The sequence below is a fragment of the Lepidochelys olivacea genome (genome assembly GCF_965140295.1).
Source record: "Lepidochelys olivacea isolate rLepOli2 genome assembly, chromosome: 5".
NCBI lineage: Eukaryota > Metazoa > Chordata > Testudines > Cheloniidae > Lepidochelys > Lepidochelys olivacea.
Window position 1 is genome coordinate 136,089,093 of NC_140415.1, and position 69,653 is coordinate 136,158,745.

Here is a 69,653-nt window from a genome sequence, read left to right on the forward strand (position 1 = left end):
CTGTTTACACGTGAGGAAGCTGAGGCAGACAGAGGCTCAGGGCACTGCCCAAGGTCGCACAGCTTCCTACCGCTGTGCCCTGTGCATCTCCTCGCAGTGCTTGGCTGCCCCCAAGGCCCTAATCCAAAGCCCACTTAAGGCACTGGGAGTCTTTCCATTGATTTCAATGGGCTTTGGACCAAGCCCTATTATTGATCCTGGGGGTCACAAACTGGAGTCAGGGGCTGTGACCCTGACTGAAGCAGTAGCCCTGAGGGGGATGAAATGGCCAAGCCGCCTCACTAGGGTTTTCAGCCTGAAACCTCAAGGTGGCAATTTAAATGTCAGCGACTCTGGTTGTTTCACTGCTGATCCTTTCAGCAGAAGCACCCAGCGAATGCCTGCACTGCCTCCCAGAACATCAGCCCCAGCCGCCAAAACCTGGTACCTTTGTCTCTGATAGCTGTTCCCAGCCTACAGAGAAATCCTTTTGTTAAAACCACGAACGCCTCTGCCTCCAGGCAAAGGGACAGAAAAAACTCTGACGAGGCTTGACAAAGCCCTGGCTGGGGTGATTTTGTTGGGGATTGGTCCTGCTTTGAGCAGGGGGTTGGACTAGATGACCTCCTGAGGTCCCTTCCAACCCTGAGATTCTATGAGTCTATGAACTCTTCGTAAATCATTCCAGTGGTTGATTATTCACTGTTAAATATTTACACTTCCTGGGCACAGCTGAGGAATCAGCCCCAAGTTTAAGTATATACGAGACACATTGCTTTTCCCAGCTTATCCAAGAGATAAGCACAAGGCCTTCCCTATAAAGGGAGCTGTAAGTAGATCAGAGTATGCACAGCTGTGCTGGAATCGCCGTGTCTGTCAGAATGCTGGGGGTCCTTACAGCTTTGTTCCTTCTCCTTGCTCAGGGCGGTAAGTCTGCTCCTGGTGCCCAGCCCATGTTTAGTGTGATGTCTGTAGCTATGCTTGAAAGCAATGCTTTTAAATTAACGTGGACTGGAAGACTGCAATGGAGAAACCCAGCAGAGGCTAACTCAACTTCCCCCAGCAGACTGAGCAGCAAACATACTGTCTTACCGCTGGACCATCGCGTTGGCCTTTGCTCTATCCACCAGTGGACACAAGAGAAAATCTGCTGGGAACTTTGGGTACTTTCAGACACACTTTCAGCATGTGTAGAATTTTAGGTATAGCTGGATTTCTGGGTTGGGGGCTTTCCAGACATTCAACAAGGGATGTTCCCTCCCCTGAGGATCTCACAGTCTGAGACAGACAAACAGGCAGACTGGCAGACAGATGTTAGGGGAAGGGGAACAATTAGGGATTTTTTTATACAGGTCAAGGAAATTCACTGTAGTTGTCTGGCAGAAGTGGATCTCCATGGGTGGTGGGTTTAAGAAGCAAGGAGAGGCGAAGCCTTTGCAAACAGGATGCAGCCCACCTCCTTTGGAACGTTGCCACCGAAAGGGGACCAGGGCTGCAGCCCCGCCCACGCTGCACCCCAAGGACCTCCTCCCACCCGTTCTCTTCCCCTGTGGCCCCGCCTATTCTCCTCCTCTTCCCGCCTCGTCCCCCTGAGATCCTGCCCTCATTCCGCCTCCTCCCCTGAGGGCCCCGCTGCTCCCGCCTCTCTGCCTCCCCCCCGGGGGAACCCACTGCTCCCGCCTCTCCGCCTCCTCCCCCGAGGCCCCTCTGCTCCCGCCTCTCCGCCTCCCCCTCCGGGACCCCCGGTGCTCCCGCCTCTCCGCCTCTCCCCCCGGGACCCCCACTGCTCCCGCCTCTCTGCCTCCCCGCCGAGGGCCCCACTGCTCCCACCTCTCCTCCTCCCCCCCAGCAACCCCACTGCTCCCGCCTCTCCGCCTCCCCGCCGAGGGCCCCACTGCTCCCACCTCTCCTACTCCCCCCCAGCAACCCCACTGCTCCCGCCTCTCCGCCTCCCCCCCCCGGGACCCCCTCTGCTCCCGCCTCTCCGCCTCCCCCTCCGGGACCCCCGGTGCTCCCGCCTCTCCGCCTCCCCTCCCGGGACCCCCGCTGCTCCCATCTCTCCGCCTCTCCCCCCGGGACCCCCACTGCTCCCGCCTCTCCGCCTCCCCGCCGAGGGCCCCACTGCTCCCACCTCTCCTACTCCCCCCCAGCAACCCCACTGCTCCCGCCTCTCCGCCTCCCCCCCCCGGGACCCCCTCTGCTCCCGCCTCTCTGCCTCCCCCCCGGGGGAACCCACTGCTCCCGCGTCTCCGCCTCCGCCCCAAGGGCCCCTCTGCTCCCGCCTCTCCGACTCCCCCCCCCGGGACCCCCGGTGCTCCCATCTCTCCGCCTCCCCACCCGGGACCCCTGCTGCTCCCGCCTCTCCGCCTCCCCCCCGGGACCCCCGCTGCTCCCGCCTCTCCGCCTCCTCCCCCGGGGGCCCCACTGCTTCCGCCTCTCCGCCTCCCCCCCCGGGACCCCCGCTGCTCCCGCCTCTCCGCCTCCCCCCCAGGGGCCCCGCTGCTCCCGCCTCTCCGCCTCCCCCCCGAGGGCCCCACTGCTTCCGCCTCTCCGCCTCCCCCCCCCGGGACCCCCGCTGCTCCCGCCTCTCCGCCTCCCCCCCGAAGGCCCCGCTGCTCCCGCCTCTCCACCTCCCCCCCCGGGGGCCCCGCTGCTCCCGCTTCTCTGCCTCCGCCCCCCAGGGGCCCCGCTGCTCCTGCCTCTCCGCCTCCCCCCCAGGGGCCCCGCTGCTCCCGCCTCTCCGCCTCCCCCCCGAGGGCCCCACTGCTTCCGCCTCTCCGCCTCCCCCCCCCGGGACCCCCGGTGCTCCCGCTTCTCTGCCTCCGCCCCCCAGGGGCCCCACTGCTCCCGCTTCTCTGCCTCCGCCCCCCAGGGGCCCCGCTGCTCCTGCCTCTCTGCCTCCCCGCCCCAGGGACCCCGCTGCTCCCGCCTCTCCACCTCCTCCCCCGGGACCCCCACTGCTCCCGCCTCTCCGCCTCCCCCCCCAGGGGCCCCACTGCTCCCGCATCTCCGCCACCCCCCCCGAGGGCCCCCGCTGCTCCCACCTCTCCGCCTCCCCCCCTGGGAACCCTCACTGCTCCCGCCTCTCCGCCTCCCCCCCCGGGACCCCCACTGCTCCCGCCTCTCTGCCTCTCCCCCTGGGACCCCCGATGCTCCTGCCTCTCCGCCTCCCCCCGAGGGCCCCACTGCTCCCACCTCTCCGCCTCCCCCCCAGCAACCCCACTGCTCCCACCTCTCCGCCTCCCCCCCCGGGACCTCCACTGCTCCCACCTCTCCTCCTCCTCCCCCGGGGGACCCACTGCTCCCGCCTCTCCGCCTCCCCCCCCGGGACCACCGCTGCTCCCGCCTCTCCGTCTCCCCCCCGGGACCCCCGGTGCTCCCACCTCTCCGCCTCCCCCCCCAGGGGCCCCGCTGCTCCCACCTCTCCGCCTCCCCCCCCGGGACCCCCACTGCTCCCGCCTCTCCGACTCCTCCCCCGAAGCCCCACTGCTCCCACCTCTCCTCCTCCCCCCCAGCAACCCCACTGCTCCCGCCTCTCCGCCTCCCCCCCCGGGACCCCCTCTGCTCCCGCCTCTCTGCCTCCTCCCCAGGGGAACCCACTGCTCCCGCGTCTCCGCCTCCCCCCCGAGGGCCCCTCTGCTCCCGCCTCTCCGCCCCCCCCCCCGGGACCCCCGGTGCTCCCACCTCTCCGCCTCTCCCCCGTGGGCCCCGCTGCTCCCGCCTCTCCGCCTCCTCCCCTGGGGGAACCCACTGCTTCCGCCTCTCCGCCTCCCCCCCCCGGGACCCCTGGTGCTCCCACCTCTCCGCCTCTCCCCCGTGGGCCCCGCTGCTCCCATCTCTCCGCCTCCCCAATCGGGGGCCCCTCTGCTCCCGCCTCTCCGCCTCCCCCCCCGGGACCCCCGGTGCTCCCACCTCTCCGCCTCTCCCCCGTGGGCCCCGCTGCTCCCATCTCTCCGCCTCCCCCCCCAGGGGCCCCGCTGCTCCCGCCTCTCCGCCTCCTCCCCTGGGGGAACCCACTGCTTCCGCCTCTCCGCCTCCCCCCCCCGCGACCCCTGGTGCTCCCACCTCTCCGCCTCTCCCCCGTGGGCCCCGCTGCTCCCATCTCTCCGCCTCCCCAATCGGGGGCCCCGCTGCTCCCGCCTCTCTGCCTCCCCCCACCGGGACCCCCGGTGCTCCCGCCTCTCCGCCTCCCCCCCGAGGGCCCACTGCTTCCGCCTCTCCGCCTCCCCCCCCCGGGACCCCCTCTGCTCCCGCCTCTCCGCCTCCCCCCCCGGGACCTCCACTGCTCCCACCTCTCCTCCTCCTCCCCCGGGGGACCCACTGCTCCCGCCTCTCCGCCTCCCCCCCCGGGACCACCGCTGCTCCCGCCTCTCCGTCTCCCCCCCCGGGACCCCCGGTGCTCCCACCTCTCCGCCTCCCCTCCCAGGGGCCCCGCTGCTCCCACCTCTCCGCCTCCCCCCCCGGGACCCCCACTGCTCCCGCCTCTCCGACTCCTCCCCCGAAGCCCCACTGCTCCCACCTCTCCTCCTCCCCCCCAGCAACCCCACTGCTCCCGCCTCTCCGCCTCCCCCCCCCGGGACCCCCTCTGCTCCCGCCTCTCTGCCTCCTCCCCAGGGGAACCCACTGCTCCCGCGTCTCCGCCTCCCCCCCGAGGGCCCCTCTGCTCCCGCCTCTCCGCCTTCCCCCCCGGGACCCCCGGTGCTCCCACCTCTCCGCCTCTCCCCCGTGGGCCCCGCTGCTTCCGCCTCTCCGCCTCCTCCCCTGGGGGAACCCACTGCTTCCGCCTCTCCGCCTCCCCCCCCCGGGACCCCTGGTGCTCCCACCTCTCCGCCTCTCCCCCGTGGGCCCCGCTGCTCCCATCTCTCCGCCTCCCCAATCGGGGGCCCCGCTGCTCCCGCATCTCCGCCTCCCCGCCCCGGGACCCCCGGTGCTCCCGCCTCTCCGCCTCCTCCCCCGAAGCCCCACTGCTCCCACCTCTCCTCCTCCCCCCCAGCAACCCCACTGCTCCCGCCTCTCCGCCTCCCCCCCCTGGGACCCCCTCTGCTCCTGCCTCTCTGCCTCCTCCCCGGGGGAACCCACTGCTCCCGCGTCTCCGCCTCCCCCCCGAGGGCCCCTCTGCTCCCGCCTCTCCGCCTCCCCCCCCGGGACCCCCGGTGCTCCCACCTCTCCGCCTCTCCCCCGTGGGCTCCGCTGCTCCCATCTCTCCGCCTCCCCCTCCAGGGGCCCCGCTGCTCCCGCCTCTCCGCCTCCTCCCCTGGGGGAACCCACTGCTTCCGCCTCTCCGCCTCCCCCCCCCGGGACCCCTGGTGCTCCCACCTCTCCGCCTCTCCCCCGTGGGCCCAGCTGCTCCCATCTCTCCGCCTCCCCAATCGGGGGCCCCGCTGCTCCCGCCTCTCTGCCTCCCCCCACCGGGACCCCCGGTGCTCCCGCCTCTCCGCCTCCCCCCCGAGGGCCCCACTGCTTCCGCCTCTCCGCCTCCCCCCCCCCGGAACCCCCGGTGCTCCTGCCTCTCCGCCTCCCCCCCCGGGACCCCCGCTGCTCCCGCCTCTCCGCCTCCCCCCCGAAGGCCCCGCTGCTCCCGCCTCTCCACCTCCCCCCCCGGGGGCCCCGCTGCTCCCGCTTCTCTGCCTCCGCCCCCCAGGGGCCCCGCTGCTCCTGCCTCTCTGCCTCCCCCACCGGGACCCCCACTGCTCCCGCCTCTCCGCCTCCCCACCCGGGGGCCCTGCTGCTCCCGCATCTCCACCTCCCCACCCGGGGGCCCCGCTGCTCCTGCCTCTCTGCCTCTCCCCCTGGGACCCCCGCTGCTCCCGCCTCTCCGCCTCCCGCCCCAGGGGCCCCACTGCTCCTGCCTCTCCGCCTCCCCCCCGGGACCCCTGGTGCTCCCGCCTCTCCGCCTCCCCTCCCGGGACCCCCGCTGCTCCCGCCTCTCCGCCTCCCCGCCCCAGGGACCCCGCTGCTCCCGCCTCTCCACCTCCTCCCCCGGGACCCTCACTGCTCCTGCCTCTCCGCCTCCCGCCCCAGGGGCCCCACTGCTCCCACCTCTCCGCCTCCCCCCCGGGAACCCTCACTGCTCCCGCCTCTCTGCCTCCTCCCCGGGGGAACCCACTGCTCCCGCGTCTCCGGCTCCCCCCCGAGGGCCCCTCTGCTCCCGCCTCTCCGCCTCCCCCCCCGGGACCCCCGGTGCTCCCACCTCTCCGCCTCTCCCCCGTGGGCCCCGCTGCTCCCATCTCTCCGCCTCCCCCCCCAGGGGCCCCACTGCTTCCGCCTCTCCGCCTCCCCCCCCCGGGACCCCTGGTGCTCCCACCTCTCCGCCTCTCCCCCGTGGGCCCCGCTGCTCCCATCTCTCCGCCTCCCTAATCGGGGGCCCCGCTGCTCCCGCCTCTCCGCCCCCCCCCCCTGGACCCCCGGTGCTCCCGCCTCTCCGTCTCCCCCCGAGGGCCCACTGCTTCCGCCTCTCCGCCTCCCCCCCCCGGGACCCCCGGTGCTCCCGCCTCTCCGCCTCCCCCCTGGGACCCCCGCTGCTCCCGCCTCTCCGCCTCCCCCCCCGGGACCCCCCGTGCTCCCGCCTCTCCGCCTCCCCCCCGAGGGCCCTGCTGCTCCCGCCTCTCCACCTCCCCCCCGAGGGCCCCGCTGCTCCCGCCTCTCCACCTCCCCCCCCGGGGGCCCCGCTGCTCCCGCTTCTCTGCCTCCGCCCCCCAGGGGCCCCGCTGCTCCTGCCTCTCCGCCTCCCCCCCCGGGACCCCCACTGCTCCCGCCTCTCCGCCTCCCCTCCCGGGACCCCTGCTGCTCCCGCCTCTCCGCCTCCCCCCCGGGACCCCCGCTGCTCCCGCCTCTCCGCCTCTCCGCCTCCCCCCCAGGGGCCCCGCTGCTCCCGCCTCTCCGCCTCCCCCCGAGGGCCCCACTGCTTCCGCCTCTCCGCCTCCCCCCCCCGGGACCCCCGGTGCTCCTGCCTCTCCGCCTCCCCCCCCGGGACCCCCGCTGCTCCCGCCTCTCCGCCTCCCCCCCGAAGGCCCCGCTGCTCCCGCCTCTCCACCTCCCCCCCGGGGGCCCCGCTGCTCCCGCTTCTCTGCCTCCGCCCCCCAGGGGCCCCGCTGCTCCTGCCTCTCTGCCTCCCCCCCCGGGACTCCCACTGCTCCCGCCTCTCCGCCTCCCCACCCGGGGGCCCTGCTGCTCCCGCATCTCCACCTCCCCACCCGGGGGCCCCGCTGCTCCCGCCTCTCTGCCTCTCCCCCTGGGACCCCCGCTGCTCCCGCCTCTCCGCCTCCCGCCCCAGGGGCCCCACTGCTCCCGCCTCTCCGCCTCCCCCCCGGGACCCCTGGTGCTCCCGCCTCTCCGCCTCCCCTCCCGGGACCCCCGCTGCTCCCGCCTCTCCGCCTCCCCGCCCCAGGGACCCCGCTGCTCCCGCCTCTCCGCCTCCCCCCCGAGGGCCCTGCTGCTCCCGCCTCTCCACCTCCCCCCCGAGGGCCCCGCTGCTCCCGCCTCTCCACCTCCCCCCCGAGGGCCCCGCTGCTCCCGCCTCTCCACCTCCCCCCCCGGGAGCCCCGCTGCTCCCGCTTCTCTGCCTCCGCCCCCCAGGGGCCCCGCTGCTCCTGCCTCTCTGCCTCCCCCCCCGGGACCCCCACTGCTCCCGCCTCTCCGCCTCCCCACCCGGGGGCCCTGCTGCTCCCGCATCTCCACCTCCCCACCCGGGGGCCCCGCTGCTCCCGCCTCTCTGCCTCTCCCCCTGGGACCCCCGCTGCTCCCGCCTCTCGGCCTCCCGCCCCAGGGGCCCCACTGCTCCCGCCTCTCCGCCTCCCCCCCCGGGACCCTGGTGCTCCCGCCTCTCCGCCTCCCCTCCCGGGACCCCCGCTGCTCCCGCCTCTCCGCCTCCCCGCCCCAGGGACCCCGCTGCTCCCGCCTCTCCGCCTCCCCCCCGAGGGCCCTGCTGCTCCCGCCTCTCCACCTCCCCCCCGAGGGCCCCGCTGCTCCCGCCTCTCCACCTCCCCCCCGAGGGCCCCGCTGCTCCTGCCTCTCCGCCTCCCCCCCCGGGACCCCCACTGCTCCCGCCTCTCCGCCTCCCCTCCCGGGACCCCTGCTGCTCCCGCCTCTCCGCCTCCCCCCCGGGACCCCCGCTGCTCCCGCCTCTCCGCCTCCCCCACAGGGGCCCCTCTGCTCCCGCCTCTCCGCCCCCCCCCCTGGACCCCCGGTGCTCCCGCCTCTCCATCTCCCCCCCGAGGGCCCACTGCTTCCGCCTCTCCGCCTCCCCCCCCCGGGACCCCCGGTGCTCCCGCCTCTCCGCCTCCCCCCTGGGACCCCCGCTGCTCCCGCCTCTCCGCCTCCCCCCCCGGGACCCCCCGTGCTCCCGCCTCTCCGCCTCCCCCCCGAGGGCCCTGCTGCTCCCGCCTCTCCACCTCCCCCCCGAGGGCCCCGCTGCTCCCGCCTCTCCACCTCCCCCCCCGGGGGCCCCGCTGCTCCCGCTTCTCTGCCTCCGCCCCCCAGGGGCCCCGCTGCTCCTGCCTCTCCGCCTCCCCCCCCGGGACCCCCACTGCTCCCGCCTCTCCGCCTCCCCTCCCGGGACCCCTGCTGCTCCCGCCTCTCCGCCTCCCCCCCGGGACCCCCGCTGCTCCCGCCTCTCCGCCTCTCCGCCTCCCCCCCAGGGGCCCCGCTGCTCCCGCCTCTCCGCCTCCCCCCCGAGGGCCCCACTGCTTCCGCCTCTCCGCCTCCCCCCCCCCGGGACCCCCGGTGCTCCTGCCTCTCCGCCTCCCCCCCCGGGACCCCCGCTGCTCCCGCCTCTCCGCCTCCCCCCCGAAGGCCCCGCTGCTCCCGCCTCTCCACCTCCCCCCCCGGGGGCCCCGCTGCTCCCGCTTCTCTGCCTCCGCCCCCCAGGGGCCCCGCTGCTCCTGCCTCTCTGCCTCCCCCCCCGGGACTCCCACTGCTCCCGCCTCTCCGCCTCCCCACCCGGGGGCCCTGCTGCTCCCGCATCTCCACCTCCCCACCCGGGGGCCCCGCTGCTCCCGCCTCTCTGCCTCTCCCCCTGGGACCCCCGCTGCTCCCGCCTCTCCGCCTCCCGCCCCAGGGGCCCCACTGCTCCCGCCTCTCCGCCTCCCCCCCCGGGACCCCTGGTGCTCCCGCCTCTCCGCCTCCCCTCCCGGGACCCCCGCTGCTCCCGCCTCTCCGCCTCCCCGCCCCAGGGACCCCGCTGCTCCCGCCTCTCCGCCTCCCCCCCGAGGGCCCTGCTGCTCCCGCCTCTCCACCTCCCCCCCGAGGGCCCCGCTGCTCCCGCCTCTCCACCTCCCCCCCGAGGGCCCCGCTGCTCCCGCCTCTCCACCTCCCCCCCCGGGAGCCCCGCTGCTCCCGCTTCTCTGCCTCCGCCCCCCAGGGGCCCCGCTGCTCCTGCCTCTCTGCCTCCCCCCCGGGACCCCCACTGCTCCCGCCTCTCCGCCTCCCCACCCGGGGGCCCTGCTGCTCCCGCATCTCCACCTCCCCACCCGGGGGCCCCGCTGCTCCCGCCTCTCTGCCTCTCCCCCTGGGACCCCCGCTGCTCCCGCCTCTCCGCCTCCCGCCCCAGGGGCCCCACTGCTCCCGCCTCTCCGCCTCCCCCCCCGGGACCCCTGGTGCTCCCGCCTCTCCGCCTCCCCCCCCCGGGACCCCCGGTGCTCCCGCCTCTCCGCCTCCCCCCTGGGACCCCCGCTGCTCCCGCCTCTCCGCCTCCCCCCCGGGACCCCCCGTGCTCCCGCCTCTCCGCCTCCCCCCCGAGGGCCCTGCTGCTCCCGCCTCTCCACCTCCCCCCCGAGGGCCCCGCTGCTCCCGCCTCTCCACCTCCCCCCCCGGGGGCCCCGCTGCTCCCGCTTCTCTGCCTCCGCCCCCCAGGGGCCCCGCTGCTCCTGCCTCTCCGCCTCCCCCCCGGGACCCCCACTGCTCCCGCCTCTCCGCCTCCCCTCCCGGGACCCCTGCTGCTCCCGCCTCTCCGCCTCCCCCCCGGGACCCCCGCTGCTCCCGCCTCTCCGCCTCTCCGCCTCCCCCCAGGGGCCCCGCTGCTCCCGCCTCTCCGCCTCCCCCCCGAGGGCCCCACTGCTTCCGCCTCTCCGCCTCCCCCCCCCCGGGACCCCCGGTGCTCCTGCCTCTCCGCCTCCCCCCCCGGGACCCCCGCTGCTCCCGCCTCTCCGCCTCCCCCCGAAGGCCCCGCTGCTCCCGCCTCTCCACCTCCCCCCCCGGGGCCCCGCTGCTCCCGCTTCTCTGCCTCCGCCCCCCAGGGGCCCCGCTGCTCCTGCCTCTCTGCCTCCCCCCCCGGGACTCCCACTGCTCCCGCCTCTCCGCCTCCCCACCCGGGGGCCCTGCTGCTCCCGCATCTCCACCTCCCCACCCGGGGGCCCCGCTGCTCCCGCCTCTCTGCCTCTCCCCCTGGGACCCCCGCTGCTCCCGCCTCTCCGCCTCCCGCCCCAGGGGCCCCACTGCTCCCGCCTCTCCGCCTCCCCCCCCGGGACCCCTGGTGCTCCCGCCTCTCCGCCTCCCCTCCCGGGACCCCCGCTGCTCCCGCCTCTCCGCCTCCCCGCCCCAGGGACCCCGCTGCTCCCGCCTCTCCGCCTCCCCCCCGAGGGCCCTGCTGCTCCCGCCTCTCCACCTCCCCCCCGAGGGCCCCGCTGCTCCCGCCTCTCCACCTCCCCCCCGAGGGCCCCGCTGCTCCCGCCTCTCCACCTCCCCCCCCGGGAGCCCCGCTGCTCCCGCTTCTCTGCCTCCGCCCCCCAGGGGCCCCGCTGCTCCTGCCTCTCTGCCTCCCCCCCCGGGACCCCCACTGCTCCCGCCTCTCCGCCTCCCCACCCGGGGGCCCTGCTGCTCCCGCATCTCCACCTCCCCACCCGGGGGCCCCGCTGCTCCCGCCTCTCTGCCTCTCCCCCTGGGACCCCCGCTGCTCCCGCCTCTCCGCCTCCCGCCCCAGGGGCCCCACTGCTCCCGCCTCTCCGCCTCCCCCCCCGGGACCCCTGGTGCTCCCGCCTCTCCGCCTCCCCTCCCGGGACCCCCGCTGCTCCCGCCTCTCCGCCTCCCCGCCCCAGGGACCCCGCTGCTCCCGCCTCTCCGCCTTCCCCCCGAGGGCCCTGCTGCTCCCGCCTCTCCACCTCCCCCCCGAGGGCCCCGCTGCTCCCGCCTCTCCACCTCCCCCCCGAGGGCCCCGCTGCTCCCGCCTCTCCACCTCCCCCCCCGGGAGCCCCGCTGCTCCCGCTTCTCTGCCTCCGCCCCCCAGGGGCCCCGCTGCTCCTGCCTCTCCGCCTCCCCCCCCGGGACCCCCACTGCTCCCGCCTCTCCGCCTCCCCTCCCGGGACCCCTGCTGCTCCCGCCTCTCCGCCTCCCCCCCGGGACCCCCGCTGCTCCCGCCTCTCCGCCTCCCCCACAGGGGCCCCTCTGCTCCCGCCTCTCCGCCCCGCCCCCCTGGACCCCCGGTGCTCCCGCCTCTCCGTCTCCCCCCCGAGGGCCCACTGCTTCCGCCTCTCCGCCTCCCCCCCCCGGGACCCCCGGTGCTCCCGCCTCTCCGCCTCCCCCCTGGGACCCCCGCTGCTCCCGCCTCTCCGCCTCCCCCCCCGGGACCCCCCGTGCTCCCGCCTCTCCGCCTCCCCCCCGAGGGCCCTGCTGCTCCCGCCTCTCCACCTCCCCCCCGAGGGCCCCGCTGCTCCCGCCTCTCCACCTCCCCCCCCGGGGGCCCCGCTGCTCCCGCTTCTCTGCCTCCGCCCCCCAGGGGCCCCGCTGCTCCTGCCTCTCCGCCTCCCCCCCCGGGACCCCCACTGCTCCCGCCTCTCCGCCTCCCCTCCCGGGACCCCTGCTGCTCCCGCCTCTCCGCCTCCCCCCCGGGACCCCCGCTGCTCCCGCCTCTCCGCCTCTCCGCCTCCCCCCCAGGGGCCCCGCTGCTCCCGCCTCTCCGCCTCCCCCCCGAGGGCCCCACTGCTTCCGCCTCTCCGCCTCCCCCCCCCCGGGACCCCCGGTGCTCCTGCCTCTCCGCCTCCCCCCCCGGGACCCCCGCTGCTCCCGCCTCTCCGCCTCCCCCCCGAAGGCCCCGCTGCTCCCGCCTCTCCACCTCCCCCCCCGGGGGCCCCGCTGCTCCCGCTTCTCTGCCTCCGCCCCCCAGGGGCCCCGCTGCTCCTGCCTCTCTGCCTCCCCCCCCGGGACTCCCACTGCTCCCGCCTCTCCGCCTCCCCACCCGGGGGCCCTGCTGCTCCCGCATCTCCACCTCCCCACCCGGGGGCCCCGCTGCTCCCGCCTCTCTGCCTCTCCCCCTGGGACCCCCGCTGCTCCCGCCTCTCCGCCTCCCGCCCCAGGGGCCCCACTGCTCCCGCCTCTCCGCCTCCCCCCCCAGGACCCCTGGTGCTCCCGCCTCTCCGCCTCCCCTCCCGGGACCCCCGCTGCTCCCGCCTCTCCGCCTCCCCGCCCCAGGGACCCCGCTGCTCCCGCCTCTCCGCCTCCCCCCCGAGGGCCCTGCTGCTCCCGCCTCTCCACCTCCCCCCCGAGGGCCCCGCTGCTCCCGCCTCTCCACCTCCCCCCCGAGGGCCCCGCTGCTCCCGCCTCTCCACCTCCCCCCCCGGGAGCCCCGCTGCTCCCGCTTCTCTGCCTCCGCCCCCCAGGGGCCCCGCTGCTCCTGCCTCTCTGCCTCCCCCCCCGGGACCCCCACTGCTCCCGCCTCTCCGCCTCCCCACCCGGGGGCCCTGCTGCTCCCGCATCTCCACCTCCCCACCCGGGGGCCCCGCTGCTCCCGCCTCTCTGCCTCTCCCCCTGGGACCCCCGCTGCTCCCGCCTCTCCGCCTCCCGCCCCAGGGGCCCCACTGCTCCCGCCTCTCCGCCTCCCCCCCCGGGACCCCTGGTGCTCCCGCCTCTCCGCCTCCCCTCCCGGGACCCCCGCTGCTCCCGCCTCTCCGCCTCCCCGCCCCAGGGACCCCGCTGCTCCCGCCTCTCCGCCTCCCCCCCGAGGGCCCTGCTGCTCCCGCCTCTCCACCTCCCCCCCGAGGGCCCCGCTGCTCCCGCCTCTCCACCTCCCCCCCGAGGGCCCCGCTGCTCCCGCCTCTCCACCTCCCCCCCCGGGAGCCCCGCTGCTCCCGCTTCTCTGCCTCCGCCCCCCAGGGGCCCCGCTGCTCCTGCCTCTCTGCCTCCCCCCCCGGGACCCCCACTGCTCCCGCCTCTCCGCCTCCCCACCCGGGGGCCCTGCTGCTCCCGCATCTCCACCTCCCCACCCGGGGGCCCCGCTGCTCCCGCCTCTCTGCCTCTCCCCCTGGGACCCCCGCTGCTCCCGCCTCTCCGCCTCCCGCCCCAGGGGCCCCACTGCTCCCGCCTCTCCGCCTCCCCCCCCGGGACCCCTGGTGCTCCCGCCTCTCCGCCTCCCCTCCCGGGACCCCCGCTGCTCCCGCCTCTCCGCCTCCCCGCCCCAGGGACCCCCGCTGCTCCCGCCTCTCCGCCTCCCCCCCGAGGGCCGTGCTGCTCCCGCCTCTCCACCTCCCCCCCGAGGGCCCCGCTGCTCCCGCCTCTCCACCTCCCCCCCGAGGGCCCCGCTGCTCCCGCCTCTCCACCTCCCCCCCCGGGAGCCCCGCTGCTCCCGCTTCTCTGCCTCCGCCCCCCAGGGGCCCCGCTGCTCCTGCCTCTCCGCCTCCCCCCCCGGGACCCCCACTGCTCCCGCCTCTCCGCCTCCCCTCCCGGGACCCCTGCTGCTCCCGCCTCTCCGCCTCCCCCCCGGGACCCCCGCTGCTCCCGCCTCTCCGCCTCCCCCACAGGGGCCCCTCTGCTCCCGCCTCTCCGCCCCCCCCCCTGGACCCCCGGTGCTCCCGCCTCTCCGTCTCCCCCCCGAGGGCCCACTGCTTCCGCCTCTCCGCCTCCCCCCCCCGGGACCCCCGGTGCTCCCGCCTCTCCGCCTCCCCCCTGGGACCCCCGCTGCTCCCGCCTCTCCGCCTCCCCCCCCGGGACCCCCCGTGCTCCCGCCTCTCCGCCTCCCCCCCGAGGGCCCTGCTGCTCCCGCCTCTCCACCTCCCCCCCGAGGGCCCCGCTGCTCCCGCCTCTCCACCTCCCCCCCCGGGGGCCCCGCTGCTCCCGCTTCTCTGCCTCCGCCCCCCAGGGGCCCCGCTGCTCCTGCCTCTCCGCCTCCCCCCCCGGGACCCCCACTGCTCCCGCCTCTCCGCCTCCCCTCCCGTGACCCCTGCTGCTCCCGCCTCTCCGCCTCCCCCCCGGGACCCCCGCTGCTCCCGCCTCTCCGCCTCTCCGCCTCCCCCCCAGGGGCCCCGCTGCTCCCGCCTCTCCGCCTCCCCCCCGAGGGCCCCACTGCTTCCGCCTCTCCGCCTCCCCCCCCCCGGGACCCCCGGTGCTCCTGCCTCTCCGCCTCCCCCCCCGGGACCCCCGCTGCTCCCGCCTCTCCGCCTCCCCCCCGAAGGCCCCGCTGCTCCCGCCTCTCCACCTCCCCCCCCGGGGGCCCCGCTGCTCCCGCTTCTCTGCCTCCGCCCCCCAGGGGCCCCGCTGCTCCTGCCTCTCTGCCTCCCCCCCCGGGACTCCCACTGCTCCCGCCTCTCCGCCTCCCCACCCGGGGGCCCTGCTGCTCCCGCATCTCCACCTCCCCACCCGGGGGCCCCGCTGCTCCCGCCTCTCTGCCTCTCCCCCTGGGACCCCCGCTGCTCCCGCCTCTCCGCCTCCCGCCCCAGGGGCCCCACTGCTCCCGCCTCTCCGCCTCCCCCCCCGGGACCCCTGGTGCTCCCGCCTCTCCGCCACCCCTCCCGGGACCCCCGCTGCTCCCGCCTCTCCGCCTCCCCGCCCCAGGGACCCCGCTGCTCCCGCCTCTCCGCCTCCCCCCCGAGGGCCCTGCTGCTCCCGCCTCTCCACCTCCCCCCCCGGGAGCCCCGCTGCTCCCGCTTCTCTGCCTCCGCCCCCCAGGGGCCCCGCTGCTCCTGCCTCTCTGCCTCCCCCCCCGGGACCCCCACTGCTCCCGCCTCTCCGCCTCCCCACCCGGGGGCCCTGCTGCTCCCGCATCTCCACCTCCCCACCCGGGGGCCCCGCTGCTCCCGCCTCTCTGCCTCTCCCCCTGGGACCCCCGCTGCTCCCGCCTCTCCGCCTCCCGCCCCAGGGGCCCCACTGCTCCCGCCTCTCCGCCTCCCCCCCCGGGACCCCTGGTGCTCCCGCCTCTCCGCCTCCCCTCCCGGGACCCCCGCTGCTCCCGCCTCTCCGCCTCCCCGCCCCAGGGACCCCGCTGCTCCCGCCTCTCCGCCTCCCCCCCGAGGGCCCTGCTGCTCCCGCCTCTCCACCTCCCCCCCGAGGGCCCCGCTGCTCCCGCCTCTCCACCTCCCCCCCGAGGGCCCCGCTGCTCCCGCCTCTCCACCTCCCCCCCCGGGAGCCCCGCTGCTCCCGCTTCTCTGCCTCCGCCCCCCAGGGGCCCCGCTGCTCCTGCCTCTCCGCCTCCCCCCCCGGGACCCCCACTGCTCCCGCCTCTCCGCCTCCCCTCCCGGGACCCCTGCTGCTCCCGCCTCTCCGCCTCCCCCCCGGGACCCCCGCTGCTCCCGCCTCTCCGCCTCCCCCACAGGGGCCCCGCTGCTCCCGCCTCTCCGCCTCCCCCCCAGGGGCCCCGCTGCTCCCGCCTCTCCGCCTCCCCCCCGAGGGCCCCACTGCTTCCGCCTCTCCGCCTCCCCCCCCCCGGAACCCCCGGTGCTCCTGCCTCTCCGCCTCCCCCCCCGGGACCCCCGCTGCTCCCGCCTCTCCGCCTCCCCCCCGAAGGCCCCGCTGCTCCCGCCTCTCCACCTCCCCCCCCGGGGGCCCCGCTGCTCCCGCTTCTCTGCCTCCGCCCCCCAGGGGCCCCGCTGCTCCTGCCTCTCTGCCTCCCCCACCGGGACCCCCACTGCTCCCGCCTCTCCGCCTCCCCCCCCCCGGAACCCCCGGTGCTCCTGCCTCTCCGCCTCCCCCCCCGGGACCCCCGCTGCTCCCGTCTCTCCGCCTCCCCCCGAAGGCCCCGCTGCTCCCGCCTCTCCACCTCCCCCCCCGGGGGCCCCGCTGCTCCCGCTTCTCTGCCTCCGCCCCCCAGGGGCCCCGCTGCTCCTGCCTCTCTGCCTCCCCCACCGGGACCCCCACTGCTCCCGCCTCTCCGCCTCCCCGCCCCAGGGACCCCGCTGCTCCCGCCTCTCCACCTCCTCCCCCGGGACCCTCACTGCTCCTGCCTCTCCGCCTCCCGCCCCAGGGGCCCCACTGCTCCCACCTCTCCGCCTCCCCCCCGGGAACCCTCACTGCTCCCGCCTCTCTGCCTCCTCCCCGGGGGAACCCACTGCTCCCGCGTCTCCGGCTCCCCCCCGAGGGCCCCTCTGCTCCCGCCTCTCCGCCTCCCCCCCCGGGACCCCCGGTGCTCCCACCTCTCCGCCTCTCCCCCGTGGGCCCCGCTGCTCCCATCTCTCCGCCTCCCCCCCCAGGGGCCCCACTGCTTCCGCCTCTCCGCCTCCCCCCCCCGGGACCCCTGGTGCTCCCACCTCTCCGCCTCTCCCCCGTGGGCCCCGCTGCTCCCATCTCTCCGCCTCCCTAATCGGGGGCCCCGCTGCTCCCGCCTCTCCGCCCCGCCCCCGGGACCCCCGGTGCTCCCGCCTCTCCGCCTCCCCCCCGAGGGCCCACTGCTTCCGCCTCTCCGCCTCCCCCCCGAGACCCCCCGTGCTCCCGCCTCTCCGCCTCCCCCCCGAGGGCCCTGCTGCTCCCGCCTCTCCACCTCCCCCCCGAGGGCCCCGCTGCTCCCGCCTCTCCACCTCCCCCCCCGGGGGCCCCGCTGCTCCCGCTTCTCTGCCTCCGCCCCCCAGGGGCCCCGCTGCTCCTGCCTCTCCGCCTCCCCCCCCGGGACCCCCACTGCTCCCGCCTCTCCGCCTCCCCTCCCAGGACCCCTGCTGCTCCCGCCTCTCCGCCTCCCCCCCGGGACCCCCGCTGCTCCCGCCTCTCCGCCTCTCCGCCTCCCCCCCAGGGGCCCCGCTGCTCCCGCCTCTCCGCCTCCCCCCCGAGGGCCCCACTGCTTCCGCCTCTCCGCCTCCCCCCCCCCCCGGGACCCCCGGTGCTCCTGCCTCTCCGCCTCCCCCCCCGGGACCCCCGCTGCTCCCGCCTCTCCGCCTCCCCCCCGAAGGCCCCGCTGCTCCCGCCTCTCCACCTCCCCCCCCGGGGGCCCCGCTGCTCCCGCTTCTCTGCCTCCGTCCCCCAGGGGCCCCGCTGCTCCTGCCTCTCTGCCTCCCCCCCCGGGACCCCCACTGCTCCCGCCTCTCCGCCTCCCCACCCGGGGGCCCTGCTGCTCCCGCATCTCCACCTCCCCACCCGGGGGCCCCGCTGCTCCCGCCTCTCTGCCTCTCCCCCTGGGACCCCCGCTGCTCCCGCCTCTCCGCCTCCCGCCCCAGGGGCCCCACTGCTCCCGCCTCTCCGCCTCCCCCCCCGGGACCCCTGGTGCTCCCGCCTCTCCGCCTCCCCTCCCGGGACCCCCGCTGCTCCCGCCTCTCCGCCTCCCCGCCCCAGGGACCCCGCTGCTCCCGCCTCTCCACCTCCTCCCCCGGGACCCTCACTGCTCCTGCCTCTCCGCCTCCCGCCCCAGGGGCCCCACTGCTCCCACCTCTCCGCCTCCCCCCCGGGAACCCTCACTGCTCCCGCCTCTCCGCCTCCCCCCCCCGGACCCCCACTGCTCCCGCCTCTCCGCCTCCCCCCCCGGGACCCCCACTTCTCCCGCCTCTCCGCCTCCCCCCGAGGGCCCCACTGCTCCCACCTCTCCGCCTCCCTCCCAGCAACCCCACTGCTCCCACCTCTCCGCCTCCCCCCCCGGGACCCCCTCTGCTCCCGCCTCTCCGCCTCCTCCCCCGGGACCTCCACTGCTCCCACCTCTCCTCCTCCTCCCCTGGGGGCCCCACTGCTCCCGCCTCTCCGCCTCCCCCTCTGGGACCCCCGCTGCTCCCTCCTCTCTGCCTCCTCCCCCGAGAGAGGAGCAGGCCAGGGGGTCTTGGGGGTGGAGAGGCATGAGCAGAGGGTGCGGGGGCCTGGAGAAGGAGGCACTAGAGGCGTGTGCAGCTGGCAGGGGGTCTCGAGAGAGGGGTGAAGAGTCATGGGTGGAGGGGGATGTGGGGGGGCCTTGGGGTGGAGAGGTGTGAGCAGCTGGTGGGAGGGGCCTTGGGGGAGTGGCAGAGAGTCATGGGCAGTGTAGGGTGGGGGGGTCTCAGGGAGGAGAGGAGCAGGCTGGGGGTCTCGGGGGCACAGAGGAGTGAGAGGCAGGCGGGGGGGGGCCTTGGAGGAGGGGGCCCAGCGGGAGCAGGGCTTGGGGCAGAGTGGGGGTGAAGTGAGGACGGGGCCTCAGGGGGAGGAGGCCGAGTGGGGGTGAGCCTTGAGGTGGAGCAGGGGGCAGGGTCCCAGTCCAGGCACTGGTGCCCCCCCAGGAGCTTCTGGCACTCATGCCCAGCCTCCACAAATGCGGAAGTCACATGCCTACGGGGACCGGTCCTGAAAGATTTGCATGTGGACGAGGCTGGTCATCATGAATGGGCTGAGTGAGGCGGACCATGCACAAGGGCCAGGTGCACAGTCTCAGGGGGTCACACTGTGCCCAGGGCCCTGCTGAGGGGGATGTACCAGCTTGGGAAAGAGACGACTAAGGGGGGATAGGATCGAGGTGTGGAGAAAGTAAATAAGGAAATGTTATTTACTCCTTCTCATAACATAAGAACTAGGGGACACCCAATGAAATGAATAAGCAGCAGGTTTAAAACAAACAAAACGAAGTGTTTCTTCACACAACGCACAGTCAGCCTGTGGAAGTCCTTCCCAGAGGATGTTGTGAAGGTCAAAACTATAACAGGGTACAAAAAAGAACTAGATACGTTCATGGAGAATGGAAAAAAGAAAAGGAGTACTTGTGGCACCTTAGAGACTAACCAATTTATTAGAGCATAAGCTTTCGTGAGCTACAGCTCACTTCATCAGATGCATATCGTGGAAACTGCAGCAGACTTTATATATACACAGAGAATATGAAACAATACCTCCTCCCACCCCACTGTCCTGCTGGTAATAGCTTATCTAAAGTGATTTCCAGCACAAATCCAGGTTTTCTCACCCTCCACCCCCCCACACAAATTCACTCTCCTGCTGGTGATAGCCCATCCAAAGTGACAACTCTTTACACAATGTGCATGACAATCAAGCTGGGCTATTTCCTGCATAAATCCAGGTTCTCACATCCCCCCCACCCCCATACACACACAAACTCACTCTCCTGCTGGTAATAGCTCATCCAAACTGACCACTCTTCAAGTTAAAATCCAAGTTAAACGAGAACATCTGGGGGGGGGGGGGGAGGAAAAAACAAGAGGAAACAGGCTACCTTGCATAATGACTTAGCCACTCCAAGTCTCTATTTAAGCCTAAATTAATAGTATCCAATTTGCAAATGAATTCCAATTCAGCAGTTTCTCGCTGGAGTCTGGATTTGAAGTTTTTTTGTTTTAAGATAGCGACCTTCATGTCTGTGATCGCGTGACCAGAGAGATTGAAGTGTTCTCCGACTGGTTTATGAATGTTACAATTCTTGACATCTGATTTGTGCTACTAGCCAGGCTGGGCAGGGAGGGTGTTCCTTGCCTCTGTTTGCCAGAAACTGGGAATGGGCGACAGGGGATGGATGACTTGATGCTATCTGTTCTGTTCATTCCCTCTGGGGCACCTGGCACTGGCCACTGTTGGCAGACAGGAGACTGGGCTGGATGGACCCTTGTTCTGACTCAGGCTGGCCGTTCTTATGCTATCACGCACAGGGGCCATGCGGATGGGCTCCGGGGGGTGTACTGTGCCCCACGGCAATGAGAGAGGCTCGGGGGGGCACACTGTGCACAGGTGCCATGTGGACAGGTTCAGTGGGTCAAACCCTGCTCAGGGCCTGTCTTGACTTCTTGTGCACTGTAGGTTGCGGGGTTGCTCCTAGCAGGTCAGGCTTCTGTGTCAGATGGAGGATGACTGCGGGGGGCACTTCTCCGAGGGAGACACCCCCCCCACGCCTGCACTGGAAGATCCTTCAATGGACTGAGGGGGGCTTAAATCAGGTCTTGTGCACACAGCGCCACCTCGTGGTGAAAGAGTACCGCACAGATTAGCGTTCCGTTACTTCTCCCCCTTTAGGTTCTACGTTTCTGCCAATTTCAGTATTTACACTATCTCCGTTATCTTTGTAGATCAGTAGGTAGCAGTCTGTTAAGTGTCTCTGGATCATACTGGTTTTTTAATTACATAATCCAAATGCATAACAACTTGGAGGCCAGGCAGATGGGCTCAGGGGGACGTACCAGGAACGGGGCCAGGCAGACAGGCTGATGGGGACGTACCGTGCACGGGGGCCAGGCGGACGGGCCATGGCAGCCATACCGTGCACGGGGGCCAGGCGGACGGGCCATGGGAGCCATACCGTGCACGGGGGCCAGGCGGACGGGCCATGGCAGCCATACCGTGCACGGGGGCCAGGTGTACGGGCCATGGCAGCCATACCGTGCACGGGGGCCAGGCGGACGGGCCATGGGAGCCATACCGTGCACGGGGGCCAGGTGGACGGGCCATGGCAGCCGTACCGTGCACGGGGGCCAGGCGGACGGGCCATGGCAGCCGTACCGTGCACGGGGGCCAGGCGGACGGGCCATGGGAGCCGTACCGTGCACGGGGGCCAGGCGGACGGGCCATGGGAGCCGTACCGTGCACGGGGGCCAGGCGGACGGGCCATGGCAGCCGTACCGTGCACGGGGGCCAGGCGGACGGGCCATGGCAGCCGTACCGTGCACGGGGGCCAGGCGGACGGGCCATGGCAGCCGTACCGTGCACGGGGGCCAGGCGGACGGGCCATGGGAGCCGTACCGTGCACGGGGGCCAGGCGGACGGGCCATGGGAGCCGTACCGTGCATGGGGGCCAGGCGGACGGGCTCATGAGGATGTACCCTGAATAGGCTTAGAAGCAGGTGGTGAGTGGCTGGCTCATGGTGGTTGAGGTGAGAATGTCAGAGGAGCAGAGGGATCAGGGCAACTTGGCACTTGACCCAGAGGAACAGGCAGGGAGTGGGACAAGGACGAGCATCACACCAGTGTGGCAGCAGAGGGCACTGTGGAGGCATTTGGATTTCTCCTGGAGCTAAAGTTTGTAGAACTCCTATTAGCAGAGAGGGAGGGGAAGATCCAGGGAGTGGGGTATGGGCACCACTTTAAAAAAATTGTCAGCTGAAATTTGTGATTTTCAGGGCCTGCTGTAGGAAGTATGCTCAGTCTCTAGCCCCATATGCCAGGGGAGGTTGAGCCCTCTATGCCACTTGCCATGTGTGGCACAATAGGATTGCAGGGCCTGGCGCACTGTGCCCTGGGGCCAGTCTGAGGCGGATGTCATGCCACTGAACTCAGCAGTAACTCAGTGTAGAACTGGGGTAATGTGGGGGATCAGGCCTGGAATGATCTGTTTGTCAGCTCCTAGTTGGGCTGTTCCTGTTGCTTAAGAACATAAGATACTGGGTCCATCTAGGTCCTGTACTCTGACAGTGGCCAATGCCAGGTGCTTCAGAGGGAATTAATAGAAGAGTGATCTTCTATCCCCTGTCGTCCAGTCCCAGCTTGTGGCAGTCAGAGACTAGGGACACCCAGAGCATGAGTTTGTGTCCCTGGCCATCTTGGCTAATAGCCATTGATGAACCTATTTTCTATGAACTTATCTTGTTCTTTTTTTAACCCAGTTATACTTTTGGCTTTTACAACATCCCCTGGCAACCAGTTCCACAGGTTGACTGTGCGTTGTGTGAAGAAATACTTCCTTCTGTTTGTTTTAAACCTGCTGCCTATTCATTTTATTGGGTGACCTCTAGTTCTTGTGTTAGGTGAAGGGGTAAATAACACTGCCCTGGTTACTTTCTCTGCACCTATCATGATTTTATCGACTTTTATCAGATCCCCCCAAAGTCGTCTCTTTTCTAAGCTGAGCAGCCCCAGTCTGTTTAACCTCTCCTCCTAGGGAAGCTGCTCCAGACCCTTAATCATTTTTGTTGCCCTTCTCTATCCTTTTTCCAATTCTAATACATCTTTTTTGAGATGGGGTGACCAGAGCTGCACGCAGTATTCAAGGTGTGGGCGTACCAGGGATTTATACAGTGGTGATATTTCCTGTCTCATTCTCTCTTCCTTTCCTAGCGGTTCCCAACAGTCTGTTCGCTGTTCTGACGGCCGCTGCGCACTGAGCAGATGTTTTTAGAGCATTTAGCATCCGTGTGGTGCTGAGAAGGTGCCCAGGACCTTTGAGACCAGGGCGGGAGACACAGCACCAGCCTCAAGTCACTGGGCTCGCAGCCGAGCACAGCAGCTGAGGAGCACTTGCTGGTGGGGAGGATTCTGCCGAGAGCGGGTTTAAAGGAGAGCTCTAAGGGCGAAGGGAGAGTGGGCCCAGTAATGGGAAGTCCTTGGCTTTGTTTACTGGCTAGTTAGAACAAAGGTTAAAAAATGCAAGTGGCTATGTCTGCCCGTGGCCCTGTAGCCGCGCAGCTATTACTGGCCCTGGGGTGGCCGTTATTGTGTTAGTCTAGAGGGTGTTTGTGTCTTAGTTGCAGTGGTGACCATGACGTGCTTAGCACTTTCCAAACCCACTGGCTCTGAGGAGCTCACAGTCTATGGGCAGGCAGGCAGGGAGGCTGAGTTTGTGGGACAGGGAACCGAAAGTGGCGGTGTGGGAGCGCCAGCAGGAAGGCTGCGGGATGGAGTCTGAGCCGTGAGCCGAACCAGAACCGAACTGGAACCGGAGAAGCAGTCCAAACTGGTGTTTTTACGTGATCTGGACCCGAACCTGACCCATACTTTTGTCCTGCCTCCTGAACCGGACTGGAACTGAAACACATTAGGGCTACGGATTCAAACAAAGGTTCTGTTATTCACCTTATAAAACCAGCCGACAGAGTAACAAATGGGCCTGGGATTGCTACCAGACAGGCCCAGCCTGGTCTAGTGAGAGGAGCATGAGGTCAGGGGGAGGCCAGCCTACAAGAGGAAGGGGAGAGGGGAAGTTTGGGACCCAGCAGGGGCCCCAGAGACAGAGGGACCATCTCGGAGACTCTCCCCGGTGGGCTGCTCCCTGGCCCCTTCAAGCCCAAGGGCAGAGATAAAGGCTGCCCAGCCCTTCTCCCCTTAGCCCCCTGCCCCTAGGAAGCTCCTCCCTCCATCTGGCCCACATGTGGCAGGGCCACGCTCCAAACCCACTCCCCACTGAAGTGAGCTGCAAGTCTCAGTCCCAACCCCCTCCCACCCGCCCGGTGCACTGCCTGATCCCCACCCCACCCAGAGCTGTTCTTTCTCTTCCCCCACCCGGCTCATGGTGGCAGGCTCAGATTAGAGCAAAGCTCAGCGGGTAGTGATCAATGGCTCCATGTCTAGTTGGCAGCTGGTATCAAGCAAAGCGCCCCAGGGGTTGGTCCTGGGGCCGATTTTGTTCAACATCTTTATTAATGATCTGGATGATGGGATTAATTACACCCTCAGCAAGTTTGCAGATGATACTAAAATGAGGGGAGAGGTAGATACACTGGAGGGTAGGGATAGGATCCAGAGTGACTTAGACAAATTAGAGGATTGGGCCAAAAGAAATCTGATGAGATTCAACAAGGACAAGGGCAGAGTCCTGCCCTTAGGACGGAAGAATCGCAGGCACCGCTACAGACTAGGGACCGAATGGCTCGGCAGCAGTTCTGCGGAAAAGGACCTAGGGGTGACAGTGGACGAGAAGCTGGATATGAGTCAACAGTGTGCCCTTGTTGCCAAGAAGGCCAATGGCATTTTGGGATGTATAAGTAGGGGCATTGCCAGCAGATCGAGGGACGTGATCGTTCCCCTCTATTCGACACTGGTGAGGCCACACCTGGAGTATTGCGTCCAGTTTTGGCCTCCCCACTAAAGAAGGACAAATTGGAGGGAAACAAAAATGATTAGGGGGCTGGGGCACATGACGTATGAGGAGAGGCTGAGGGAACTGGGGTTATGTAGTTTACAGAAGAGAAGAGTGAGGGGGGATTTGATAGCAGCCTTCAACTACCTGAAGGGGGTGCCAAGGAGGATGGAGCTTGGCTATTCTCAGTGGTTGCAGATGAGAGAACAAGGAATAATGGTCTCAAGTTCCAGTGGGGGAGGTCTAGGTTGGATATCAGGAAACACTATTTCACTAGGAGGGTGGTGAAGCACTGGAAGGGGTTACCTAGGGAGGTGGTGGAATGTCCTTCCTTAGGGGTTTTTAAGCATCCCTTGGCTGGGATGATTTAGCTGGGGTTGGTCCTGCTTTGAGCAGGGGGTTGGACTAGATGACCTCCTGAGGTCCCTTCCAACCCTGATCTTCTACGATTCTGTCTGGGAGGCAGCGGGGTATACTTCTGCTGCAGTGACGGCTCTCCGGGGCACTGCTGGCCCTGCCCTGTGGCCTCAGTGAGCAGAGCAGCAGAGAGAGAGAAGGGGGTGGGGGCGAGGAGAGCAGGAATGAATTTACTTCTCCGAAGGTTGAAAGTTGATTGGACCCAGTTGGGGACAGTAACTGAAGGGTTAATTTTTGTGCGTGGCTTGGAGCAGGACTGAACCCGAAGGCACGGAATGCGACGGAGGCGAGCGGACTCGCTGGGTCTGAGCTCGCGCTCTGCTCCGAGGGGTGGCGAGCTTTCCCCTCGGGCGCTCTCTAGCGTGGCTCTCTCCCCGGTGCCTGGCCCGGTCCCCGCTCTCTGTGAGCGAGACCAGTCTGTCCATTACACTGGTGGCCCTTGGCTCCTCCGCGTCCTGCTCTTGGTTCCATGGGGCTCCTTTCCCTTTCAGGGGCAGGGCCTCAGGAGGAACGAGGGGTTCTGAGAGTGGTAAGTAGGATCCTGCTGTTCTCGTCTGCCTTGCTCGTGTACGGCCAAGCGCTAGCCAACGCGCTGGGCAGGGCAGTGGGGAGAGAGCGTGGACAGGGGCCCTCTGCCACTGGGCTGTGGGGAGAACAAGGGCGGCTAGCACTGCCAGCCCTACGTGCGGAGAGAGGACCCGGGCAGAGCTGAAAGCACAAGAAGACACAAGCGAGGGGGTTCAGGAAGGGAGGAGGGCTCCCCGTCCAGGCTGCCCCATCAGTTCAGTTCATACAGCCCCCACCCTGCCACCACCATTCACTTTTCCCACTGCAGACACCGTTCATGCTGCCCATCCCCCAATTAGTTCCAGCTACCCTGCTGATGCAGGACCCCCTGCCAGAGCTCAGGCACTCAGCCATCCCAGGGAATCCCCACGGGGATCGGGAATAATTCTGAGCCACATCCCTGGCACAGTGGAGGCTGTCACCAGCACAGGGGCTCCCTGATTGCTGCAACACTAACACGGCAGGAATTAGATCACTGCTCTTTGGCTTCTGTCTTTCCAGCCGGCATGTGAGCACGCTGCCCTGGACCAGCGTGCCCCTTGAATTACAGGCCTGTCTGCGGGACTGATGGAAACCCGACAGCAGCGAGTGCCTTCTCTGCAACAGGCGAAGGTAAGGTCATGCCCAGGCTATTGCTCACGCACAGCTGATTACATGGTGGTGCGGAGAGTGCTTTGCCTTAGGATGTCAGGGCTGAGAAGGAGGCAGGGTTCACGGGCTGTCCCAACCCAACGTAAAGGCAAACGGTGATGTTCCCGAGCGGCTCCAGAGTCAGGGGGCCGCTCTAGCACACGGGCAGTTTCATCTCTTGATGGTAGATTGTGACTCAGGTAAGAACCCCCCTTTGTACCCTATCCAGGCTGCCGGGTCCAGCCACATAGGAGCCAGCGGGGCTGCTCCCTCCCGCTCTCTCCCCCTGGGCTGGGTGGGCTCCAGCCCTCTCTCACTTGCCCAAGTAGCTGAGCTGGACCAGTCTCTGCAGGTAACGGGAGCATCAGCAGGGAGTCTGGGGCTGCTCCTAGGGCAGCTGGCACACGGCCCCTCACTCTGGGCCATGCCCAGAATCAATTCTAGCCCCTTGCACTGACGCACTTCCTCACACACACAGCATTATCGCACGACACTCTGACCCTGTGCGTTAATCCAGGGCTCTCGCGGACTCCAGCCAGCTCAGCTGGGCTGGACCCTAGCAAATCAGAACAGCCCCACCATGAGAGGGGAGGAAGAGACTTCCTACCTGGCCCCAGTGACATTGCACTTTTCTGACTGAATTAAGGAAAAACCCTTGGGCTGGATTTTTAAATAAATTAGCAAAATCCACATACTGCCTTGTGCTTGGATTGCCCTTTGCAGTTACCACAATCGGATGCCTTGTCAGTTAGACATTGGCACACGGGTAGACATCGTACCTCATCCGCCTGATAGTGGCCTTCACCAGGAGGGAAATTGCGCTTTCTGAAATGGTCAGCTTGCCAGAATGTTTTCAGAGCAGAGTGAATCCCACTGCAGTTTCCTTGTATTTCCCACTCCAATATTTTTCTACGGTCTCACTGGGCCAGATTCTGCCCTGGTTTACATCCCATGGAAGTCAACAGCAAACAGACTTGGCTTCGCCAGTTTTGAACAGGATGTCAGCAATTTGACTGATTTCTATATAAACAGACACACAAAAAGCGCCATTGTATGCTTAATTTGTACATTAAATTAGCGGCATTAACTCTTCAAATTAAATAATTGTGCATACAAATAACCAATTATGCGTATAACTGGCTACTATGCTAATTCTGTATGCAGTTTAGATGTGTAATAATGCACACATTTTGAATGGAAAATTGAACAGTTTTTAGAAAATCAACCCTTTTTCTATTTGCTAGACAAAAATCCTAAATGTCACCTAAGGAATATTTTCTAAAACTCTTATTTTCTTATCTTCTGGTATTCTAGATTAACCAGAATTGTGAAGGATGAAATATGTTAATATTTGGAGCCCTCCAGGACACCTTATGAACCACAAGAAAGCTCCGTAATTGATGCTCTACTCTCTAAGTTGATTCAAAAGTACAAATAACAATAATTTCAGCTTGTTATTCTGAATAATAAAATTAGCATAGGAAGCATTCACAAGAAGCATTCTTATTTGAAACATTTAATTTTATGTACTGGAAAGACACACATGATCTCCTCAAGAATAGGGTGACCAGATAGTAAGTGTGAAAAATTGGGACGGGGGTGGGGGGTGGGGGTAATAGGAGCCCATATAAAAAAAAGTCCCAAATATCGGGACTGTCCCTATAAAATTGGGACATCTGGTCACCCTACCCGAGAAGACCAATTAAAGTAAGTTCTTGTCTCAGATTCACGGTGTGGATCTCTGAGCCATCATATGAATTGTTTTCTTCCCATGTTCTGTTGCTAAGAGGGCCACAAGAGGAACTAGCCCAGAATACAGAGGGCGTTGAGATCCAAGCATGGGAGGCACTACAGAAATACCAATTCTTGTTCCGTGGAATGCAGTACAGTTCTGCAGTGTGTCGAAGACAGAGGAATGCTAGTAAGGGTGTGAAAGGAGAATTTGGCCTTAAGTGGGCTTTTTTCCTTTTGCTAGGGGCCACCCCCCATTGGTGGAAATTATATATAGTAACAATGCTTTGTAGGTAATAATTAAAGCACCTTTCAGCCAAGGATCTCAAACTGCTTTACAAACTTCAGTCGACCCTTATGACACCCCAGGAGGTAGGTATCACCATTCGACAGCTGGTGACAAGGAGAGGGCGATTGACAAGCACCAAGTAGCACATCAAGTCAGCAGGAGAGCCAGGAACAAAGGCCATAACCCCCTGATTCCCTGTCCTCTGCTCAAAGCATGAGGCAACACAGCATTCCCAAAGTGAAACAACTCTCCCACAGCAGCTTGTGCACTGAAGTGTTCCTGCAATCACTCTCGCTTGCTGCTGAGAGGTTGCAGAATAAAATGATCCATTCACAATAGCGATGGGCCCAAGCCTCAAATTTCACCTTGAGTCAGTGTTGAGATTTGAATGCTCCTGGGTGTAGGGGGTTTGAATTTGGGGCCTTGGCTGTGGCCTGTCTTTAATTGAACACCACTCAGAATGAAAACACACACACTCTCTCCCTCCTGTACCTACTGGTCTCACTACACTTTCTGCATCACCTTCCCCTCTCCCTCCCAATTGCGGGTGCTCAGACCTCAATCTGTACACAGAGCAAAATAAACCCATGTCACAAGGCTGCGATGTCATTCTAAACTGCTATGTGGCTGTCACTGCACCAGAGGCCTGGCCAAGAGCTCCCTGCAACCAACGGAAGGGCTTGCGTTGCCCTCCATGGGGTTTGCACCATGGGAAAGGTCAGAGGACAGCCGTAGGGCAGTGGTATGTTATTTATTGTCTATATTACCTGAGCGCCTAGGAGCCCCACTCCTGGAGCAGTGCAGAGCAACGTGCCATGTGCTGTACAAAGACAGGCTCTGCCTCAAAGAGCTGACAGTGTAAGAATAAGACAAGCCAATGGATGCCTACAGCCAGCCCAGTGGGGAGCACAAGGAGACAGTAGTGGCCAGTATGATGGGCCATGGTCTCAGCACAGCTGCAAGCAGCCTAGGACGGCTAAGACTAAAGTTAGGCCCCAATGCGGTGCTGCCCCATCAAAGGCTCCCTGGTGTGAACTGTGGGTTCAGGTTCCTGGCGTAAAAGCCTTCACGCTACCTATGGCAGAGCTCCCTAGGCAGACCCAGGAAGGGCCGGCGTGCTGGCTGTAGGGGTGTTGTCGGACAGGCTCGAGTCTTTTCTTTCAGGGGATCCTATTACAGCTTTGAAAGCACAAGGGGTGACTGCAACCCATCAGTTAGCTCCTGAACTGCAAGGGACTGTGCCAGCCAAAAGCAAATGGGGCAGCAGAGAGGGAGGGGGAGGGGTGATGAGTCCTCTTGGAGACTGCCAGGAAGACTCCATGTTGCATCTGCTGACAAACCCCTCAGCCTGGGGGAGTGGGGCCTACAGTCAGGGAGAAGGGGGAACTTCTTCCCACAGGCTCTGGTGGTCTGCTGGGCAGGGGCGGAGAGGGACTTCTGCTCACCTTGACTCCGTGTGTGTGGAACAACCAGTGCCCCAGTGGGGTGGAGGATCAAGACCCTGGCCCTAGAGAAGCTGAGGGTTAGGCCACCAGCGTCCCCAAGCCCTGATCTCTGGAGTGGTGGGGTGGAGAAAAGAATTGGGCTATGGGGGAGGTTTGAAGAAGTGCCCTGGCCTGACACTTTTGCTGTTGAAAGCCGTGCATGGCTGAGCACTGCTTCACAGGGAGGCAGCCCAGCCTTAGTTCTCCCTTTGGGCCGAAGGCTGGCTGCTGGTCATACATCCAGGGTGTGGGGCAGCCAACTCTGGGGGTGAGGAGAGGAGAGGGACACCACACACACCCTAGAACTAGATGGGAGTGGGAGGATCAGGTCTCAAGTTTACACCCAAAAGTTCTGGGATCCCAAGGGGCATGTGAGAGTGTAACACTGACACACCCCACTCATCGGCAGGTGGGGCTGAACCTGGGGTCTCTGGAGCTTAGTGCATGACCCTCTACACCATGAGCTGAGCTAACTGTTAGCTAAGGCTGTAGCTGACTCATTAATTGCTCCGTAACTGGTCTCGGTGCCACTAGATGGGACAGAACCCCACACCCAGGAGGTGTGTTGTGTGAGCACCAGCCCCTCAGCTCTAAAGAGAGCAATGACACATGATGGTTGTCAGGTGATGCTGTACGGCCGAAGACTGCCTGCTGGCTCGCTAGCAGAATGCTTGTTATACACACAGGTGAAATGTGAGCTAATGGCAGACGCGCCATTCAGGGACTAACCCTATCCAGGCAAGAGGACCGTGGGGTCCCTAAGGATGCCTGCCCAGCACCTAGTTACACTGATTTCTGTGTGCCAGACATGGCACTTTGCTGCACTAGCCAGGACAAACCTTACTGAATTCAGGTAAAACTGATTGAATTAAGTTTAAGTAGCTTAGGCGTTCAGTGTAATCAAAATGTGAACGGTTGTGTGCTGGTGTGGGATCGTATGGAACATCTGTGGGGGGAGACATGGCCAACGTAACCCTTGGGAAGTGCTATGAGCTGCAAGGAACAGCTGAACCACTGTGAAGGTTTAAAGTTCAGTGAGCGTCCCAGGATGTGGCTAGGGGGAGGTGTGTGCAAATGTAACTCCTCCAGGTATCCAAGAATGCTGCCTTCTGCCACTTCGCCCTGAGGACGGGCCCTTTTGTCCTGTTCCATGAGGACAGAGCAGTGGCCCTGGTGGTATAAAGAAGTGACTCACAGATTCATGGAGTATGTGTTCTGAGCCAAGACGGTTATGAACCTGTAACCACAGGAGACCCCTGGGTGGGGTTTGAAGGCCTTTCTCGGGCCAGAGCCCTTGCTGGCATTGGGGTGATCATTGGTGAGCACATTAGCAGGTGTGTAGGTTCTTTTATTGTGCGTAACATGTTTTCTCTAGAATACTTTCACCCTATGACTAAATGTGCTTGCTTAGGCAGAGCCGTGTGGTGCCTTAGCACTGTGGCAGTTACGCGGGGGAGGAGGCAAAGCAGGCCGGCTTAGGCTATCTGGCTTGCTGGTCACTCACAGTGCAGGCAGGGAGCTGTGCAGCCTGGAATTACCTGGGTGAGGAGGAAGAGAGAGACAGATCTCCACCCAAGAGAGAACAGCTGAGAAGCCTGATGACTAGTGTAGGTGCCCTTGCCAGACTGCAGGGGGGAATACAGGTGCAGTTGCCCTGAACTGTGACATTTCACACCCTGAGCTGGCAAAGCAGGGCTAGATTAAGGCAATCTGGGCCCTAAACACCATGCCAGTGTCTTCCCTGCCCCCCCACCCACACACCCAGGCTCTACCTCTTTAGCCCTACTCCATGCCTAGTCCTGGTGAAGAGAAAGTAGATAAGGAAGTGTTGTTTACTACTTCTCATAACACAAGAACTAGAGGTTGGTCACCCAATGAAATTAATAGGCAGCAGGTTTAAAACAAATAAAAGGAAGTATTTCTTCACACAACGCACAATCACCCTGTGGAACTCCTTGCCAGAGGATGTTGTGAAGGCTAAGACCATAACAGGTTCAAAAAAGAACTAGATAAATTCATGGAAGATCGGTCTATCGATGGCAATTAGCCAGGATGGACAGGGATGGTGTTCCTAGCCTCTGTTTGCCAGAAGTTGGGAATGGGCGACAGGGGATGGATCACTCAATGATTACCTGATCTGTTCATTCCCTCTAGGGGACCTGGCATTGGCCTTGTCGGCAGACAGGATACTGGGCTAGATGGACCTTTGGTCTGACCCAGTAGGGCTGTTCTTATGTCCTACCACCACACCATATCCTCCTTGGTGTGAGGGTCTCATTCCCGCCCAGAGAGACAGAGGCAGTGGCATGGGGCCTCCTTCTCACTCCAGTGTGGCAGGAGGGCCACCCCAGTAGTTACGCTACCAATCAGGATGCAGCTGCTTAAGTGTGTGTGTGGGGGAGGGGGCGGCAGGAGATGCTGCTGCAGTCACAAAATCATAGAATATCAGGGTTGGAAGGGACCACAGGAGGTCATCTAGTCCAACCCCCTGCTCAAAGCAGGACCAAGCCTCAACTAAATCATCCCAGCCAGGGCTTTGTCAAGCCAGGCCTTAAAAACCTCTAAGGAAGGAGATTTCACCACCTCCCTAGGTAACGCATTCCAGTGCTTCACCACCCTCCTAGTGAAAAAGTTTTTCCCAATATCCAACCTAAACCTCCCCCACTGCAACTTGAGACCATTACTCCTCGTTCTGTCATCTGCCACCACTGAGAACAGTCTAGACCCATCCTCTTTGGAACCCCCTTTCAGGTAGTTGAAAGCAGCTATCAAATCCCCCCTCATTCTTCTCTTCCATAGACTAAACAATCCCAGTTCCCTCAGCCTCTCCTCATAAGTCACGTGTTCCAGTCCCCGAATCATTTTTGTTGCCCTCCGCTGGACGCTTTCCAATTTTTCCACATCCTTCCTGTAGTGTAGTCCAAAACTGGACACGGTACTCCAGATGAGGCCTAACCAATGCCGAATAGAGGGGAATTATCACGTCCCTCGATCTGCTGGCAATGCTCCTATTTATAAAGCCCAAAACGCCATTAGCCTTCCTGGCAACAAGGGCACACTGTTGACTCATATTCAGCTTCTCGTCCACTGTAATCCCCAGGTCCTTTTCTGCAGAACTGCTGCCGAGCCATTCGGTCCCTAGTCTGTAGTGGTGCATGGGATTCTTCCATCCTAAGTGCAGGACTCTGCACTTGTCCTTGTTGAACCGCATCAGATTTCCTTTGGCCCAATCCTCTAATTTGTCTAGGGCCCTCTGTATCCTATCCCTAGCCTCCAGCGTATCTGCCTCTCCTCCCAGTTTAGTGTCGTCTGCAAACTTGCTGAGGGTGCAATCCACGCCATCCTCCAGATCATTTATGAAGATATTGAACAAAACCGGCCCCAGGACCAACCCTTGGGGCACTCTGCTTGATACCGGCTGCCAACTAGACATGGAGCCATTGATCACTACCCGTTGAGCCCGACAATCCAGCCAGCTTTCTATCCACCCTGTAGTCCATTCATCCAGCCCATACTTCTTTAACTTGCTGGCAAGAATACTGTGGGAGACTGTATCAAAAGCTTTGCTAAAGTCAAGGAATAACCCGTCCACTGCTTTCCCCTCATCCACAGAGGCAGTTATCTCGTCATAGAAGGCAATTAGATTAGTCAGGCATGACTTGCCCTTGGTGAATCCATGTTGACTGTTCCTGATCACCTTCCTCTCCTCTAAGTGCTTCAAAATTGATTCCTTGAGGAGCTGCTCCATGATTTTTCCAGGGTCTGAGGTGAGGCTGACTGGCCTGTGGTTCCCCGGATCCTCCTTCGTCCCTCCATCATCCTCTCCTGCCTCCCAGCAACTCTTGTTGGGTGGCTGGGCCCCCAAGTCGGTGGAGGGGCATGCTATTGGACTCTTGCAGCTAGTCAGAGGCTCAGGGGTGGAAAGGTTTTTATCGCCTGGGTTTGCAATGTCATCCGGTAACATTTTGCGGAGCCAAGGCTCGTTTATCATGCTTCCGCAGGCTGCAGGAGAACGAGCACATCCCCCCATGCACGAAAAGGAAGCCCAGGCAGGCCCGAATACGAGCCTCTCGGTTACTCAGCAGTTTTCCAACACAGACTATTCCAGAGCCTTCAGTCACACCTCAGCTGCTGGCCAGCACAGCCAGCCCCGCAAACTGTTGAACGCGATTATTCTGACAGGAACCCACAGATACCGCTTCTCCGTGTACCGTCCTGTATGTGGGGCCCCGAGGCAGAGCTTCCCTACTGCTACGTTTTCAGCAGGGCTGCTTTAGACTAGAATACCACCACCGCTGCTGTGTCGGCCCTCAGAAGGTATTGGGCCACCTAACTCCCATCGAAATAAATAGGAGTTGGGCACCTCAGTGCCCGTCAGGATTGGGGCCGAGGGCTTGCATGACCCCACTGCAAGGAAGAGGCCTGAGCCTGCACCCATTGCAGCCAATGTTGACTAATGTCGGGGGCTTTGGACCAGGCCCCTGTGACTAGGGCAATGGCCAGGAAGCATCATGCTTGTCTCAGGGTTAGGGGAACAGAGAAATCCCTCGTGTGTGTCGTGTGATCTCCCTGTCTGTCACTTGGGACCCCCATCAGGCCCACGTGCCATTCATCTTCCCTTGCTGGTGCCATTTGGGATGGGACTCCTTGGGTGCACGCTGCACACACCTGCCCTTCTGTTCCTACTGTGCCAGCTAGTTCCTAGGCATGTCTGTGACAGGCCTCATCAGGGCACTCGCAGTGCCCGGGGCTCCTCGGACATTGGTTCTCACCTCTAGCCAACAGGGTGCCCCTTTTCTTCCATGCACCCCCCCTGAAGCAACACAAAGGGGCTAGATGCGAGGCACTGGGGAATCCCTGGTGCACAAACATCCTCTTGAAACACCTGGGGATTCCTGCCCTCTTTTCCAGATTTCATATCACCCTAAAACCAGAGACAGACCCTGTGAAACAAGACCCAGCCCTCACCCCCACATTCCTCCAGCTGACCCTGCGCCCTGCTCCCGGCCCTCCGCTCCCCAACCCTGTACCTAGGGCTTGGGTCCCGGCCGCTGCTCCCAGGCCTGCTCCTGGGGCCCCGCGCCCGGCCCTGCATGTGGGGTCCCAGCTGCCAGCCCCTGCCCAGGGTTCCATTCCTGGCTCCACACCTGCCCCCGGCTGTGGCCACAGCCCCAGCCCCCTGACCTCTGTCTGGGTCCCCCCATCCCAGAGACACGGCCCTAATCCCAGCCTCCGCTTGGGGGCAGGGGGGCGCGGACAGGGTAAAGGTGCCGCCTTTGAGCACACCCAAGGCTAAAATGTTCCATTGCCACTGCACTTGGGCACCCACCCTGGAGGGGGCGGAGAAGAGGTACGCTGTCCCTGCAAAGGGGTCTGAGCTTCTGTCCCCTCACCCCCCCTTTCAATTTCCTCATCTCACAGGCAGCCATGGAGTGAGCCTGATAACACCATGCATGCTCCACCCCGGTGGACAAAGAAGGCAAGCAACTGGAGTTTTATCGCCCACCACTGACACAATGATTCAGAACTCCTCAGTTCTTCCATCAGCAGCCCTATGAGCCTCTCACAAATAACAGAAAACCCAACGGCCCCCTTCTCTAGGTTCATCTCCACAGCCTTTAGCATCTCATACTCAGTCTTCGCAGAAGTGATATCTCTGAGTGCATCTAGAGAGCCACCAACCACCTTGCCTCATGCCACACGCCCATCTCACCCCCTTCAGGGGGCACCTAGCACTCTTCTTACCAGTTTGGAGTGCAGTAACGGGCAAGTTTCAGAGTAGCAGCCGTGTTAGTCTGTATTCGCAAAAAGAAAAGGAGGACTTGTGGCACCTTAGAGACTAACCAATTTATTAGAGCATAAGCTTTCGTGAGCTACAGCTCACTTCCTCAGATGCATATCGTGGAAACTGCAGCAGGCTTTATATATACACAGAGAATATGAAACAATACCTACTCCCACCCCACTGTCCTGCTGGTAATAGCTTATCTAAAGTGATTTCCAGCACAAATCCAGGTTTTCTCACCCTCCACCCCCCCACACAAATTCACTCTCCTGCTGGTGATAGCCCATCCAAAGTGACAACTCTTTACACAATGTGCATGACAATCAAGCTGGGCTATTTCCTGCATAAATCCAGGTTCTCACATCCCCCCACCCCCATACACACACAAACTCACTCTCCTGCTGGTAATAGCTCATCCAAACTGACCACTCTTCAAGTTAAAATCCAAGTTAAACCAGAACATCTGGGGGGGGGGGTAGGAAAAAACAAGAGGAAACAGGCTACCTTGCATAATGACTTAGCCACTCCAAGTCTCTATTTAAGCCTAAATTAATAGTATCCAATTTGCAAATGAATTCCAATTCAGCAGTTTCTCGCTGGAGTCTGGATTTGAAGTTTTTTTGTTTTAAGATAGCGACCTTCATGTCTGTGATCGCGTGACCAGAGAGATTGAAGTGTTCTCCGACTGGTTTATGAATGTTACAATTCTTGACATCTGATTTGTGTCCATTTATTCTTTTACGTAGAGACTGTCCAGTTTGACCAATGTACATGGCAGAGGGGCATTGCTGGCACATGATGGCATATATCACATTGGTGGATGTGCAGGTGAACGAGCCTCTGATAGTGTGGCTGATGTTATTAGGCCCTGTGATGGTGTCCCCTGAATAGATATGTGGGCACAGTTGGCAACGGGCTTTGTTGCAAGGATAAGTTCCTGGGTTAGTGGTTCTGTTGTGTGGTATGTGGTTGTTGGTGAGTATTTGCTTCAGGTTGCGGGGCTGTCTGTAGGCAAGGACTGGCCTGTCTCCCAAGATTTGTGAGAGTGTTGGGTCATCCTTTAGGATAGGTTGTAGATCCTTAATAATGCGTTGGAGGGGTTTTAGTTGGGGGCTGAAGGTGACGGCTAGTGGCGTTCTGTTATTTTCTTTGTTAGGCCTGTCCTGTAGTAGGTAACTTCTGGGAACTCTTCTGGCTCTATCAATCTGTTTCAACATGGCCCTACGATCGAGTTCACAATGCTACCTCACTCATGTCCCCTGGCCACACCTCAGGGACCACTCTCAGGGCAGCGTCCTTGTGATGTTGTACTCCATATGATTTTATGAAAATATGCTAATCATAGAAACATAGAATATCAGGGTTGGACCTCAGGAGGTCATCTAGTCCAACCCCATGCTCAAAGCAGGACCAAGTCCCAACTAAATCATCCCAGCCAGGGCTTTGTCAAGCCTGACCTTAAAAACCTCTAAGGAAGGAGATTCCACTACCTCCCTAGGTAACCCGTTCCAATGCTTCACCACTCTCTTAGTGGAAAAGTTTTTCCCAATATCCAACCTAAACCTCCCCCACTGCAACTTGAGACCATTACTCCTCGTTCTGTCATCTGCTACCACTCAGAACAGTCTAGATCCATCCTCTTTGGAACCCCCCTTCAGGTAGTTGAAAGCAGCTATCAAATCCCCCTTCATTCTTCTCTTCCGCAGACTAAACAATCCCAGTTCCCTCAGCCTCTCCTCATAAGTCATGTGTTCCAGTCCCCTAATCATTTTTGTTGCCCTCCGCTGATGCTTTCCAGTTTTTCCACATTCTTCTTGTAGTGTGGGGCCCAAAACTGGACACAGTACTCCAGATGAGGCCTCACCGATGCCGAATAGAAGGGAATGATCATGTCCCTTGATCTGCTGGCAATGCCCCTACTTATACAGCCCAAAATGCCGTTAGACTTCTTGGCAACAAGGGCACACTGTTGACTCATATCCGGCTTCTCATCCACTGTAACCCTTAGGTCCTTTTTCTGCAGAACTGCTGACGAGCCATTCGGTCCCGAGTCTGTAGCGGTGCATGGGATTCTTCCTTCCTAAATGCAGGACTCTGCACTTGTCCTTGTTGAACCTCATCAGATTTCTTTTGGCCCATTCCTCTAATTTGCCCAGGTCCCTCTGTATCTATCCCTACCCTCCAACGAACCTCTCTCTCCTCCCAGTTTAGTGTCATCTGCAAACTTGCTGAGGATGCAATCCACGGCATTCTCCAGATCATTAATAAGATATTGAACAAAACCAGACCCAGGACCGACCCTTGGGGCACTTCACTTGATACCGGCTCCCAACTAGACATGGAACCATTGATCACTACCCGTTGAGCTCGATGATCTAATGAGTGTGAATATAATGTAACTGGAATATGCTTCATGCAAAAGATCTCTTGTAAGGTATCATTACAAAGCTTATAATCTATTGAGTGTGGTCATCCAATTTGTATGAATGTATTGTTCTTGTATCTGAAAATAGAAATATGAAATATAACTCTGAGGTCCTATTGTAATTATGCAAAGTGTGGGCCATTAATGGTGATTTGGAATCTTAGTGGCTCCCATTAACCAGGACAATTGACTGTTAAATGGCTCTGTTTAGTTGCAAGTCTTCCTGTGAGTCAGGCTGGGAAGAATGAAGGCTTGGGGTCTCATAGGACATGTGACCATGTCACCTGGTACTGGAATCCATCTTAAACCTGGTGCTTTTCCATTTAGAAGGAGGAGTGGGGACCTAGAGAGACAAAAGATTCCCGCCTTGTGCCAAAGCTCTAAAAGGGGGTGGAACAGAACAAATGAGGCTGCAGTCATGAGAAATCCCCTAACTACCACCTGAGCTAACAAGAACTGTACCAGGGGAAATGATTGGGCCCAGACTAGGAAGGAGTCCAGTCTGCGAAAGAAGCTTATTGGAACACCTCTGAGGGTGAGATTTTATCTGTATTCAGTTTTCTACTGTATTAGGCTTGGACTTGCGGGTTTTTGTTTTATTTTGCTTGGTAACTTACTTTGTTCTGTCCGTTATTACTTGGAGCCACTTAAATCCTACCTTTTATATTTAATAAAAACACTTTTTGCTTATTAATTAATCCACAGTAAGTAATTAATATGTGGGGGAGCAAACAGCTATGCATATCTCTCTATCAGTGTTATAGAGGGCCGACAATTTATGAGTTTACCCTGTATAAGCTTTATACAGAGTAAAATGGATTTATTTAGGGTTTGATCCCATTGGGAGCTGGGTATCTGGGTGCTAGAGACAGGAGCACTTCTTAAGCTGTTTTCAGTTAAGTCTGCAGCTTTGGGGGACATGGTTCAGACCTGGGTCTGTGTTTGCAGCAGGCTAGGGTGTCTGGCTCGACAAGGCAGGGTTCCGGAGTCCCAAGCTGGCATAAAAAACGGGCTCAGAGGTAGTCCCAGAACATCAGGTGGCAGTCCCAAGGGGGTTTCTGTGACCCAACCCATCACAGTCCTCACCTTAGAAGTGGACTCCCTGCTGCAAAGCTGAGTGATAGAACCTGCTCCTACAACCTATCAGGGTGCAGGGTTCTATTCCAGCTAGTTCCCAAGAAGAAGGGTGGGTGGAGACCGATCTTAGACCTCAGTCATCTCAACCACTTCATATGCAAGCCAAAGTTTAGTACGGTCGCCCTAGCAACTGTCATAACTTTGCTTGAAAAAAGGCATGTGGTATAGAATCATAGAATATCAGGGTTGGAAGGGACCCCAGAAGGTCATCTAGTCCAACCCCCTGCTCGAAGCAGGACCAATTCCCAGTTAAATCATCCCAGCCAGGGCTTTGTCAAGCCTGACCTTAAAAACCTCCAAGGAAGGAGATTCTACCACCTCCCTAGGTAAAGCATTCCAGTGTTTCACCACCCTCATAGTGAAAAAGTTTTTCCTAATATCCAATCTAAACCTCCCCCACTGCAACTTGAGACCATTACTCCTCGTTCTGTCATCTGCTACCATTGAGAACAGTCTAGAGCCATCCTCTTTGGAACCCCCTTTCAGGTAGTTGAAAGCAGCTATCAAATCCCCCCTCATTCTTCTCTTCTGCAGACTAAACAATCCCAGCTCCCTCAGCCTCTCCTCATAAGTCATGTGTTCTAGACCCCTAATCATTTTTGTTGCCCTTCGCTGGACTCTCTCCAATTTATTCACATCCTTCTTGTAGTGTGGGGCCTAAAACTGGACACAGTACTCCAGATGAGGCCTCACCAATGTCGAAGAGGGGAACGATCACGTCCCTTGATCTGCTCGCTATGCCCCTACTTATACATCCCAAAATGCCATTGGCCTTCTTGGCAACAAGGGCACACTGCTGACTCATATCCAGCTTCTCGTCCACTGTCACCCCTAGGTCCTTTTCCGCAGAACTGCTGCCTAGCCATTCAGCCCCTAGTCTGTAGCGGTGCATTGGATTCTTCCGTCCTAAGTGCAGGACCCTGCACTTATCCTTATTGAACCTCATCAGATTTCTTTTGGCCCAATCCTCCAATTTGTCTAGGTCCTTCTGTATCCTATCCCTCCCCTCCAGCGTATCTACCACTCCTCCCAGTTTAGTATCATCCGCAAATTTGCTGAGAGTGCAATCTACACCATCCTCCAGATCATTTATGAAGATATTGAACAAAACCGGCCCCAGGACCGACCCCTGGGGCACTCCACTTGACACCGGCTGCCAACTAGACTTGGAGCCATTGATCACTACCCGTTGAGCCCGACAATCTAGCCAGCTTTCTACCCACCTTATAGTGCATTCATCCAGCCCATACTTCCTTAACTTGCTGACAAGAATACTGTGGGAGACCGTGTCAAAAGCTTTGCTAAAGTCAAGAAACAATACATCCACTGCTTTCCCTTCATCCACAAAACCAGTAATCTCATCATAAAAGGCGATTAGATTAGTCAGGCATGACCTTCCCTTGGTGAATCCATGCTGGCTGTTCCTGATCACTTTCCTCTCATGCAAGTGCTTCAGGATTGATTCTTTGAGGACCAGCTCCATGATTTTTCCAGGGACTGAGGTGAGGCTGACTGGCCTGTAGTTCCCAGGATCCTCCTTCTTCCCTTTTTTAAAGATTGGCACTACATTAGCCTTTTTCCAGTCATCCGGGACTTCCCCCGTTCGCCACGAGTTTTCAAAGATAATGGCCAATGGTTCTGCAATCACAGCCGGCAATTCCTTCAGCACTCTCGGATGCAACTCGTCCGGCGCCATGGACTTGTGCACGTCCAGCTTTTCTAAATAGTCCCTAACCACCTCTATCTCCACAGAGGGCTGGCCATCTCTTCCCCATTTTGTGATGCCCAGCGCAGCAGTCTGGGAGCTGACCTTGTTAGTGAAAACAGAGGCAAAAAAAGCATTGAGTACATTAGCTTTTTCCACATCCTCTGTCACTAGGTTGCCTCCCTCATTCAGTAAGGGGCCCACACTTTCCTTGGCTTTCTTCTTGTTGCCAACATACCTGAAGAAACCCTTCTTGTTACTCTTGACATCTCTGGCTAGCTGCAGCTCCAGGTGCTATTTGGCCCTCCTGATAACATTCCTACATGACCGAGCAATATTTTTATACTCTTCCCTGGTCATATGTCCAACCTTCCACTTCTTGTAAGCTTCTTTTTTATGTTTAAGATCCGCTAGGATTTCACCATTAAGCCAAGCTGGTCGCCTGCCATATTTACTATTCTTTCGACTCATCGGGATGGTTTGTCCCTGTAACCTCAACAGGGATTCCTTGAAATACAGCCAGCTCTCCTGGACTCCTTTCCCCTTCATGTTAGTCCCCCAGGGGATCCTGGCCATCCGTTCCCTGAGGGAGTCGAAGTCTGCTTTCCTGAAGTCCAGGGTCCGTATCCTGCTGCTTACCTTTCTTCCCTGCGTCAGGATCCTGAACTCAACCAACTCATGGTCACTGTCTCCCAGATTCCCATCCACTTTTGCTTCCCCCACTAATTCTACCCGGTTTGTGAGCAGCAGGTCAAGAAAAGCGCCCCCCCTAGTTGGCTCCTCCAGCACTTGCACCAGGAAATTGTCCCCTACGCTTTCCAAAAACTTCCTGGATTGTCTATGCACTGCTGTATTGCTCTCCCAGCAGATATCAGGAAAATTAAAGTCACCCATGAGAATCAGGGCATGCGATCTAGTAGCTTCCGTGAGCTGCCGGAAGAAAGCCTCATCCACCTCATCCCCCTGGTCCGGTGGTCTATAGCAGACTCCCACCACTACATCACTCCTGTTGCTCACACTTCTAAACTTAATCCAGAGACACTCAGGTTTTTCTACAGTTTCGTACCGGAGCTCTGAGCAGTCATACTGCTCCCTTACATACAGTGCTACTCCCCCACCTTTTCTGCCCTGCCTGTCCTTCCTGAACAGTTTATAACCATCCATGACAGTACTCCAGTCATGTGAGTTATCCCACCAAGTCTCTGTTATTCCGATCACGTCATAGTTCCTTGACATCACCAGGACCTCCAGTTCTCCCTGCTTGTTTCCAAGGCTTTGTGCATTCGTATATAAGCACTTGAGATAACCTGTTGATCGCCCCTCATTCCCAGTATGAGGCAGGAGCCCTCCCCTCACAGACGTTCCTGCCTGTGCTTCCTCCCGGTATCCCGCTTTCCCACTTACCTCAGGGCTTTGGTCTCCTTCCCCCGGTGAACCTAGTTTAAAGCCCTCCTCACTAGGTTAGCCAGCCTGCTGGCAAAGATGCTCTTCCCTCTCTTCGTAAGATGGAGCCCGTCTCTGCCCAGCACTCCTCCTTCATGGAACACCATCCCATGGTCAAAGAAACCAAAGCCTTCTCTCCGACACCACCTGCGTAGCCATTCGTTGACTTCGACGATCCCTACCCAGGCCTTTTCCTTCCACGGGAAGGATGGACGAGAACACCACTTGCGCCTCCAACTCCTTTATCCTTCTTCCCAGAGCCACGTAGTCTGCAGTGATCCGCTCAAGGTCATTCTTGGCAGTATCATTGGTGCCCACGTGGAGAAGCAGGAAGGGGTAGCGATCCGAGGGCTTGATGAGTCTCGGCAGTCTCTCCGTCACATCACGAATCCTAGCCCCTGGCAAGCAGCAGACTTCTCGGTTTTCCCAGTCAGGGCGGCAGATAGATGACTCAGTCCCCCGGAGAAGAGAGTCCCCGACCACCACCACCCGCCTTCTCCTCTTGGGAGTGGTGGTCGTGGAACCCCCAACCTCAGGACATCGCATCTCATGCCTTCCAACCAGCGGAGTCTCCTTCTGCTTTCTCGCCCCAGACATATCATCTGGTCCACTCTCCGCAACGGTACCTGTGGAGAGATCATGAAAGCGGTTTACAGCTCTTGATGTGCAGGATACGTACTTTCACATGGATATCCAGACTATCCACAGGCATTTGAGCTTCATGGCAGAAACTCAACACTTCCAATACATGGTTCTACCTTTCGGCTTCACCGCTGCTCCACGGGTCTTCACCAAAGTTCCCTCGGTAGTGGTGGCCTACCTTCAGCACCAAGGGGTCCTTATATTCCCTTATCGCAGCAACTAGCTGATAGCAGCATGATTCAAAGAGGAGGCTCAATCCTCAATCTCCAGTCAAGCTGCTCACACTCTTCGCCTCCCTAAGGATGAGCATAAACATCAGAAAATTGACTTTGGATCCCAAACAGTCCCTAGAATTCATTGGGGCCCACATCAATGTAGTCTTCGCACGGGCCTATCTACCAGAGCACAGGTTCCAGAGACCGTACAAGAACGGATGGTCTCCACCGCCAGTTCTTCTGTTCCAGCCAGGGCTTACCTTCCCCTTCTTGGCCTCACAGTGGCCTGCACATATGTTACCGCCTTTGTTCATCTTCACTTTCGTTGCCTACAACTGTGGCTCCAGAGGGCCTGTTCTCCCATGCACCATACCGTGGACTTCCTACTGACAGTTCCCCCCCGCCCCCGCCCAGGGTCTCTCCTCTCTCCAATGGCAGATGGACCCAGGTCAGGTCTGCACTGGGATACCATTCCTCCCGTCCTCTGCACATGCCTAAGTGTTTTGCTGGGTTGGGGCCTTGGTATTGCAAGTAAGAGGGCTAACATGATCTGATTAAGGGCAAGACTGGGAAGGACTGCTTAAAATGCAGCACCGAGGGCACAGAAGGGTGTGCACGGTGCCTGCTGAGCGGGTGTCACCAACATTCTCACAAAGCGGGCCGCGGACTGGGAGAGACACTCCATGCACAGGCTTGTGGAGAACTGACAGCTCAGAAAGCAGGAACTGCCTGGGAGGCCATGCCCAGCCACAAAAGTCTTTCCCTGGGGGCAAAGCTGGTTGTCTTTACATGCTCTACCCCGGAGATTGGAGATGCACCAGTGTCCTCTGAAAGTGAAGTTCACCCCTGTGCTGAAGGCCTATGGCCACTTATGTCCCACTTAAGACCTCAAACGAGAGCCCTCTGCCTGGGGCAATGCCTCCTTTGTGTTGGGCTTGCTGCCATTTGATGTGAGAGGCAGAAGGGCAAGTAGAAGGGACTGCTTAGTTCCCTCCCCACACCTTATTAAACAAGAGGGTCTCTACACACAACAGCATCAGCCGCTCTTAACTTCCTGTTTGAGGAGCACCAGTCGTGAAGAAGCACACTAATGTTCCTTTGCAGCAAGACGACAGGACATGAGCCCAGGCTCCCCCAGCTCTGTGACATGATAAGAAGAACAGCAGTACCAGACCCGTGGCCAGGCCAGATAAGCCATGTTGCGTGGGCGGGCTGTGTTTTTCTCTAACTACTCCTTTTGCAGTATGTAGCCTAACTCCTGAGGCCCTTACTGCACAGCTAAGCTGCTTTTTAGTTAAAACCCAGAACCCCAGCAACAAACAGCAAAGAAAAATGGAGGGCTTAGAAAAGGACCATCCTTACTCGGAATCTTCCCAGCAGCCTCCACCAGCCAGAGAGGAACACACTGAGCCAGGTAACATTACCAAGTTAATGTCATGAGTGGTGGAACGGGAGCTTGTTATAGTCTAATGCGTCACTAGATTTCTTAGCAAAAAGGAGATAAAATTGCATACTAATAGCATACCAAAAAAGATTTAAATGATCAAAACTATGTATGTAAGCTACAGTAGATGCTTGGTATACAGAGTATGGAAGAAACAGATGATTGCCCTGCACAAAACAACAGTCAGGTTATTTTTCTCATTGTTGCAAAGGGGACAAGCATTTGGAAATGCTTCTCAGAGCGGTCAGAATCCTGTGCCATTACAAATACCCAGTAGGGCTATATAGAATTTTATGCCTCTTTGATCTGGACTTTACTGTGTGTATCAGTGTTCTTTTGTTAAAGAATATGGGCATTTTGCATCAGGTTTCTGTCCTGTGAGTGAGGTGGTTAATGCAAAGCACTGCCATTTGCTGTGAAACCCATCTAAGTTATTGCTTTTACCTGCACACAGGTCTTGGAATCAGGTGTGTAGTGAAACCTCTGCAGGGGGAGGGTTTGCAAGCATGCAGCTGAAATCAGAGATACCAGGGTATTTTAAGCAACAAGACAGTTTGCCATTCCAGTTTAAACAGGCCTCTCACAAGCAATAGGGGGACTTCATACACCAGACTTCAAATGCCAACATCTGGGGACTGTGGATAATAGAATGCATGCAAACCCTCGTCAGTCTGCTTCTCAGCCGTTCAGTCCTCTCTTAGAGCAACAAAAGATGGGCTGGAGGTCTTGGACTGATCAGTCAAAAACAACTTGCTTAGGCTGGTGTGTAAAGGTGGCACAGGTTTTATTACACTTAGCCTAGAATATTTTTCTCAGTTTGTTTCTCAGCAAGTTTTGACAGTCTCTTAGCTCGCAAAAGAAATAAGGGATTGATCTCGGTTACACATGCAAAGTATAACATGCATCACCAGCTAAATGCATCCTGGTTTAATAACCATCAGTGAATTCATCCCGTCAGCCCTGCGAGCGTCCTTCTACCATTCGACATGACCAGTCTTCTCAGCAAATCTCCTGCTGCTTTACTATTTGGCAGACAACAGGTTATCCGCTGATCACTGAAAGCCATGGCATGTCCCTAAAGTAATTCCTTTGGAGGGGCATTGTTATTAGGGATTGTCAATATGGCATTTTATACGTTTAGAAGGGGATATTTCACAACGCTCATGTGCTGAGAATTAACGGCAGCCTCTGCCCTCGTATACGACGATCAGGCTACGGCACACACCCCTTACTACATATTGTCGTCTTTCTATTACACATTTTGAACCACATTGTGATCTCCCACCCCTTCCGTATCGTTTGTTTGGATTGTGAGCTTCTCATGGATGGGGACTGTCTCTTACTGGGTCTCTCTGGGGCCCAGCATGAGGAGGCATTCAGGCATTACTGTAGTAATGGTAATTCTGGACCCTGGTGCTCAGCTCAGGGTGGGATCCAAAGCACGTGAAAGCAGCATTCCCAGAGTTAATTTCCCATTATTCCCTCCTGTTCAGAGATACTGATCCAGAGAAGGTTATTCTTGGCTTAGCACACCAGCTGGGCAGTCAAGAGATGCTGGCTCTATTCCCAGAATAGTCAGATTCCTTGTGACCAAGTCACTTTGCCTCAGTTTCTCCATTTGGTGATAACAGCCCTTCTTGGTTCTCCCAGGGCTTGTTTGGGAAGCTTAATGCATTAATGTGCTTTGAGGCTGTTGGCTGGAAGGTGTAATTATTTAGAACAGTTGTCTGTCTTTAGTTTAGTGTGTATTCAGGAATGCTGTTGTGCAGGTCTGTTTGAAATTATGAAAGTCACAACTCATTTATTCTTTTAAATGTATATTGCATGCCTCATTCCTTACTCCTGACTTCACACCGTCCCTTGCTAGAGATGCATTTTTTCCTGCCTGCATGGCACATCTGCTGCTCTGAGTCTCAGCAAAGGAGTATGCTAGCAGCTCTGCCATGAGCCTTGTTTGTGTTGCACTCGCAGATGAGGCATAGGGAGGGAGAAACAAGGCATGTACATACGGACCAAGTTACCACAACTCGGTGACTCGGTGTTCCTAGTGGGCAGGTGTCCGTACCACAAGGATAACTTTGGGGCTGGGGGTTAGGAGATTGGGGTGGAAATCCTGGCCCCAGTGAAGTCAATAGGAGTTTTGCCATGGACAGCAGGCGTTAGGGTTTCAGCCCTGAATTCTGTCCCCAGATCTACCACTGGCCAGCCATGTGACACTGGGCAAGTCACTGAGCCCAAAACCACTAGATCACAGGGGCAGTGAGGAGTAACTCATGAATGGGTGATGTGCCCGGCCCTGTGCCCACTGGAGCCTTTCACACAGGGTTTAACTGGGGTCTTGTGCTGGGCCCTGCACAGTGGGGAATTGTGTCCTCCTTTCTGCAAACAGCCTTCAGCCCATGGAGTCACTCTGGGTGCATCTACAGTGCAATCGGACCCTGCAGCTGGCCCGTGCCAGCTGACTCAGGCTGGCTTGGGCTGCGGGCTGCTTCATCGTGGTGTAGACATTCAGGTTCAGGCTGCAGCCGGAGCTCTGAGACGTTCCCATCTTGCAGGGTCCTAGAACCCAGACTCCAGACCAAACCTAAACATCACAATGACATAGCCCCTTTGCTCGAGCCAGCTGGCATGGGCCAGCCAGTGCAGGTGTCTAATCGCAGTGCAGACATACCCTGTGACTGTCATTATTCCCTGCAGTGAGTGCTCAGCCCTGTCGGACAGAAATGTTCCTGTTCCCTGACTGGCTGAAACCCATTAGGCCTCAGTCCTGCCAGGTGCCAAGCACTCTGGCCCCGTGCCAACAAAGCCCAGGAACTCACTCCTGACTGAGCCTCTCCCTGCCCCCATCAGGACTGCTCGCCCACTGAGCATTCTGAGTGCGTTCCCGTACTGCCAGATCCGGGCCAGGGTGCATCGCCTCTCGCAGGATCTGGCCCTTCCACAGGAGAGGAGCTGTGAGAAGAGCCACGTGTGAGCACCTACTGCAGATTGTCAGATAGGGATCCCTGGCTCCTCTCACTAGTAGATCTCAAAGAACTTTGTAGAGGAGTTCAGCGTCATTACTGACAGGAAGTAAGAATGGCCACACTGGGTCAGACCAAAGGTCCATCTAGCCTAGGATCCTGTTTTCCGACAGTGGCCAGTGCCAGGTGCCCCAAAGGGAATGAACAGAACAGGCAATCAGCTAGTGATCCATCCTCTGTCGTCTACTCCCAGCTTTGGCAGCCAGAGGCTAGGGACACCCAGAGCATGGGATTACATCCCTGACCACCTGGCTAATAGCCACCGATGGACCTACCCTCCACGAACTTCTCATTCTTTTTTGAATGCAGTTCAAAGAGACTTCCCCAGGGTCATCCAGCAGCCAGTTGCAGAGCTGGGATTAGAATGCAGGTCTGATGAGTCCCAGGCCACCAGTGTGTATCCACTAGGCCACAATGAATACTCCGTGTAGGTAAAACAGGGTAAACCTTGGGATTCATGAATACCTGGCAGTTCTCCAAGTACAGATGAGCAATACATACATGAGCCTTCAAATAGCAGCAAATTCAACTCAGAGGGAGGTAACGCCACATGTCCAGGCCCACTCAGAGCCAAGGGAGCCAAGGGTGAGACTAACTAACAGACAAGGGAAGGGAGAGACTGAATGTCACCCTGCCAATCCAATGGGCTTTGGGTTAACAGCCTGCAGGCTTTCCAACTAGCTGCTATGCAATGATTTAATGGGAGACAATGTTCTGGATGCAGGACCCACTGCTGCCAGGTGGGAGCTATTGTCCAAGAAACTGGGCATGTCCAGTCCATCCCCAAAGCCCATCTGCTTTCATTAAGGTGTTATTTGCAGCATGAAGGATGTGGTCACTTGCCCCTTATCTGTGGCCTCTAGTGCACTTCTGTCCCGGGTGTTATTTACATGATAGCTCGCTGTCTGGCTGAGGTGACTCCCTTCCACTAGGAGGCCCCACCCCAGGGTGCTCCCACTCGACTCACCTTGCTGTGTCCCTGTCATCGCCAGGAAGACTTATCACAGGTTAGTCTTCAGTCATGGCACCACATTTACACTTGGTCTGTTCTTGTAGGGGCCATCACACGCCGCCTGAGAGACCGAGAGCTGCTGAGGAAAAGGAAAGCGGAGGCACAGGAGAAAGATACTGTCCAGTGGGTTCTGGGGTAAATTATACTTACACCCTGGGGAAATTTTATCTTAGCGACAGGGAAGCACCCCTTGTATACAGGGAATGGCCACCTGCCACACTGTGACTTGGACTATGTGCTCACATAGGGGTGGGTGGCAGAAGAACCCCTTTGCACTGTTATGGGGAGTCCCCTCTGGCAGAGCGGGAAGTGGGCAGAGCCTGGGGTCTGATCCAGCACAGCTGAGCTGGTGCTGGGTGAGAGAGATGAGCCCCCACTGAGAGCTGCAGGGCTGTAACTCTCCTCCAAGGGCTACTCGTGGGATGCCACCTACACACCACCCCGGCTCAGGGTGGGGCCCCGAAGGCCAAGTCGTCTAGCCCTGTCCCTTTGAACATGTGCAGTGGTAAGTGCAATGAACGCCGCTACGCACTACTGCCCAGGGGAGGAGCACAAGTAAAGAAAGGACCCACAGATCCAAATCTTCTGCTGGTCAAACATTCACACGCCCTGGTGAGCTCAGGGATCACTCACAGAGCACATGGGGGAAAGCCAACCCGCTGGCCAACGCAGCCATGTGGTTTTACCTAGGGTGCTGCACACAGTAGGGCTCCAGATCATGCCATACGCGCAAGGGGGCTATTCTGCAGCAGGTGGCCAGGCTGGTGGACAGAAAGGAAAGGGTCTCGATACTAGCCCCAGGCTCCCTCCTGCAGACATCCTCCCACCACCCCCAGAGACAGCCCTAGTCCCCTGCCAGCCCCCAGGTAGGACTTGATACACATCAGCCTCCTCATCTACCTTCTAGCCCCCACTGACCCAGACACCCCAGCACCATCCCCACCTCCTCTGGTGCCCCAGACACCCTCCAGCCTACCCACCCCTCCACCTGCCCCAGCCTCAGAGCTTCCAAGTGGTGTGCAGCTCCATGTCCCATCTCCCACCACTGCTCCAGGCAGAGTGTGTTGCCCGTAAGCTGGCACTTATTGTGATATGCAGATTGTGCATATGCAAAGTAGCTCATTAAATAATTTGCATAAATGGTCAGACAAGGCACCACACAAAACTTGGCAGCTGTGGGAGACCTTGGGCAGGAAGGAGGAATTGTGATTCGGGGTGGGTGAGAGTCACGCTTTCTCTCAGGGCTGCTCCTGCTCCTTTGCTCTGGACTGGGCCATCTAGCCCTATCTCCGGTGACCACACCATCACAGCTCACGGCACCTGCCCCTGTTTTCCCTTGCTGTGGCCCAGCAAGGGCACCCACTGTAGGCTCCCAGCTTCCCAGCCATCTTTCTCCCTCCTGACCAGACTGCACAGCTCCCTGCCTACACTGGGAGATCCTCAGCCGTCTGGCGGCCTATGCAGCCTGCTTGACTTTTCTCCTCAGAGATGGCAAACAGGGTAGTTGCCATAGTTAAGTTACTACACGGCTCTGCCTAAGCAAGCACATTTATTCTTAAGGTGAAAGCATGCCAGAGAAAACAGGAAAAGAACCTACACACATGCCAGTGAGCTCACCAGAGATCACCTTGACTCCAGCAAGTCCTTCAAACCCCACTGAAGGATTTTCCTGCAGTCAGAACTTCACCCCAGCTTCAGCTCAGAACAAGCCCTCTCAGTCTTATGCTGTCTCAGTAGGCTAAATTCCTTCCAACTTTTCCCTAAGGACTGGGGGCCCCTTGGGACCAGAGATCTGGTCCGTTTACTGGTTCAGGAAGAAGGCCCCGAGTCAGTTTAAACTCAGGATATTTAACCTGAAGTCCTTTATTTGGCTGCTGGTCCCTGGAGAATCCAGCTTGAACCAGTATGTGTAAGCCTCTCTCCAGTTGGTGGTACTGCTCTGGAGGTGTGATTTTGCCTACTCACCTCCCATGGTTAGTTCCTGGAGGGCTGTGATTCCCCCTCCCCCATGGAATTACAGACAATCCCTGGCCCACATGGATACATAAATGCAATTCAATAAGATTTGTCCAGGATATTGCCCTGTCTCACACACACTCTCTCAGTTCACTTCTAAGATCTGAACAGCTGTTCCCAACATTCCATCATGGCTTCAGGCCCCGCTCAGAAGGGGCTAAGCCCTGGACCCACCTAGGCAGAGGCTTCAGGCAAGCCCCTGTGTCAGACTGCTGGCAAGACACTTGGCTTTAGGCGTGAGCCCCTATTACCCAGGCAAGCTCAGAATTCACCAGCTGTGTGCATCAATCCATAGGGAAGGCTGTGCCGGCCATGGTGCGTTATTTTCCCAGGCAGTGATTTCTCACCCAGAATAGCAAGTTTGTCTCTGTAACCTAGAAGTGGGCAAAGGGGAGAGGCACTAAGGCCCAGGCCAGGTCTAGCGACAGACTTTGGCCAGCGCGGCTCTGTGAGGCCTGCGAGGGATGCAGCTGTGCCAGCCAAAGCCCCTAGTGCTGCCAGCTATAGCAGCAGAAGTGCACTTCTGGCAGTAGAGTTCGGGGTGCGTGGGCCAGGGGAGAAGAGGAGTGGCTGGAATAAGCTGCACCAGCGCTGAGGGCTACTGGCCTAGCTGTGTCCACAGCAGGAGCTCTTTGCTCGCAGAGCACAGCAGTACAGCTACACCGACAAAGCGCTCTGCACAGGGGAACCCACCGCCCAGCTCCCACTGACAGTGCCTGGCAGCTGGGGGCTTCCCTCTCCTATGTGCCCGCGAGGGCTGTCCCCTGGTTCACGGCGCTGTGCGAGATGCTGTACTGTTCCGACAGAGAGCGGGGAAAGAGCAAAGGGCCAAAGAGGGGCCGAGGAGCTGGAAGAAGAAGAGGCCGACAGCAGGATACAGAGCCGGAGCCTCAGCCTGAAGTGCAAGAGGAGGTGGAGAAGGAACCCCCAGAGAAAGCACAGGGATCTCCAGGGCACCATGAGGAGGAGCCCACCTTATCTGTGGCTCAAGAGCTGTCTGTTGGGACTCAGCAGGAGGCCGTGGAGGGCCCCCCAGCCGAGGATACTCTGCATCCAGTAGGTAAGTGGTTAGAGACCCTCTGGGATCAGAGATTATCAGGGTTGGAAGGGACCTGAGGAGGTCATTTAGTCCAACCCCCTGCTCAAAGCAGGTCCAATCCCTAATTTTTGCCCCAGATCCCTAAATGGCCCCCTCAAGGATTGAACTCACAACCCTGGGGCTAGCAGGCCAATGCTCAAACCACTGAGCTCTCCCTCCCCCTTCAGATCAGAGCATGTTTCCAGAGAACTCGCCCCTAGGTGCATCCTTTGGGAGCAGAGGAACTGTCCAGCCAGGCAATGGAGCAGTGACTCAGCAGCATCGGGTCTTTGCCTCTGGCTAGCTGCAGAGCCTCTTCCCTGCTCAAGCCTGCATTTGTACACAGCAGTGACAAAGCTGCAGCAAGCTCCTGGCATCCCGCTTGCTGAGCCAGTCTGTTCCAAATGGCAGCCCCTGGGAAGGCCCTGCTTCCCTGGCCACAAGGCGGGAGTGGAGCTGATGGCTCTGTCTAGGCCTTTGGGGAATTTCCCCACCCTTCAGGTCTCCCCAACAGGGATGTCCCAGACAGTCAGTGCAGAGCCGAGCCGAGCCGGGGACTGGGCAACAAGAAGGGGATCCCGCCAAGTCCAGTCCCAAGAGGAACCCATTCATCACCAGTGCAGTCTGGAAATGGCAGGTGTGGAGACTCTGGGGCCCAGGGCTTCTCCCCATAGGTGCCCCGTGGGACAGCTACAGAGATGACAGTGTCCCTGTATTACCTGGGCCCCTTCCTGGCTCACAAGGAACTCACTGGTTTCAGAGTAGCAGCCGTGTTAGTCTGTATTCGCAAAAAGAAAAGGAGGACTTGTGGCACCTTAGAGACTAACCAATTTATTAGAGCATAAGCTTTCGTGAGCTACAGCTCACTTCCTCAGATGCATGGGCTGTTGATATCAGGCCCTTCATATTTATTCCACAGGGGGCTATCTGGAGATTTGAGCTGAAATTCCTAAAACTGGCTATGGGATTTGGGTGCCCATTTCCTATTGACATTGGTAGAAACTGAACATCCACCTCCCCTAGGGGCTTTGAAACCATCCCCTTAGGGCCAGCGTGTCAGAGGTGCTGGGTGCCTGCTACGCCCATCAACTTCCATTGGAGCCCAGAAGCCCTGAGTGCCCAATCCTGCATCAAGATCCCATGTGCCTTCACAGGCCCCCACTGACCTCCCAGGTCTCTGTGCAGGGGCAGGAGTCCCCCCCATGCAGAGCTCATTGCAGGCTGGGCCCATGCATGTAACCCTTCTATACAAAGGAGATGTCTATGTACCCAGAGGCCAGCATCTTATCTGCCACTGCTATGCAGGGTCACCCACCCACACATTTAAATATCTTGAGTCAGACCCCCCAAATCAGTGCACATAGAAACAAAAAGGTGTCATGGGATTCACCCACCCTTGGAGCACCTCCACCAGGTTGCTCTGGGAATTAGCTAGTTCCAGATCTGATACTCCCTCCTGTTGGTTCCTTGGCCCATGGTCTCCCTCTTTCTCTGGCACACAGGATGCTGCTTCTTCAGGACTCAGTCCTCCGGTCAGGTCACTATAGTCCCCCCCTTCCAGGGTAACAAAAGATCTCCCAACAGCAGTCCTAGGGAGTCTGAGCTCCACTGCCTGGTCCATGCCACTTCCCTAGTAGCTGGCAGGAGAACCTGGGTCCACCCACTTCTCCAGGTTCCCGCCCAGGGTAACTATACCTGCAACTGTGGTCTGCCTTCCCTCAGACCCTGTTGCTCTTTTCCTGGACACCTTCCTACTTCTGATCTTGACCTTCTGGTTCCCCCAATTTCTGGGTTTGCCAGTCCAAACCCCCTCCTCCCAGGCAGTAACTGTAGACTAAACACCATAGCCCCAAACACGCATCCCCTCTCCCAGAACAGGACTACAGACTACTTTCCCCACAGCCCCCTTTCTGCTGCCAACTTCCTGGCTTTATTAACCCGGCCCAGCTCCTCCCCCAGCAGGACTTCATCAGCAATTAGGCTTTAGCAGTCCCTGGCTTTCCTCCAGAAGCAACTTAATTGGCCTAATTTACCCCTTCAGGCTTTGTGTGTGGAGGACACCCCCTCACAAAGGGATAGGAACCTTTCTTTCTTTCTTTCTTTCTTTCTTTCTTTCTTTCTTTCTTTCTTTCTTTCTTTCTTTCTTTCTTTCTTAATAAAAGCTGAGATTCTCAAGTGATCACATGAGTCCAGCAGCTGGGGAGTTAAGGAAAATACTGTGACACTCAACATGGAAATGGCTTTGCTCTTTCTCTTTTACAGAGCATGGGGAAGTGCCAAAGTCAGAAGAAGCAGGAATATCAGAGGCTTTGAATATCCCCCTGGAAAATGACCACACAGATAATGGATACTACCCCTCAGTTTTATTTTGATCTTTTTTTCCTTCCCATTGCTTTGGTCAAAGTCCAAGCACTGTAGAATGATTTAGATCTGCTATTCCTGTGTGAGAAATAAAAACTAAACACTTACACCATCGTCTACCATCACTGATATTTTGCCTACCTAGGAATACTGGGGAAATCTGTTCATTCCCCTCCCCCTCCCCAGATATTATACCTCTAAAACTCAGCAGCTGCGTGCTCAGGACTATACCACAGACCTTGGGGATTCTCCTCCAGCCCCCTGCCCTGACCCGATTCCCTGTGCTGCTCTTCCCCAGCAGCCCCTACTCCCGCGGAAGGCCAGAGGTTTCCATGGCAGAGCCCATTTCTGGATTGGGCCTTGCAATGTAGACTTAGATCTCAGGCAGCACTGAGGAGCCCGTTCTTTATCCAGCTTTCCAGCCGCTGCTGAATGGGTAACTACAGCTTAGCTTCACATGACTCTCCCAGACAGATCCAGGAGATGGGAGCTGCCTGAGTTTCATCGAATGCCCCCAGCAGCTGTGGTATTCCTCTCTAGCGGTAACAAATCTTAGGCCTTTCCGAAGTCTCGTCACTTTGATCTATATTTTGTACTTTTCCTTCGTGGCCCCTCATCTGCTCCCCACAGCCCCTTCACGGACTATGAGGGTGGGAAGCTGTGTTGCACTTTCACCTTTCACTTGTCAAACTCACTCAGACACTCCCTCTTTAGCTGCTTTGCACAAACCGTGGACCTTGGACATGGCTTCCTGTGTCGACAGTGCTGGGAGCACACAGATGGCCAGGAAAAGGACAAGAAATGCACTGAAGGTGTCCCAAAGGCTTTCAGAGAGACAATGCTGGGTTTCTAGCCAACCAAAACCATAACAGTGCCCTTTAATCAGTGTCTGGATCACAGGGAGGATGTGGCTTACCCCCCTAAGCATTAAGCTGGGCACATATCTCCACATCCCATGGCTAAAGACAGCCATAGATTCCATGCTTATTGCTATGCGGAAGAAGGCTAGAGGCTGGCAATTTCTTATTCCATGCCTACATGTTATAATGGGGATAAGGGGTTGTCCAGGCAGGGTGGTCAGTGCCTTGCAGGACTGAGCCCAGAATGGCTTCAACTAAGTGGATGCTGCAGAATATCCTAGCACAATGGCCCCGTTCTCAGGGGTGCTGAGCTCCAGGGTGCACGTTGGCTTAAACAGGAGTTGTAGGTTCTCAGCACCTCTGAAATCAGGCACTGTGGCCAAAATCTTCATACTTGGGTGCCCAGAGATAGCCAGTTTGAGGGCCTCCTCCAGCTCCCACTGAACTCAGGGGAAAGTCTTCTTCTGAGCTCACTGGATACTGGCCTAATTTTCAGAGATGGGAGCCTCTGCAGCCACATTGATCTACTCAGGAACTGTGGGGTCTCAGCATGTCTGGAACCAGGCTGGGTTTATAGGGGCACCTACCTGTATCCTTGTTTAAAAATGTTAGCCTGTCAGTGCCTTAGTGAGACTGCAACTCAGTAGCCAAATGATGTGTTCAGAAGGTCAAGGAGATTTTGGCTAAAATACATGGTTTCTAGTCAGCTCTGGATACTGTTACCAGCTCATTTGCAAACAGACTCTGGTGTGAGCGAGCAGGAGTGAGTGGCCAGTTAACATTACATTACACCAATCTCTCCTGCCCCTCTCCTGAGTCTGTCTCTGTGTTAAGGACAATCCTCCCTTCTGGTCCCTGCCAGGGCTCTGTGGATGCCCAGGACCCCCTGCCACTCCTGTGTGCCAGTCCCTGGCTCCCCATGGCAGGTGGAGCCATGCAGGGTTGGTCTGAGATCCCTCTACCCTGGCAGGACAAAGAGAGCTTAGTGGGCCCAGAGGATTGACTCCATACACCTAGCAGCCGAGTGATTAGCACGGATCAGGCCCTTGCATTCAGCTTAGCAGAACTATGGCCTGTTTCCACTGGGCATGGATCTTTTACTAAATTAATCAAAACATTTGCTGTGCGAAGAGACCTAGTTGTGGAAATGTGTTTCCTTGTATTCCCCTCTCTGTCCTCTTGCACTGCCAGCAACCGCTTTACAATCCCCTGGCTCCTGAACCCCAGTGTGACAATATCGCCACGGTGCTAGGGTGGAGCCGACGAGAAGTTCGAAAGCAGAAGCCAAGTGGCTGTTCCTGATCATTTCCAACTGAAAGCTCCCACTTTGCCATCACATCACTGAGTGCGGTCGATGGCTAGCCACAGACTGCGGTTAGAAAGGAGCACACTTTCCCCTTGGCACACTGCCTTATTAATGGAGTCGCCTGGTGAGATAACTCTGGTACAATCCTTGCTTATCTGTAAGAGTCAGATGCATCAGGTTTCTTTCCACCTAGCCGAGGGTAATATTTTTGCTTTGACATGTGTGCCCAAAGCTGACGGGAGCTAGGATGTGCAATGCAGGACACAGTCTCTTGCATTCGCCATATAAGGGATCTTGTTTCACAAAACTCCTGTTGGAAATGCCAAGAAGCCATTACCTAGCACAGCCCTGATGTCAGACTCCCCCTGAGAGCTTTCTGACGTCCCCGCAGATTGCAGGAGAACATGCTTCTCCTCTAGAGTGATTAAAATGAGAGTGCTACAGAGAGAGAGACCTCACTAAAAACCACAGTCCCAGTCCTACCGGGCCATTTAGGTCCCACAGTGCCATGTGAGAGTTTAGCTGGCCTGGGCTGCATGGCTCAGGGGGTTGTACCAGGCTGGCACTAGTATAGGATATGGACCTGTTACCCTGAATCGTTGGTTCTCTCCAGCCCAGCTATGTGGTGACAGAAAGACGCTCTAGCTGATGGCTGTTTGGCGACTTGTGTGACGTGTGTTAGTGGTGTGGTGCCATGTTGTTTGTGAACAGATGGCTCCGCGGAGCAGAGCCCAAGGCAGGATTGGCAAGGCTGCTGAGCTTCCTGAGAGAGGGGCTCCCTTCAGCTCAGACTGGGGGCCAAGCACACGGGGGGTGGGGGCAATGCGCTGGCCGTACTGTACCTGTGCAGAGCTGGAGAGACCTGGAGCAGTAGAGACACTGAACCCGCTATCAGCAAAATCTTGCTTTGAACAGGTGCTCTAGTGCGTTGCTGTGAGCAGTGCGTTCCCAGGCAGGAGCTAAGGTTACTAGGGGAGGAAAGTCCATGTCGCCAGGGAGCACTGGGCTGGGACCCTGGAGAGCAGCAGTCAGGCCCTTGCTCTGCCGCTGACATTCTCTCTGCCTCAGCGTCCCAGCTGTGCCAGAGGGATGATGGTGCTTGACCTCAATGGGAGTTACGTGCCCCGTCTGCTTAGCCGCCTAGTGGGGTCTTCAGAAGCCCCTCTCTGCATCTTCAGTGTCTACATCCCTTTGGACTCTGGCCCATAGCCCTGTGCAGACAGACAGTACCCCGTGCAATGGGGCTGGAGTCCGGCTGGGTCGGACTATACTACAGAGCATCCCAGCCAGGCTGGGCTCACCCCTTAGCACTGAAATCCTCCGCCACTGGGCTTGGTGCAGGAGGCTGCAGTGCAAACCAGCCCCCCACAAGAGCAGCAGGAGAGAGGACTTCATGGCTGTAATTAAATTATTTACTAGTTCCATACCAGACAGTTTTAGGAAGTGACAGAACACATATTGTCCTTTAATTGTCTGTCATGAGGAAGCCTTTTCTCTTAACTGTTACATTAATTATTAACAATGATTTACAGTCTGGCTCTAAAATGTTCACCTCCTATGTAGGTTGTGTAGACAACTGCTTTCACCTAGTCAGTAAACAGGATTATCTTGCTTTGGCTTGTTCTGACATGTCACTATAAAATCTTTGTTGATTTTCTGTTCAGAGAATCCTCATTAATCTAGCTGTAAATGCTGGGTCAAAGAAGAGTGATTGGGCTATAAGCAAACACAAAGAAAACAATGGCAAAGGCAAAGAGACTGGAGTTAGTCATTTGATATAGTTCAAAATTTCCCCCCTCCTTAAAAGTCCCTTGTGAAAGCCAGCAGCATGTCCAGGATCAGACATCAGGAATTCATCTTCCCCGTTATTTTACACCTCTCATGCTCCACAGCGGTCAGTGAGTGACACAAGCCATCAAAACTGGGGACAAGTGACCAAGAGCGGAATACCTTCCTTTGATCCAGCAGTATTTTGAATGATAAAGCCTGTCTTGCAGGATGTTCGCTCACTGTGTGAATTAAATAAGCCATTTTAAAGACAGCGCACAGGGGAAAATGCCATCGCGTGCAACTATTAGCCCCTCCCCAGGCAACAGAAGGGTTTAGACCTTCACATCCTAGCACAGACCTCTGTGACTGGAGCTGAAGGAACAACTTGTTTCTAGTCTGGGTCACTCCCTATCGGGGCAGTGCATACACTTTGCCCGTGAAGTGCATGCCCGACTGCTGGACAGAAGGAGGATGTAGGAGCTCAGGAATCCTGAGCTCTAGTCCTGGCTGTCTGGGAGAGGAGTGTGACCTAGTGGTTAGAGCGGTGGTGGGTTAGAGGAAGGGTAGCCCAGCACATAGATTTGGCACAACCTTTCTGCAAGGTTGAGTGAGTGAGTCTTGCATGCTTCCCAGTGGAGACCTTTGTTCTACTAGCAAGGAGCCTTGTACCTCATTTGTTAAAGGGGGCGGGGAGGGCACAGGCGCCGACTTCTAGTGGTGCCGGAGGGTGCTCAACGCCCCTGTACCTCCTGCCCCTTCCCCAAAGTCCCTGCCCCAACTCCGCCCCCTCCAGCCCTCATTCTAACCCCTTCCCCAATTCCCCGCCCCGGCCCCGCCTCTGCCCCTGAGTGCACCACGTTCCCGCTCCTCCCCCTCCCTCCTGGAGCTGGCTACAGCTGTTGAGCAGCGGCAAGGGCTGGGAGGTAGGCGGAGGAGCAGGGACATGGCGCACTGTGGGGGGAGGAGGTGGAGGCGGTGGAGGAGGAGGTGAGGTGGGGCGGGGCGGAGAGCTTGGCTGGCAGAGCACCCACTAATTTTTCCCTATGGGTGCTCCAGCCCCGGAGCACCCATGGAGTCGGCACCTATGGGGGAGCGGAAGATACTTAACTGCGTGCTGAGTTATGGTGTGAAGCCTTGCTCACTAATAAGGACTTTGAAACACACAGCAGTCAGCAGAGTGAGACCAGAAATGGTCTCCAGGCCTGAGGGTATTTGGATGGGATGTCCGCTGAGTGCTAATGGACTTGGTGGAACAGACTGATTCTATTCATAGGAGGCATGTCCTACAGAATCTGAGATCTCTGAGCGCTCTGAATAAACACACAATACCTGCTGCCAATTTTTATGCTGATAAAATACCACAACGTGTTCATGTCATTAGTCAAGATGTTCCTTCACTGTAATTTAAAACTTTGTATGCAATTGTTTTAGGAACTGCAAGAAAAATATCTGTAGCAGTTAGTTCAAACGCCTTTCCCAAGACGTTGTTTGTAAAGGTGTATGTTATTTTGTAGAAAAAATATATTTTTGTTAATAACTAACAACTGCAATGTTGCCAGTTGTGATTTCATTATGAGAACAGTGAGACTGGATGTTCTTCGTCAAGCACCAGCTCCTTAAGTCATTTTATTTTCTGAAAATCACAGTCTTGTTTTTTTAAAGTACGTTTCTCGCCCTAAGGTTGTAGAGAAAAGCTTGAACCCAGGGCCCCAATGTACACTGCAGCTTCCAAAACCAGACGGCAAATAGCAAGAACCCAGATTTCTTTGTTTTTTTTTAAATCTCTTGATTTTCATCTGGTCCCCTGATTCTCAGCACCCGAGTTCGGCACGGCTTCCGCTAGCAGTGCCCAGGGCTGCAGGGCACGTTCACCACAGCACAGGCTCCACACCACGCGCCGCAGCTTGGAGCCGGAGCAGTGCACAGGCCCTACCATGGCATCAAGGAGACTGACACGGCACATCATCGCTCTGTACGGGCACCTCGGCACGGGTGAGCGCCAGCCTCTGACTGGGGCAGGTCAGTGCGCTGGGAGCAGCTGCCTCCAGTGGCCACGGGGGGAACTGCAGCCACATACTGCTCTGCCTGCCGGCACTAAATGGCAGGAAATCTTGGACTCGGGAACGATTCCTAGCCCTGGCGGTATGCTGGTGGCAGGAGGGGAGTGTGGGCTGGGCACAGATGGGGCAGAGTGCTCAGGGCCATGATGCACTGTATCTGGGGGCTCTGGTAGATGTGGGTGGCAGGGGGGATAGACTGGTGCACACGCCATTGCCTGGTGCCTTCACCAGCCTGCTCCTGGAGCAGGGCTAAGTGTGTGCACACGTGAAGCCCCCAGAGACTGATGGGTGGAGCAAGGAGACAGTGGGAGGAGCAGATCTGCACCAGGTCACTGGGGGCCTCCCAGCCCCAGATCACCAAAGCCCCAGGATGAGCCCAGGGCAGGAGACGGTGGTGGCACATGCAGGCTCCTGCATGTAGCTGTCTCTAGAGGACAGTGAGCGGGAGAGGTGCCCTGCAGCCCACCCACCCACCCCCACACGACAGCCCTGGCCAGAATCCAAACTGCAGGCAGCCCCCCAAAACCTGATCCCCTGCCTCCCGTCCCACTGAGCATGCAACCCCCTGACACCCCTGCTTAACCCACAGGCGCCTCCCCCCCCCATGTCTCTGTGCTCTCAGGGGTCATGTCACTCAAGCTAGGGAGCTCCAGCACAAGCAGTGACCAGCATAGGCTCCACCGCCCAGCCCAGCACCTCCCCGCTGAGAGCCCGCGGGCTGGAACCACTGCAGGAGGGCAGCAGAGAAGCCCCATCTCCTGAGACTTCAGCCCGCGGGGTGCAGCGAAGGAGGACACTGCACAGGGATGGACTCTTACTCTGCTGCCCTGCCCAAGAGGGTGGGGCTGATAAAGGCACTAGGCTGGTGTCCAGCTTGGTGACAGCCGAAGGGTGGGACAGGCAGCTTAGGGGCACAGTGAAGCTCAGCAGCAGCTGCTGGAAATGGGAGGTGAAATGCACATGGGCACACACACATACATGTGCACACCCCCCGGCCAAGATTCTCAAAAGTGACTGGTGGTTTGGGGTGCCGCTCCCTGAGAGGCTTTGGCCTCCCCAGGTCTGAAACGAACTCTTGCTCTTCCCCGTGGAAGGAGGCTGGGGTTTGGAACCAGGCTACTGCTGCCTGCTCGCTAAGGTGGGTACATATGGACAGGGATTTACCATGCCCCCTCCATTCCTAGCACCTTTCATGGTACAGACCTGCTGAGAACACAGCTCCCATAATCCTAACTGCTGGAACGGTCCACTCAAGTCTTGCTGCCCAGTTCCCTCCCACACAAGGGCTTGGCCCTTCCTGGGGCAAACAAGGGCAGCGGAAGGACTGGGCTGAGAGAGGCTTGTTTGAGGACATGCAGACAGCCTTTGCCACAGTAAAATCCCACAGCAGAAATACTTCCTGACAGAACACTTTCCATACATCCGGCTGGACACACTGGCTGCTCCAGAACAGCCCGGCTCCCTTCTGAATTAACTGCTGGGGGGGGGGGGTGTCTGCAGCCTGTGTGCAGTCTGGGGGTGCTTTGGTAGTACTCATGTCACATGGCACACAAGGAAGGAAGTAAAAAGAACAGGAGGACGTGTGGCACCTTAGAGACGAACCCATTTATTTGAGCATGAGCTTTCGTGAGCTACGGCTCACTTCATCGGATGCATGCTGTAGCTCACGAAAGCTCACGCTCAAATAAATGGGTTCGTCTCTAAGGGGCCACACGTCCTCCTGTTCTTTTTGCGAAGACAGACTAACACGGCTGCTCCTCTGAAAGGAAGGAAGTGCCCTTCAAAATGTCTGTCTCTTGCAGTATTGCATAATACTGGTCAGCGCTATGGGTGACATCCACTCCAGCCTCTTGCTCTGAATTAGTGAATGCATTTGGCACCCAGGCCAGCAGCGACACCTCGTGGTAGCATCAGTAATTGTGATAGTAAGTCCCCATGTCTGAGTTCATACAACTCAAACACCGTGTTTGCAACAACCTTGCAGTAGCTATTGGTACGACACAGCCATCCCTCAGAGCACAGCTTGCCGTAGGAATAAAAATACCGCTCGGGCTTGCAGCAGTGAAATCAGGAAGGCCAAATCACACCTGGAGTTGCAGCCAGCAAGAGACGTTAAGAACAGGAGGACTTGGGGCACCTTAGAGACGAACCAATTTATTTGAGCATAAGCTTTCGTGAGCTACAGCTCACTTCATCGGATGCATACTGTGGAAAGTATAGAAGATCTTTTTATACACACAAAGCATGAAAAAATAGGTGTTTACCACTGCAAAAGGTTTTCTCTCCCCCCACCCCACTCTCCTGCTGGTAATAGCTTATGTATAGTGATCACTCTCCTTACAGTTGTGGGGTGGGGGGAGAGAAAACCTTTTGTAGTGATAAATACCCATTTTTTCATGGTCTGTGGGTATAAAAACATCCTCACTGCATTTTCCACTTTTATGCATCCGATGAAGTGAGCTGTAGCTCACGAAAGCTTATGCTCTAATAAATTGGTTAGTCTCTAAGGTGCCACAAGTACTCCTTTTCTTTTTGCGAATACAGACTAACACGGCTGTTACTCTGAAAAGAGATGTTAAGAGTAACAAGAAGGGTTTCTTCAGGTATGTTAGCAACAAGAAGACAGTCAAGGAAAGTGGGGGCCCCTTAATGAATGAGGGGAGGCAACCTAGGGACAGAGGATGTGGAAAAAGCTAATGTACTCAGTGTTTTTTTTGCCTCTATCTTCACGGACAAGGTCAGCTCCCAGACTACTACACTGGGCAGCACAGCATGGGGAGGAGGTGACCAGCCCTCTGTGGAGAAAGAAGTGGTTCGGGACTATTTAGAAAAGCTGGACGAGCACAAGTCCATGGGGCCGGATGTGCTGCATCCAAGAGTGCTAAAGGAGTTGGCGGATGTGATTGCAGAGCCATTGGCCATTATCTTTGAAAACTCATGGCGATCCAGGGAAGTCCCGGACGACTGGAAAAAGGCTAATGTAGTGCCCATCTTTAAAAAAGGGAAGGAGGATCCTGGGAACTACAGGCCAGTCACCCTCACCTAAGTCCCTGGAAAAATCATGGAGCAGGTCCGCAAGGAATCAATTTTGAAGCACTTAGAGGAGAGGAAAGTGATCAGGAACAGTCAGCATGGATTCACCAAGGGCAAATCATGCCTGACTAATCTAATTGCCTTCTATGACGAGATAACTGGTTCTGTGGATGAAGGGAAAGCGGTGAACGTGTTGTTCCTTGACTTTAGCAAAGCTTTTGACACGGTCTCCCACAGTATTCTTGTCAGTAAGTTAAAGAAGTATGGGCTGGATGAATGGACTATAAGGTGGACAGAAAGTTGGCTAGATTGTCTGGCTCAACGGGTAGTGATCAATGGCTCCATGTCTAGTTGGCAGCTGGTATCAAGTGGAGTGCCCCAAGGGTTGGTCCTCGGGCTGATTTTGTTCAATATCTTCATAAATGATCTGGAGGATGGTGTAGATTGCACCCTCAGCAAGTTTGCAGATGACACTAAACTGGGAGGAGAGGTAGATACACTGGAGGTTAGAGATAGGATACACAGGGACCTAGACTAATTAGAGGATTAGTCCAAAAGAAATCTGATGAGGTTCAACAAGGACAAGTGCAGAGTCCTGCACTTAGGACGGAAGAACCCCATGCACTGCTACAGACTAGGGACCAAATGGCTCGGCAGCAGTTCTGCAGAAAAGGACCTAGGGGTGACAGTGGATGAGAAGCTGGATATGAGTCAGCAGTGTGCCCTTGTTGCCAAGAAGACCAATGGCACTTTGGGATGTATAAGTAGGGGCATTGCCAGCAGATCGAGGGACGTGATCGTTTCCCTCTATTTGACATTGGTGAGGCCTCATCTGGAGTACTGTGTCCAGTTTTGGGCCCCACGCTACAAGAAGGATGTGGAAAAATTGGAAAATGTCCAGCGGAGGGCAACAAAAATGATTAGGGGACTGGAACACATGAATTATGTGGAGAGGCTGAGGGAACTGGGATTGTTTAGTCTGCAGAAGAGAAGAATGAGGGAGATTTGATAGCGGCTTTCAACTACCTGAAAGGGGGTTCCAAAGAGGATGGATCTAGACTGTTCTCAATGGTAGCTGATGACAGAACAAGGAGTAATGGTCTCAAGTTGCAGTGGGGGAGGTTTAGGTTGGATATTAGGAAAAACTTTTTCACTAGGAGGGTGGTGAAACACTGGAATGCGTTACCTAGGGAGGTGGTGGAATCTCCTTCCTTAGATATTTTTAAGGTCAGGCTTGACAAAGCCCTGGCTGGGATGATTTAATTGGGGATTGGTCCTGCTTTGAGCAGGGGGTTGGACTAGATGACCTTCTGGGGTCCGTTCCAACCCTGATATTCTATGATTCTATGATTTGACAATGTGAGAGATTCTGGGCAATGTGAATGTTCCTAGTATTCTGTGCTTTTAGCTAGCTGTGCCCCTATTTTGAGGGGGGGTGGGGGAAGAGGCTATGGGGCGTTTGCTCATAGTTAAGGGTGGTCTCACTGATATACTTGGTCCATGTGCTGCTTTTTATGCCAGCTTGGTTCTGCTCCTGGTATGGCACATTGAATCTTGGCAGGACACTCTAGTGAACTCAGCTACACTAACTGGCCTGAGTGGCTGTGTACATATGGACCCATGGTGCCCGTGCTCCACCAATGTTCAGAGCACGAGGGCCTGGCTCCACCAATGTTCAGGCTGGGCCTCTCCCCTGGCCCCGCCCCTGTGTGCTTCCCGCAGAGCGTCCCTCACCGGCTGCTGGTTGGCTCCTTCCACGCTGCGCCCACCAGTGCCACTCCACCGCTCCAGCTACAAGGGAGTGGGGTGGGCTGAGGCGGCTGCTGATGCAGTCAGTGGAGGAAGGAGGCACATGAGACGTGATGGCAGCCCTCCCCTGGGCCCTGACCCTTCACCAGTCAGGCCATTCGCTGACAGGGAGCATCCTCTTCCTCCACCAGGGCCGGTGGAGAGAGGCCCTAGGAGCACATGCGGTGAGGTGCGGGGTGAGCGTGTTGTCAGCAGCAGCCCACCGACAGCTATTCTGGGCCCCAGGACAGATCAATCAAGGGACCCCCTGCCCGCCTCCCTCCGTCAGGGCCACAAGCCCCCCTGCCCAGAGAAGCCCCGAGTGCTGCCCTCCTCTCCCCCCCGCCAGAGGAGCCCTGGGCCTGCCACAGTCCCATCCCCCACCTGCCTGGAGGAGCCCCAGGGCAGCGACAGCTGGACTAGGTGACCAGATAGAAAGTGTGAAAAATCAGGACGGGGTGGGGAGTAATAGGTGCTTACACAAGGAAAAGCCGCCAAAATTGGGACTGTTCCTATAAAATCGGGGCATTTGGTCACCGTAAGCTATGTCAACCTGCTCTGGGGAAAAGCTGCAGCATCTCTTGATTCAAAGACCCTTTTGATTCACCAAGGGCAAGTCATGCCCAACCAACCTGATTGCCTTCCATGATGAGATAACTGGCTCTGTGGATATGGGAAAGGGGTGGCCACGATATACCTTGATTTTGGAAAAGGTTTTGATACAGTCTCCCACAGTATTCTTGCCAGCAAGTTAAAAAAGTATGGATTGAATGAATGGACTATAAAGTGGATAGAAAGCTGGCTAGGTCGTCGGGCTCAACGGGTAGTGATCAACGGCTCAATGTCTAGTTGGCAGCCGGTATCAAGTGGAGTGCCCCAGGGGTCGGTCCTGGGGCTGGTTTTGTTCAACATCTTCATCAATGATCTGGAGGATGGGATTAATTGCACCCTCAGCAAGTTGGCAGATGACACTAAACTGGGGGGAGAGGTAGATATGCTGGAGGGTAGGGATAGGGTCCAAAGTGACCTAGACAAATTAGAGGAATGGACCAAAAGAAATCTGATGAGGTTCAACATGGACAAGTGCAGAGTCCTGCACTTAGGATGGAAGAATCCCATGCACTGCTACAGGCTGGGGACCGACTGGCTAAGAGGCAGTTCAGCAAAAAACGGACCTGGGGATTACAGTGGACGAGAAGCTGGATATGAGTCAGCAGAGTGCCCTTATTGCCAAGAAGTCCAAGGGCATATTGGGCTGTATTAGTAGGAGCACTGCCAGCAGATGGAGGGAAGTGATTATTCCCCTCTACTCAACACTGGTGAGGCCACACCTGGAGTATTGCGTCCCCTCACTACAAAAGGGATGTGGACAAATTGGAGAGAGTCCAGCGGAGAGCAACAAAAATGATTAGGGGGCTGGGGCACATGACGTATGAGGAGAGGCTGAGGGAACTGGGCTTATTTAGTCTACAGAAGAGAAGAATGAGGGGGGGGGATTTGATAGCAGCCTTCAGCTACTTGAAGGGAGGTGCCAAGGAGGATGGAGGTCGGCTGTTCTCAGCCGTGGCAGATGACAGAACAAGGAGCAAAGGTCTCAAGTTGCAGTGGGGGAGGTCTAGGCTGGATATTGGGAAACACTATTTTGCTAGGAGGGTGGTGAAGCACTGGAATGTGTTACCTAGGGAGGTGGTGGAATCTCCATCCTTAGCGGTTTTTAAGGTCAGGCTTGACAAAGTCTTGGGTGGGATGATTTAGTTGGGGATTGGCCCTGCTTTGAGCAGGGGGTTGGACTAGATACCTCCTGAGGTTTCCTCCAACCCTGATCTTCAATGATTCTATTTCCCATGCAGGTTTCGGGGTGGCTGAGGCAGTGGTATTTCCAACTCCGCTGCTCCAGAACCTGCACGGGGCATATCAAAGCATCTTTGAATCAAGAGACGTTTTTCCCCAGAACAGGAAGAGCTACCTTGGCAGCGGCCAGGGCCCCTGGACTCTTTTAAATTGCCCAGGCCCCTGGGCAATTGCCCCCTTTACCTCCCACACCCAATTGGTGGGCCTGGCTGGCGGGAAGAAGGGGACCCCTCCCCCAGAGTTCACTGCTGCCGGCGGGGAGAAGGCTGGGGGAGTCCTCCTCTGGCCCCAGCCCTGAGGCAGCCTGCCTGCACCCCAAACTCCTCACCCCCCCCCACATTGTACAATATAGGGAATCTGTTTCCAGTCCATTTTTACGTTATTTTTAAATATATATATCTGCTTAGAAGGCAATGGAGGGGGGGCAGGACTTGGACCCGTTCTGGGCACCACCAAAAATTATACAAACTTGGCGTCCATGGCTGTGTCAAGGAGGCGGGGCACGCACCTCGAGTGCCTCTGAGCGGCAGGGTGCAGTTCCACACGCCGTTCTCACCCGGGTGCCCCACGAAGGCTCTGGCCCACCTCGGCGGGTATTCAGCAGCTTAGGCCCCTGGCCGAGTGAACCCTTCTCGGGTACTAAAGAGCCCGATAGAGAAACCGTCTATTTGCCATCACTCGCATCACCCAGACCCAGGCCCTTTAAATTCAGCTCTTTGTTCGGGCTCCCAAATAAGCCCTGTCCCGTTCTTGGGGTTGGCAGCACCCTGCCTGCGGCTGGTAGGGGAACCTGGGCCCGCTCGCGCCTCCGGGCTCCAGCCCGGGGACCCTGGGCACAGCCGCCGCGCTCGGCGATCTCCGTCCCTTGGCGACGATATCCCCGGGCCTCTTCCTGCTGGGCCTCTGCTCTCCAGACCAGCCTCCGCGCCAGCCCCCCCGGCTCCTGCTCCCTCTGCCCGCCAGCCACGAGGGCGCCCGCCTCCCGCCTCCGAGAGCGCAGGCCCCTTCCGCCAGCCGGCACCGGCCTGCCCCCGCCAGCGGGGCCCGGATTGGCTGTTGCTAGCCCCTCTAGCCCTTGGAAGACCGGATCCCCGTGGTTTCCAAAATGGCTGCTCAGGAGAGCCCTCTTTAGGCACGCTTGGAGGACCCACCTTCACTGCTCTTTCCTCTCCACGTGCCGCTTCTTGGGGTTGAATGTAACAGGCCCGCAGGGATGCCATGACCCACAGGCCTCGAACCCGGGTCCACAGGAGCAGCCGTGCTGCAGCCCTCCACCTGCTGACCCAGGATCCATGAAGCCCAGCCCCAGTTTGAGGCTCCACCCCCGACGCCCCATTGCCGTTTTAGGAAGCTGTCTGAACAAAGCTCTCGGCATCCCATGGGTGCCGGGCGGGCTCCGTTTCCCTGTCCTCACAAAGAGATCTCTAGGGACCCTCAGGGCAACCACATCCCATCTCCTCATGGCACTGCCCCAGCAGAAACTCAGGCAAGGGGTGGTACAAAAACTCCTTCGGGGTGACGTGCATGCTGAGGGACAGGGAGAGGCTGTACGTGTCCTCAGCCCTTGCACAGGATGTGCTGAGAGTAGGAAGGCTCCTTGTGCCCTCCTGTCCTGCACGTGTGGGCCAGGGGCAGGGACAGTCTGGCCATAAGTGTCTGGAGTTTTCTAAACTCTTTGACTCAGCGGGTGGGGTCTCAGCCCTACCAGTCAGCACAGGTGGGGAGAGGTGCAAAGCTGGCTCCAAGCCACTTTGGGAGCTTCCCAGTCATGAGGCCATTTTGTGCTGCATAAGTAGAGCGGCCTCGTGGCTGCTCTGTATTATAGTACTTGCCAGTGGCCTGCAGTATGCTGGGCCTGGGGAGAGAGTGTAGGATTTGCTACAGCAGCTTTATGCCAGCTGGGGATTTACCCACGCCAGGGGAACCCTCAGCCCCAGCTGTCTGTTTAGGTCAGGTCTGTGTCATGTGATGTAACTATGAAATCTTTGCAGACAAATGCACAAGGACTCTGTGTATTTGTACAAACAATAGGAAGTGGAGATCAGTGAAGGGGTCTGTTGTGCTTTGCTAGCTAATCCAGTCTTCTCTTTATGTACGTTTGCATCATAGTCACCACCCTCACTGCCTTGCTGCTCCAGGCATTTGTTAATTGGTTTTCTCTTCTTAATACAAACCACAAACCAAGCCAAGATGAAGCCACTAGCTAATCATGTATTCTCTGGCTTGCTATTTTAGCCCGCAGCCATCAGATGGCAGTAGTAAAACTCTCCAACGATCACTAACCCTGTCTTACTAGGGCCTGGTCTACACCTAAAACGTAGGTCAACCTAGCTATGTCCTTCACCCCCTTGAGAAATGTAGTCAAGCCAACCTAAGCCCCAGTGTAGACACAATTAAGTCAATGGAGGAATTCTTACATCGACTTTGCTATTGCCTCTTGAGGGGTGGATTCACTACAGCGATGCAAACCCCCCGCCCGCCGTCGCTGTAGTAGGGGTCCACACGACCAGCAGCGTATCCCTGGAATGCTTTGGAAGAGGGCTGTAGAATATCTCTGTGACACTTCCCAGGGTCCCCAGGCACCACGCCACCCCCTGCCCTTAGCGGGAAGCAGTCTTGTCCGTGCCTACTGTGGTTCAGCTCCCTGAAACCACCAGCCTCTGTCCCCACAAACCTGGCTTCCAGTGCTCTGCAGGCCGCACTCTCTGCATGCAAGCTAACACTAGGTACACACCAAGCCGGGTCCTCAGAGCACTCCCTTCAGGGCCCAGCCTGTCAGCAGACACTCACAGTAATTACCAGGTAAGCTGTGCCCAAGTACACACAGCTTGACTGGAACAACTCAGGGTCAGACTCTTTATAACAGCACAGCACTGGAATCTGCTTATCGTGAAAACAACTATGAGTTTATTAACAAAGATTAAGGTTTAAGAGCTACTGAGAAAGGATAATGAGTGGAAAGAGAAGTGGTTCCACATATAACACAAAACAGAAAATGCAGACCTACATCTATTACTAATGGCATCATTCCTATTTTATAAAGTAGATTTTCTCCCAAGGATTCAGGTTTTGACAGAGCAGCTGGTTCTCAGTCAAAATTAGGATCCAAGTTTTCATTAATATCCCCATGCCCTACAGGAGGCTTTTTGCTTCTCCTCTCCACTAGATTTACAGCTTATTACAACAATCTCTAACCCATTAACCCCCCTTTTTGTCCTATGGCTGCACAGGCGTTAACGGGGCCACTCTACCTTGACTGGTCCCTTCAACTATATGCTAAGTTCTCACGCTAAACAATGTGTTCCACTTGGCCTTTAGCTGTGACACTTGGAGTAACTGTCCCTGACCTGAAGAGGAGCTCTGTGTGACTCAAAAGCTTCTCTCTCTCCCCAACAAAAGTTGGTCCAATAAAAGATATTCCCACATCCACCCTGTCTCTCTAATATCCTGGGACCGACACGGCTACAACACCACTGCATACAAGGTTTTCTTTACTTTATCAAAACCTTCCTGACAAGCCTTTGCCCAAACAATTTTGTTTGGGTCTGGCTTTTTGCACAAGTCTGTGATTGCAGACACAATATTACTAAACCTACATGCCAATCTCTGGTAATAGTTAACCAAACCTATGAAAAACTGGACTTGATTTTTGTTCTGGAGTATGGGCCAGTTAACAAAGCTTCTACTTTCAAGGAGAAATTTGGCCACCCCCACACCCAGTATCCTATGTAAGGAA

The 69,653-nt window shown here is 58.6% G+C and overlaps 1 protein-coding gene and 1 long non-coding RNA gene across 3 annotated transcripts; both read left to right on the forward strand.

Annotated features, from left to right (window-relative positions):
• The first annotated feature begins 775 nt into the window (after positions 1–775).
• On the forward strand, positions 776–26,904 carry LOC311520895. The gene is made up of 4 exons (XR_014711728.1): positions 776–906; positions 24,754–24,791; positions 25,331–25,441; positions 26,774–26,904. It is a non-coding gene; the product is annotated as an uncharacterized lncRNA (long non-coding RNA).
• Positions 26,905–43,472: 16,568 nt separating this feature from the next.
• Positions 43,473–53,356, forward strand: HEMGN (hemogen). 2 transcript variants are annotated; one of them, XM_084628791.1, is made up of 4 exons: positions 43,473–43,729; positions 47,839–47,917; positions 50,617–50,870; positions 53,151–53,356. In XM_084628791.1, the coding sequence occupies exons 1-4, from the start codon at positions 43,648–43,650 to the stop codon at positions 53,258–53,260; spliced, it is 525 nt and encodes a 174-aa protein (XP_084484917.1). In that variant the 5' UTR covers positions 43,473–43,647; the 3' UTR covers positions 53,261–53,356. The 2 variants fall into 2 exon arrangements, with proteins under 2 accessions (XP_084484917.1, XP_084484918.1); XM_084628792.1 differs by having other exon boundaries at positions 43,491–43,729; positions 47,839–47,929.
• The last annotated feature ends 16,297 nt before the right edge of the window (positions 53,357–69,653 follow it).

Bases quoted from the DNA above. Each gene is read 5' to 3' on its own strand.
- HEMGN (XM_084628792.1), top strand. From the start codon at position 43,648: ATGGAGGGCTTAGAAAAGGACCATCCTTACTCGGAATCTTCCCAGCAG. The intron at 43,730-47,838 runs GTAACATTACCA...CTGTTCTTGTAG, and splicing joins AGAGGAACACACTGAGCCAG to GGGCCATCACACGCCGCCTG. The intron at 50,871-53,150 runs GTAAGTGGTTAG...TCTCTTTTACAG, and splicing joins GGATACTCTGCATCCAGTAG to AGCATGGGGAAGTGCCAAAG.